Source organism: Dendropsophus ebraccatus, chromosome 2 (assembly GCF_027789765.1).
Source record: "Dendropsophus ebraccatus isolate aDenEbr1 chromosome 2, aDenEbr1.pat, whole genome shotgun sequence".
Classification (NCBI taxonomy): domain Eukaryota; kingdom Metazoa; phylum Chordata; class Amphibia; order Anura; family Hylidae; genus Dendropsophus; species Dendropsophus ebraccatus.
Window position 1 is genome coordinate 157,812,148 of NC_091455.1, and position 60,948 is coordinate 157,873,095.

Sequence of the window (60,948 nt, forward strand, 5' to 3'; positions counted from 1 at the left end):
GGTCTGTATATAGAGTCATTATGTGGTGGTCACTCTATGGCGGTAATATTGGTCTGTATATAGTGTATGTAGGGTCATTATCTAGTGGTCAGTCTATGGCAGTAATATTGGTCTGTATGTATTGTATACATAGAGTTATTATATGGTGGTCACTCTATGGTGGTAATTACTCTATTTATACACTATACACTGACCAATATTACCGCCATAAACTGACCACCGCATAATGACCCTACATGCACACTATATACTGACCAATATTACCGCCATAGACTGACCACCACATAATGACACTACATACACTATATACAGACCAATATTATTGCCAAAGAGTGACCACCGCATAATGATACTACATACAGACCAATATTACCACCATAGAGTAACCACCACATAATGACTATATATATACAACATACAGACCAATATTACCGCCATAGAGTGACCACCACATAATGACTATATACAGTATATACTACATACAGACCAATATTACCGCCATAGAGTGACCACCACATAATGACTATATACAGTATATACTACATACAGACCAATATTACCGCCATAGAGTGACCACCACATAATGACTATATATATATATATATATATATATATACACTACATACAGACCAATATTACCTCCATAGAGTGACCACCACATAATGACTATATATACACTATATACAGACCAATATTACCTCCATAGAGTGACTGCCACATAATGACTCTATATACGCTATATACAGACCAATATTATCGCCATACGGTGACCACCACCTAAGGACTGAATACCACCTTATTTTTTTCTTAATAAAATACACAGTATTACCTTAGTGACATCATACACTATACATAGGAGCTGCAGCCAATCACCGGCCTCAGTGGTCACCAGCAGCAATTACATAGGACTGATGAGACCAGAGAATGGCTGCAGCTCCTATGTACAGTACATTCACTTCTACACCTCTGCTTGACAGTGGAGTCAGCAATGCTGATACACACACACACACTATATATACACACACACATACACATATAACACACACTACATTTATGTATTATAGACCTACATGCATACACACACACACACACACACACACTACATGTACAGTATACTTACTCCCTTCTAGCAGCTTGCTGGGTGTAGTGGTCCTTGTCAGCAGGCAGGGATTCTCTCACTGCAGCCCTCTCCTCATCGTCCCGACTGCTGGTACATTACAGCAGTCTCACCAGCAGGAAGGAGACAGGTCACATGGTACAGGTCACATGATGCAGTAAGAGGGGGAGGGGGAGCTACACTCCGGAGCCCAGCGTCCTGCAGCCTCTATGTGACCCCTGATAGCAGGAATGTAACAGTGGCAGGGGGCCCCTGGGCAACTGCCCTCTTTGCCCCCCCCCTAACGCCGGCCCTGCCGATATGAGAGATTTCATTACCATGGTCCATTGCCACCTGATAACTGAGCAAGACCCTGTATTCATCTAGCATGCAAAGCTGATTCCTGTAGTAGGAGGTGAGCATGTATTTCTGGCAGTTGGAATGTCCACTTGCATCCCCCGTGCAGGGCCACTTCTGCCATGAGGCAAAGTGAGCACTTGGCCTCAGACGGCAGATTCTTAGGTCTCTTAGGGTCCTATTAGACTAAACGATTTTTAATGATTAACGTTAAACAATTGCAAACAAAATTGTTTATCATTACCCTGAAGTTGTTCACCAAATTACACAGAACGATAGTTGTTAGTTACAATCGTTACAAAGATCGTTACTATCATTTACTCCATCTGATCCCAGCAAAAGAAGGAACGATGTGCAATTACAGAAAATGATAAGTAAACAAATGCAGAATAATGGTGCATTTACACAGGCAGATTTATCTGACAGATTTTGGAAGCCAAAACCAGGAATGAATTTGAAAAGAGGAGAAATCTCAGTCTTTCCTTTATGACTGTTTATGGTCTGTTCCTGGCTTTGGCTTAAAAAAATCTGTCAGATGAATCTGCCTGTGTAAACGCACCATAAAAGTGAACGAGTAGTGGAATAACAATAAACGACTAGCGAACGATAAGTGATGATTTTAGGGTCAGATCGAAATCAACGACACAAGAACGATTTTTCGATTGTTGCCTCCAATTATTGTTTCAATTCAAACGTTATTCCACGCGATAACACCATATAACAATTTTCCATAAATTTTTTGTTCCCAGTTGTTAAGTGTGTTTTCCTTATTGTTTGTACCCTAAATGAATAGAAAAAAAGTTATTATTCCCTGTAAACTTTGCTTTTGTGGTCAGCACAATGATATTTTGAAATTGATCTATTTTTAAGGATATTCGCCACATTTCAAGATACTTATGAAGCTTCTGGAATTGTGAGAACTTTCAAGAAGTTTCTAGAACTGTCCAGAATTATCTAGAACTTTTTGGGACTGTACAGAATTGTAGGTAGCTGTATAACTACAGTTATATAGGGCCACTATAGCCCTTCCTGAGAGACAGAAAGACATGATCTAATTGATTGGGATTGCATAGTAAGTGGGCAACAGCCATCACAGACAAAGGGGAATTGACCTAGACAGACAGGTGTGAATTCATTCTCTATTCAGATTCTGATAACGACAGTATTCACACTTCATCCCCCACCAATTACAGGAGGAGCTTAGGAAGGACCACTACTTCCAAATGTATGTATTGTGTGTTACTCTGCTACACGGTGGTCAGTCTTGCTCTGCTGAATCCTCAGTACACTCTTGTACATTGATACTGCATGGAATAAAGGTTGACCATTTTTATTTGCAGTTCTTCTGCAGTTCTTATTTGCAGTACTTCTGCATGGTGTACCCTTCCATACGCTCGCTCTGGCAAAAATGCAACGCATCCTGACATTCCTTCATCTATTGCCCCAGTACCACACTGCCCTGAACTTCCTGTACCAACACCTCCAGACAGAGCAACACCACCTTAAGAAGAAAGCAGCAGGTCAGACACCCAGGAAGTTGTTGAAGATCACGATTTCTCTTCATGTGCAGATGAGGAGCGGAAGCCATACTACCCTAACCAAAGACCTCAACGACCTTGGTCTCACCAAGTCCAACGCTGAACTTCTGACATCAAGGCTCAAGCAATGGAAGTTATTAGATGAAAGCATCCAAATAACGGGTCAGAGCAAGCATCACCAAGTTTTTTCCACCTTCTCAGTCATCAAGACGGACTGTGCTTCTGCAACAATGTGGCCGGTCTATTCGAGGTTATAGGTATCACCTGTAGCCCGAATGAGTGGGGTCTCTTCATAGACAGCTCATGCAAGAGCCTCAAAGCCGTGCTCCTTCAGAATGGGAACAAGTATCCATCTCTTCCTGTAGCTCACTTGGTGCACCTGAAAGAGGAATAAACCAGTGTCAAGATGTTGCTAGGTGCCTTGAAGTATAATGAGTACGGTTGGGAAGTTATTGGAGATTTCAAAATGGTGTCATTCCTGATGGGCCTCCAAGGTGGTTTTACTAAGGGTACTATTAGACGGGCCGATAGGGGCCCGATAATAAATGTAAACGAGCGGCGAGCGGCTAGGTCGGCACTCGTTTACAGGGCCTATTACACGGCCCGATAATCGTTTAACAAGGGCTGCAGGGACATCGTTACCGATGTCCTTGCAGCCCTTGCTAAACTGGTATACACTACCTATGCCGGGTCCAGGGCTCCTCCTGCTCCTCTTCTACCCGGGTCCTTCGCGCTGCAGCTTCAAAGCGGTCTGTCTTAGCTGACAGGCCACTCAGCCAATCACTGGCCTTGGCGGTCCCGGCCTGTGATTGGCTGAGTGGCCGTCAGCCAAGACAGGCCGCTGTGAAGCTGCAGCGAGCGGGACCTGGGAGAAAAGGTGCAGGAGGAGCCCTGGACCATGGATAGGTAATGTATTTCTTTTGCAAATCGTTAGCCGCCGGCCGCGCACCGCTATTACACGTAGCAATGCGCGGTCGGTGGCCGACAATTATAGGCCTGAACCTATATCAACGATCAGCCGATGACAACGATCATCGGCTGATCGTTGTGTTTATTACACAGAACGATAATCGGCCGGATAGGGCCGATTCGGCTGATTATCGTTCCGTGTAATAGTACCCTAAGTATCCTCGCTTTATTTGCCTTTGGGACAGCCGGGATACTAAAGCGCACTACCACAGGCGGGACTGGCCTCAGCAGACAGAGTTCACTGTTGAGAAGAACAATGTAAAGTGGGAGCCACTGGTGGACCCACGCAAGGTACTGATGCCACCACTACACATCAAGTTGGGGCTCATAAAAAAAAATTGTCAGGGCTCTAGATAAGGAGTTGACAGTTTTCAATTACATCCAAGATCTTTTCCCTAAGCTGTCTGAAGCAAAGATCAAAGCTGGTGTCTTCATCGACCACAAAACAAGAAGATCATAGAGTGCAGTGAATTTCCCAAGAAGCTAAATAGGAAGAAGAGAGTGGCTTGGAACAGTTTTGTTGCAGTGGTGCGCGGCTTCCTAGGCAATCATAAAGATGAAAACTATGTAAAACTGGTCCAGACTCTGAAAAAGAACTATGCTGCAATGGGCTGCAGGATGTCACTCAAAATCCATATCCTTGATGTGCATCTTGATAAATTCAAAGAGAACATGGGAGCTTATTCAGAGGAGCAAGGCGAGCGCTTCCACCAGTACATTATGAACTTTGAACGCTGTTACCAAGGACAATATAACGAGAACATGATGGGTGACTATATTTGGGGATTAATTCATGAATCTGATTTGCAGTATAGTGGTAAATCTTAAAAAAACACTCACTTCTGAGCAGTTTTTGGTAATCTATGTAAATTTTCCAATGCCTATAGTGTTCTTAGTCTGACTGTATAAATGAGAAGATGCAAAATCGTCTGTTTCTATAATAAAAATTCATATTTTTCGTTGTCGTGGTCACAAAAGCGAAGTTTATGATAAATGTAAGCAATTTTTAATTTGTTTTAGACATAAGCAATTGAAATATAACATTAAAAAACTGGGAACAAAACTTGTGTTACATTGTAATCATCCTGTGTAATAGGGTCCTAAGGGGGCAGCAGTTGGGCCCGTCATTTTAGTGAAGTCAGTCTGACTTTACTAAAATGACAGGGCTTGCTGACCAACTGACTAAATGTTGCTGTATGTGCTCCTGGTGTGTGCATGTTTTTTCAAATGCATACCATATAATTTATTACAAAACCCCATAAATATTATTTATTGGGTGAAATTTGAAAAAAATGCAATTTTGCAACAGTTTTGGGGGATCCATTTCCTCCTGAGTTCCGATGTCGTCATGACTCTTGAAAAATACCTGACCCGGCTGATGGATTGCCCTATCAGCCAATCAGTAACTTCAGCAGTGTCCCGCCCCGTTTACAGGCTGGCTGAGCGGGCAGTCCATCAACCCTGTCATGACGTCCAGCCAAAGGAGATCCCGGTTCCTGCAAGAAAGCGCTGCAGAGGCATGGGGAGAGTTAAGTAGTGATTGTTTATTATGTTCCCCCTGCCAGCTGACAAATTTTGTTCTTACATACAACAGTCAGAAAGAGCTGCTGGAGACTGTAAATGACTTTCTATGTAGAGGACTGGAGTGTTTTCAGTTCAAAACAGTTCCGGCAAGGTCCCAGAAAAATAAAATGAAGCCACCCTCACCTAATGCCTAAAGGAGCAACTCATCCTGGCGCAGGTAAAGAGCAGTGCAGAACATGTAGTATAACAATGTACTATAGAGAGGAGATACTAGACAGCCAATCACTACGTGTACTTCAGTAATACTGGGGTTTTACTAGTAAAATGCCTACTTTTATTGGTTGATCATCTAGTTATTAACATGTGCTGCAGATCCTAATTGTTTGTAGCATTGTATGTTGGGTCTAGTTTCAAATTACGATGGTCCAAAAAGGAATATTGTGTGTTGAAAATATTGTAAGCCATTGTAAGTAGAGGGACCACTGTAGATACCAGCTAGAACACTGCTTTGAAAATAGTGATCACGATACAAGTATGGACCTGTGAATGGGGCTATTGAAATGTGCTGGTCCTATGTTTTGTCCACAATTGTGGACAGAACTACAAACATGTGAATTAGGACCTATCTGTAATGGGACTTGCTGCATCATAATTTATTATGATGCAGTGAGCTTCCGAATGGCCAGAGCAGTACACTACCCAACAGTCAGTTCAGTAATACAGCATTCTGTCCATTTGGGAGTTCACTGCATCATAATGAATTATAATACAGCGCAAGTCCTGTTACACATAAGTGTTCAATCCATCAGAATGTGTTTTTTAAAGGGGTACTTCAGAAAAAGGAAAGCGGATTCTGGTCTTTTTTTTTTTTTCTTTACATACACAAAAAAGTGGTTGACCACTTTTACCTGAGCATGTGCGCCTCAGTAAAATTAAAGAAGCAGTGACTATGGTTTCTATATGTCCTATTGACATGTCAATTCTTTCGGCAGACGTCGGAATCCGCCCGGCCATAAAATTGTGTTTGTGGCACGTGCTGCCGCGAGCAGGGGCTAGCGACAGAATCCGCAGCGGCCTTTACGCGCGTATTGCCGAGTGTGCACGCACCCTTAGAGGTAAGTCAGTATAACTCATACAAGCCAATCAGATTGCAGCTTTGATTTAGCCATGCAGGCTAGAAAACCAAAATAGTGATCTGATCGGTTGCCAGTACAACACAGGGGGCAAGAAGCCCCCCACTCCTACCCAGCTCACCCTGTGAGGAGTCTCTCGTGGGCAGTCACTGTATAACATGAGGGTCGCTGGTGGGCTGTGAGCAGCTGGCAGCCATCTCATACTGGTAATTCTAGAACGACTGTGCCCACGGTAATAAACCATAGAATAGAGAGAATGGAGGATTTCATTATCGCAACACGTGCGCTGCTTCATTTTACCTGTTTATAAAAACATAAATTAGGTCAGGAAAACGCTCCACATAGTTTGACCTCCTGCGCTTTCCGTACAGAAGACCTGGAAGTTGTTGTGTGTGACCCGGAAATGGATAGATTGATCTCGATGAGCGGGTGATCCTGCGTGGAGAGCTTTGACTGAAAGGAACCGTGGTGCAGCGTTCTGTCATGGAGTGGTGACCGGCGCAGCCTTCTCGTCTTGTTACCGCTGCCGTACATCGTGACCCGGTTGTCCCTCCGTTGTTTCTCCCTTTCATCATGGCAAATAAAAGAAAACGGCAGGAGGATTTTCAGAAAGTAAAGCTGAAGGTTGGAAAGAAAAGACCCAGAGCGGACAATGTCACCGACACCAATTGTAGGGTTAAGTCCATTCATCTGAGCGAGCAGCTGAGAGACGACTCCTCGCTCCCTACCAGCAGAAGGAAGCTGACGTTACCGGTATGGCCGGGCGAGCTGGGGGGGCTGCGGGATTGTACGTGCATAAATTCTGGGGAGCCCCAGCACCCCATAGCATCAGGAGGGGCACTGCTTAATGGTAATGTCAGATTCTCCATTGTTAGAGTATGGGACACATGAGACTTGGGGTCCTATTACACACATCTGACAGATTTTTGAAGCCAAAGCCAGGAATGGATCTGAAAAGAGGAGAAATCTCAGTCTTTCCATTAAGATCTGTTCCATGTTTATAGTCTGTTCCCGACTTTGGCTTCAATAATTTGTCCGATATCTGTGTGTGTAATAGGGCTTTTATGGACCTATTACCTCGGGCAATTATTTGCCCCATCAGTCAGCTTTTGCCCTGGGTAATATAGCCAAGGAGCCCGTCATCAGCTGGTTGTTGGCAGCTACTCTAACAATCTTTGGCCACTAATTCTAAGTATATAGAAAATAATAAAATAATTTATCTCTCCACGCTCCTTTGTGTCCTTCTGCCTGTTCCGCAGCCGTCTCTGAAGTGACAGGTCGCTAAGCCAATCACTGTCACTGTCCCACCTTGACCAGTGATTGGCTGATCATCTGTCACTGTACTTATGGGTTTAGAAGCTTCAGCGTGGGAAAAGGCAGCTGGACACCGGGGAGCGTGGAGAGAGAGAGAGACTAACTATTACTTTCTTTATACGCAGCAAGGGCTGCACGGACTATGCTAACAGTGATAATCCTGCCCTTGCTGCATGATAATAGAGCCCTGTCATAGGCTTGGTAAATATCAGGCTGTGCCATATGGCCCTTATAATTAATGTACCATCAGGCTCGGGCTGAAGCACTGGAGGCAGGCGGACCCACGCTCTCCCAGTGGGAGGAAACCGCCGCCCCTCTATGATGCAGCTCCGTTGATTATAATGGAGCAGTGTCATAGAGGGGTGGTGGGATCCTCTCACTGGGGGTGCGTCGGCCTGCCTCCAGTGCTTTAGCCCGAGCCTGATGGTACATTCACTTTAAAGTGAATCTATCAACTCCAAGTCACCTTCCAAACTTCTGACACTAGTAGATAGCTGTTAGGTCAAGAAGACACTGTAGCTTTCATATATCCAACTGGGCTTCCATAACTTAAAAAATTGTATGCTAGTGCTAAGAGTCTTTTTCCAATCTGCTGTAAGCTGCAAGGTTCCCCTCGCCCCTTCCCTGCTTAGTTGACACCTGAAAGCGGAGTCCCAAGCAGGTGCGGGTATGGGATTGGGGGACTTTTTTATTTTTTTTATTACTGCACTTTATAGCACTATTAAGCCGTGCTAGATCAGAGCAGGGTTCAAGAACTGCAGGGCATAAACAATTTTGCCATTCCCAGAATCCCAACACAAAGGTTGGTGGCATTAAAGGGGTCTGTATCGCCTCTTACTGCTGCCACTCAACAGAAGTGCCACATTTATTTAATTGAATTTACATTATGACATACATAAGTACTTTATTCAAGCAATGTACTAGCAAAAATAAAAACCTTAACTCTTTGCACTAGTCATCTGGGCAGTGTCCTGTCTGTAACTAGTTATGCCTCACTGCCTGTCATTGCGCTCTGTTGGGATGATAGACAGCCCGAGACTGCCATTGATGGCCTTTTTTCTCAGACAAAATGCAAGAAATGAGAGCGGGGCTGCAACACGTTGAAGGTAACAGCACTGACATCTTTAAAGGTATAATTTGCTAGGTGAGCCTTGTACAAACATGGCTATAAATATGGGCAGCAAATAATATGCTATATTGCCTCTGACAAGAGTGACTGGTCAGAAGCCATGAAGCACAAACAGGGAGTCTGGCACCAGCCTTTAAAGGGGTTATCCAGCGCTACAAAAACATGGCCACTTTTCCCCTACTGTTGTCTCCAGTTTGGGTGGGGTTTTGAAACTCCGTTCCATTGAAGTAAATGGAGCTTAATTGCAAACCGCACCTGAACTGGAGACAACAGTAGGGGGAAAAGTGGTAATGGTTTTTGTAGCGCTGGATAACCCCTTTAAGAAGGAGGGCAAAAACTGGGAAGATGCAATTTTTTAAATTATTGGTTTACGGCTTTAAGGCTGTTCTTTTTATAAAATGATTGTTGTGTCAACATAGCCTAAAGGGGTATTCCTATCTGACCTTTATCCTCAACCCACATGATACGGGATAAGTTGCTGATCATTTTTTTGGATTGAAAGCCCAAATAATGTTCAAAGCTGGAGGTCCACCATAGTCATATAGTAACATGATTTGCTTGGTAAATTAGCCCCTAGTTTACACTGGAATCCACTGTAGATGCAGAATGTATTGGAAGCTCTGGAGTAACGAATATGCACATAAGCGTCACATACAGCTAAAAGTGATATAGTAATGGTCTTATATGACACTGCAAATTAATAACTTTTTTTCCTTCCCATTTTTAGGATATCCTGTCTCAGATGCACCATTACAATGCTGGGGTTAAACACGATGCTCTTGTTGGTCTCCGAGAAATCCTTTCAACTCACCCTTCAGTAATTGATACACACATTTCTGTTATCATGAGCGAGGTGGCTGCATTATTTTCGGATAAAGATCCCATGGTTAGATCTGCTGCTATTTCTGTGTTACAGAATTTAGCACCCATGGTCTCCCAAGAAAAAATAGCTCCTTTCTTTCCCCTTGTAAGTGCCCACCTCTCCACTGCCATGACACACATTATGATAGGAATCCAGGAAGACTCTCTAAAGATCTTGGACATCCTTTTGGTAGCTTACCCGGATCTACTGATTGATCGTAGTAGTATGTTGGTGAACAACTTCTTGGAACTTATTTCTCACCAGAAGAGCTCTAAGGAAACCAAAAGCACTGAGAAACCCTCTATGTGGACACTGTCTGTCAATCCTAATCGAAAGATTACTTCCCAGAAGTGGAGGATAAATGTACTAAGCAGATTAAAAAAATTCTTGCAAGCGTTAGTAAAGCGAGCTTCAAAAAGATTTCCAAACGAAGAAGCACTTCAGGACAAAACAGAGAAGGCTGTTTCTTTGAACAAAAAACGTGATGTGTCTTGGGCAGCACATGCAAATGGTAAACAATGTATCAACCTGTATGAGTGCGGAGAAAGGCGTTCATCGTTTTGTTTAAGGTAATTTATGTCCAACCTTATCCGTTCCCCCTTCTGTCAGGTTTGGTGGTAAAGTTTGTTACAAGCAATAAACCTGTTAAAGTAACTGGTATATATGAGATGTGTGATTCTGGGCGTTCAAATCCAGATTAATAGAAGAGAGGTGGGTGACTGTGTGCGAACCTATCTTCTACGGGTAGACTGACATCACAGCAATCTGGGAGAAGGAAATACTGAGCAAGATTCTTTTTCCCTTTCTTTTTCCCTTTCTTTTCTTTCAAAGTTGCAGTTGAACTGAGCATGCCTGGTCCATCATAATGGGATCCGCTGCGGATCCAGTGTCATTCAACCCTATTGACATCCCGCTGCAAGTATGTAAATTAACCCGCTCGGTGGCCAGCACATAACTTACAATGACTCATCCACTGGAGGGGAGCTTGATTCAGCCTGCACAATCTAACAGTGTTCTGTGCGGGCTGGAGGATGGGTGCGCTCTGTCACTGTAAGCTATGCTCTGGCTCCCGGGGGGGTTTATTTACTGATTGCTGGAGGTCTCTTACCTTCCTCCTGGCAGTCAGATTGGCGATCACTGTATAGAGTCTGCACAGCCAGGCTATATGCAATGATTGCAGATTATACTGATCAATAAAATCAATATTGTTCCCGCACGGTGAACGGCGTAAACAAAAAGCGGTAACAAAACGCCAGGATTATTTTTATTACAGTTTTTTAAAAATTAAGGAAGAATAAAATTGATTAATACATCTTATCTACAAAATATGGTATTAATAAAAACTAGAGATCATGCTGCAAATGACACCCCATACAGCCGCTTACGTGAAAAAATACACTTTAAGCTATAAACGCTATAAGAGTCACAATAGGGCCATTGTAATCACACCTATTTGCAAAAAAAAAACTTTTACTGTTAATAAAAATAGTAAAACACCAGAAAAGCTATGTAAAATGCATATAGCTGTATTCAGACTGATCTATAGAAGATAAAATGTCAGTTTTACTGTAAAGTGCATTACCTAAACACTGACCTCCCCCACCACAATTTGCAGAATTGTATTTTTTCCCCCCAATTTCACCCCATAACTGATATTTTGGGGGTTTCGTCATACATGTTATGGTAAATCAAAAGGCACCTTTACAAAGTACACCTGTTCCTGAAAAAAAACAAGTGATGCTATAACTTTTCTTTTTGATTCTGAGATGCTATTGCGGCGGGTGCCTGGCTATCACTGACAGCCGGGCCCCCCCTGTGGATGACACTGGTGCAACTCCTGCGTCATCCCTGTGACGTGCCGGTACGTCCATCTGCTGGAACGATGTGCAGATGTTGATGTGGCTAAAGGAGAAGTCTGGTGAAAATTTGTATTAAAGTATTGTATTGCCCCTTAAAAGTTATACAAATCACCTATATAGACTTATTACAGGAAATGCTTAGAAAGTGCTTTTTTCCTGCACCTACTACTGCATCAAGGCTTCACTTCCTGGATAAAATTGTGATGTCGCGACCCGACTCCCAGAGCTGTGCATGCTGTGGCTGCTGGAGAGGATGATGGCAGGGGGACACTGAGGGAGACACAGGACTGGAGGAACACTGAGCATCCCTCTGCCATCATCCGATTCTGCAGCCACAGCCCGCACAGCTCTGGGAGACGGGTCCTGACATCAGCATGTAATCCAGGAAGTGAAGTGCAGGGAAAAAAGCTATTCATAAGCATTTTCTGTAATAAGTGTATAGTGGTGATTTGTATAACTTTTGGGGGGGGGGGGGGTAATACAATACTTAAACATTTTGGATGGACTTCTTTAATTTCACATGATGTATCTGTTAACACCTATTTTTTTTTTTCTAATAGCACAATTCATGATTAAAGGAGTTATCCCAAGATAATAACTTAAATATCTTGTCCAAGATAATAACTTAAATATCTTGTCCAAAGCTTAAAAATATCGGTCTTAAACACGATTAATTTAATTTTTTCCTCCATTTGCTGGGATCAGATATGAGTAAATGATCATAACTAATGACTGTTCTGTGTAACATGGTGAACGATTTCTGGTTAACGATAAATGATCTCATTTGCAATTGTTTATCGTTAAAAATTGGTTCATCTAAAAGGAACCTAATGGTGGCTTTACACCGAACGATTATCGTTCGAAATTGCACGATAACGATCGCATTTGAGCGATAATCGTTCCCTGTAAACACAGCGAACGATCAAGTGACGAGCGAGAAATCGTTCATTTTGATCTTTCAACAAGTTCTCAAATCATCATTGGTTGTTTGCAAAAACTCGCAGATCATTCCGTGTAAACAGTCTTTTACCGATTTAAGCTATGTGTGAGACAGGCTCAAACGATCGCCAAACGATTTTTCCGTACAATATATTGTTCCGTTTAAACGCTGATCGTTATGAAAAACATATTGTTTCTTCAGAATCGCTAATCGTGCGATCGTGTGAATTATCGCTCCTTGTAAAAGTACCATTAGACTTGCAGACAATGCAGATTTGCATTTTTTTTTTTTTTTGCTTCGAACAGGTGTTAAATCATTTTCTTTTCCTCTTTTTTTTTTTTTTTTTACTATTTTATTGAAGGATGGTGACGGACAAAGGTACCAACACAGAAGAATGTTTCTCCTCTTCATACAATTTGAAAGAGTTTATTCAAGCAGTTGTTCCAATCTTGATTGAATGTTGGGTTGAGGAAGCACCTGAAAACACCATAGGGAATATTAATGAAAAATTTCTAGAGCCCGTAGCACATCATCTTCTACAACAGGTGCTCAGCATAATTTTCCTCCTCTGGAAGCTAAGTGAACTCCAGGATGATCCACACAAAATGGTAATTTCTTTATTTACACACTTATAGTTGTCAAATGTCATAGTACAGCAGTCGTCACAGTCCTCTTATACTGTATACGTCGTTGGCTTTATCGGTTGCCTTAAAGGGGTAGTTCAGCAAACAAAAACATTTTTTTTCTACTCAACTGATGCCACAAAGTGCCAGAGATTTGTAATTTACTTCTATTAAAAAAATCTCTATGTCCTGCAGAAAGTGGTGTTTTTTTTCAGTCTAATTCAGTGCTTTCTGCTGCCATCTTTGTTTATAACAGAAACTGTCCAGAGAAGCGGCAAATCCCAATAGAAAACCTCTTCTGGACAGTTCCTGTCATGGACAGAGGTGGCAGCAGAGAGCACTGTGTCAGACTGAAAAGAATACATTACATTCTGTAGAACAGTGTTTCTCAACCTGCGGTACGCGTACCCCAGGGGGTACGCACCGCAGGTTGAGGGGGTACGCCGGGACGTGGGGAAAAAAATTATTTTGGGTGCCAGCAGTGTCGCGGCACCTATCCCTGCCGCTGCTCTCATATCCTTCCCCCAGCAGCAACCTTACCAGCTTTCTGTGGGGTACAGGACATGGTGAGGCTGCTGGGGGAAGGATGAAGTCCGAGGTCACAAACCAGCAGCCTCTCAACTGACTGTCTCTGAGGCCCTGCGGGGACATCAGCCTGCCGCCGCATCTCCTCTCCTCTCCGCCGGGTCACCTCAGGCAGCCTGTTCGGGATTCGTCCCCAGGCTGCCGTATATCCTCCTGGAGCCCCCGGCTGGACGTTGCAACCCGATCCGGCAGCCTCATGCTCTTCCCCCGCGGCTGCCGGATCGGGTTGCAGCGTCCAGCCGGGGGCTCTAGGAGGATATACGGCAACATGGGGACGAATCCCGAACAGGCTGCCTGAGGTGACCCGGCGGAGAGGAGATGCGGCGGTGGCAGGCTGATGTCCCCGCAGGCGGCCGGACCAGCAGGGCCTCAGTGAGTTGTGAGGGGGTAGTGGTGCTACCCTGCCCGCGGCTCCTGCAGTAGATTGTGGACCAGGATATAGGGCGGCCCCCATGTCCACCTGCCGCCGCTTCTCCCCTACGGCTGACGCTGCTGCCTGTGGAAGTGGTGTGCCCCATCTCCCGGTCCACAATCCAGTGCAGCAGAAGCCCCCGGCGGGGTAACCCAGCGCACCACTACATCATCACCTCTCTCCCCCCTCCACCTCCTCTCTACCCCATCATCACCTCTCTCCCCCCATCATCACCTCTCTCCCCCCTCCTCTCTACCCCCATCATCACCTCTCTCCCCCCTCCAACTCCTCTGTACCCCCATCACCTCTCTCCCCCCTCCACCTCCTCTCTACCCCATCATCACCTCTCTCCCCCATCATCACCTCTTTCCCCCCTCCACCTCCTCTCTACCCCATCATCACCTCTCCCCCCACCACCTCCTCTCTCCCCCCATCATCACCTCTCTCCCCCCATCATCACCTCTCTCCCCCCATCATCACCTCTCTCCCCCTCCACCTCCTCTCTACCCCCATCATCACCTCTCTCCCTCCTCCACCTCCTCTGTAACCCCATCATCACCTCTCTCCCCCCTCCACCTCCTCTGTACCCCCTCCACCTACTCTCTCCCCCCTCCACCTACTCTCTCCCCCCTCCACCTCCTCTCTACCCCCATCATCACCTCTCTACCCCCATCATCACCTCTCTACCCCCATCATCACTTCTCTCCCCCCTCATTACCTCTGTACCCCCATCATCAGCTCTCTCCCCCCTCCACCTCCTCTCTACCCCCATCATTACCTCTCCCCCCACCACCTCCTCTATACCCCCATCATCACCTCTCTCCCCCCATCATCACCTCTCTCCCCCTCCACCTCCTCTCTACCCCCATCATCACCTCTCTCCCTCCTCCACCTCCTCTGTAACCCCATCATCACCTCTCTCCCCCCTCCACCTCCTCTGTACCCCCTCCACCTACTCTCTCCCCCCTCCACCTACTCTCTCCCCCCTCCACCTCCTCTCTACCCCCATCATCACCTCTCTACCCCCATCATCACCTCTCTACCCCCATCATCACTTCTCTCCCCCCTCCACCTCCTCTCTACCCCCATCATTACCTCTGTACCCCCATCATCAGCTCTCTCCCCCCTCCACCTCCTCTCTACCCCCATCATTACCTCTGTACCCCCATCATCACCTCTCTTCCCCCTCCACCTCCTCTGTACCCCCATCACCTCTGTACCCCCATCATCACCTCTCTCCCCCCTTCACCACCTCTCTACCCCCATCATCACCTCTGTACCCCCATCAGCTCTCTCCCCCCTCCACCTCTTCTCTATTCCCATCATCACCTCTGTACCCCCATCATCACCTCTGTACCCCATCATCACCTCTCTTCCCCCATCATCACCTCTGTACCCCTCCACCTTCTCTCTACCACCATCATCACCTCTCTACCACCATCATCTACTCCCTACTCCCATCATCTCCTCTGTACCCCCACCACCTCCTCTCACCTCTCATCACCCATTACCTTCTCTCACCCCCATCACCACTCTCCTCCTCTGTCCTCCTCTCTCCCCTGTCTTCCTCTCCCCCCTTCACCTCCTCTCTTCCTCTCCCTTCATCACCTACTCTCTTCCCTGTCTTCCTCTCCCCCATCACCTCCTTTCTCCCCTGTCTTCCTCTCCTCATTCACCTCCTCTCTCTTTCTCTCCCCCCTTCACCTCCTCTCTCTTCCTCTCCCCCTACACCTTCTCTCTCTTCCTCTCCCTCTTTACCTCCTCTATCCTCCTCTTTCCTTCTTTTCCCCCTCAGACCTTACTCTCCCCTTAATCTCCTTGTGGCTCAGAGGCTGGAGAATAGAGGAAGATCCCCTCCATGGGCGGATAACGTGAGTATGATTTTTTGTTTGTTTGTTGGGGCAGGAGGGGGAGGGAGTAGAATGGTGGGCATTACTATGGGGGCAGGGCAGGAGGCATTATTACTATATGGGGGGTCATAGAAGGGGATATTATTTTTAAATGAGGGATCCTAAATACGGGGACAACCCACACACCTACTCACTTTACAGCGCATTACACCAAACAGCGAAATTATTACTGTATGGGAGCCTATAGGTAGGAAAAAGGGAGGGAAGTTAAAGGAAAACTGTGATGCCTAAGATGTTTGGCAGGTTCTCTGGCAAGAGGTAAATTGTAGCTGCAAGAAATCATCATGGTGGTCTGGGCAAGATAGAGAGGAAAAGGAAAAGTGATATATGGCTACATGGGGAGGTATCTGGCTATAGAAGGAGGTATCTTAACTACATGGGGAGATGTCTGGCTGCAAGGGGGTAGGTATCTGGCTACATGGGGGAGGTATCTGACTACATGGGGAGATATCTGACTACATGGGGGAGGTATCTGGCTACATGGGAGGAAGTATTTGGCTACATGGGGAGGTATCTGACTACATGGGGAGAGGTATCTGGCTACATGGGGGGAGCTATCTGGCTACATGGGGAGGAGGTATCTGGCTACATGGGGAGATATCTTGCTACATAAAAGGGGTATCTGGTTACATAGGGGAGATATCTGGCTACATAGAAGAAGGCCTCTTGACTACATGGGGGAGGTATCTGACTACATGGGGGAGATATCTGGCTACATAGAAGAAGGCCTCTTGACTACATGGGGGGAGGTATCTGGCTCCAGGGGGACATATCCATCTCTGTGGGATATATCCCACCTGCTTCTCTGGCACCCGGTTTTCTGACAGCCTGCTCAGCCAATCAGTGCACAGTCCCACCGTAGCCACTGATTGGATGAGCGGGCTGTCAGTGAGCTGGGAGCCAGAGAAGCAGGTGGAAGTACAGGCAGGTAAGCAGGATCTGTTAGGGGCCGGCAGCTAATTAGGTAAATAGGCAGCGGCTACATTCTCGCAGCAGATTGAAAATCTTCTGTGAGAATGCAGAGCCATAGGCCATAACAGTACAGAGTATCGCAGTGGATTTTGCTGTGAAACGTACATGTAAATCTACCCCGGGCAATGTTATTAATGGATGGCATCGTTGGGGGTACTCGGCTGGAGCATCTTGTCACATGGGGGTACTTGGCCTGAAAAGGTTGAGAAACACTGCTGTAGAACATACAGCAACAGTTGATTTAAAAGAAAAAAATTGCTGAACTGCCCCTTTAAAGTGTAATGAGGAAGAAAGCACTGCTTCAGTGTGACCTGGACATACGTGCATCAGTGACATTTGGTCAAGGACTGTGCCTGTTCCTTTGTGTTTGGCTGTCCTTAGTCAAGACTGTGGTGTTGTTTTTTTTTTTTTGAGTCTCATAGACTTTCTAAAAATTAGGACACTGCTGGAGCCACTCTACAATGAGAGCTGAGCAGAAATAAATGAACACAGTACACAGCTAGGCACTTTTGCACCATGGTGTTTGCAATCAGTGGGGGTCTCAGTATCTGGACCTTCATTGATCAAAGCTTCAAACATAATAAAAGATAAGAAGTTTGTTATTAAAAATAATCTATTATCTTAACATTTGTTCCATCCCTTTCATTGAGACAAATACCGAAATGCAGACTAACAAAGCCATATATGGTTCACACCAAGCAGCTTCATGTTCTGGTCGGAGTGGCCACAAATTTTGTAGCAGAAAAGGAATAATTGGCATACAGATTTTCGATAGATGGGTGACTGATAAGATGATGCAACATTGCACTTACTAAAGCCTGTACTACATTTATTATGGTGTTATGCAGAGCCTCCATAAGAGGTAACCCATAAGGGTATATCAAATCACCATTTCCATACCAACTTATAGGCAATAAGGAGGTCACCGCTGTGATTACACTGCCTTTCAATGCTATTGTCAGCAAAATGTGCATCCTTAGTGACGCTTTTTTTTTTAATGGTTTTATTGAACACATGTAGGTAATTGCTATGCTTATCTTGGCAAATAAAGCAATGCTTACTTACAATTGCTTGTTTTTGTTCTGCAGGATGGTTGGCTTAGGAAGAGTTACCTTAAAGATTTCAAGCATCATTTTATGAAGCATTTTCCCTACACTGTGCATGATACGTTACAGAAGAAAAAAATAAAAAAAGGGTAATTTAAGAAAAACTGATCATTTGTGAGCATAAAGAAATTTTCCGGGCTCAAAAAACTGCTGACCAGTATAGTGTAAAGACCTGATACCCCCTTGATCAGTTGATATGTGCCATATATTGTGTAGTGGTGCAGGGTTACTGCAGCTTGCCTGGCTCCCATTGACATCACCACCATTACACAATGAACAGTGGACTTAAAGGGCCCCTACAGTTCCTAACATAAGCATTGATGGTAGCAGAGAGGCCTGTGTGACCCCTTACTGCTGCCACTCAATAGAAGTGGCTATATAAAGAAAAAAGTATATATTTATTTTAAAGTCATTTTACAAGGTAATATAACTGGAGCACTGGAGTACTCCTTTAGGGTACGTGTACACTGCGGAATCCGGGCAGATCACCCGCTGTGGATTCTGCAGCTTTGGCCCTGCTTGTGGCTGCGCGCTTCTCTACTTGTGCCATAGAGTGGAATTTATGGCACAGGCGGAGAAGCGCGGGGGCGAGCTGCGGAATCTGCGGCAGGTGATCCTCCTGGATTCCGTAGTGTGCACTTCCCTTACTTAGTCATCGGCCACGCAGCATTTATTAGGGTATATGCACACACAGTAAATGTGGCGGATAACTCTGCAAGGATTCTTTTGCTCGACCCTCCCCCGCACTCCCGCTTGCTTCTCTGCCTGTCCCAAAGACTCCATTCTATGGCCATGCAGATTCCACTGTCTGCCCAAAGAATTGACATGTCAGTTCTTTGAGCAGACGACAAAATCAGCTCAAGCATAGAATGGAGTCTTTGATTGGTTTAACTTCAAGCAGGAGAGCGCGCGCGCAGGGAAGGGCATGGTGTTGGTTGTTGGGGCTAGCGACAGAATCATCGCTGAGCTATCCACCACATTTACTCTGTGTGCATATACCCTTACACAGAGAGATGTGCAGCTGACTGCATATTATTTGAAAAGTACGACTTGTTGAAAGTGAGCAATTGGGTGACGAGCAAGTGTTTGCTTGTTCGTTGGCTGAAAGAAAATTATCTTACAGATCTGCCAAAGATTTGAAAAGGGAAAAGATCTCAGGCTTTTCTTTGAGGTCATCTCTGTTTATAGTCTGTTCCTGGCTTTGGCTTCAAATATTTGGCAGATAATCTGTCAGATAATCTTTCTGTGTAAATTGACCCTTGCACAGGGTGATCTCTTCCTGATTGGGTTGGAAATTGAAATAGGGCCCTAAATGGATATTTCCATCTCATCTAATATTTAATCTTGCAGGGCTTGTCAAGTTACGCCACTATTCCACGTGGCAGCAGCAAGCGGCGTGAGTCCGGGAAGCTGCGGGGGGGCTGCCCGGGTGATCGCTAGGTCGTTCGGGCAGCTCTTAGCATACAGCAGCGCCTGCTGCCGACGCTCCTATTCCACGGAGCGACGGCAGCAGATCGTTGCTGTATCAGTCGTTTGTTTTTTTAACATGTTGAAAAACAAACGACTGCAACTATCAGCCGACATGAACGAAGTTCCACGGGACGATTATCGGCCTATATCGACCAATAATCGTTCCGTGGAATAGGGCCTTTAGATATTTTTGCAAATGCATACAAACCACTGCTCTGCTCTAAAAACAGTGGGTATAGAAAGTATATGTATATCCCCTCATCAGCTTGCTGCCATTTAACTCACTGCCGCTCCTCTCTGGGGGCTGGGGAAAGCTGGATCCAGTTGTGGAAAACTGGTAGAAGTTTCCCACGACTGGATCCAGCCCCTGGGTAGGAGCGGCAGTGAGTGTCTAATACTGTCATTATAACTTTTAAAATGAAAATCAACGGGATGTGAAATAAAGCAAGTTTGCCATTTACATGTTTACCTTCTATTTTGCCATTCCCCTAGGCTTAATGAAGGCAGGGAGGCCCTGCAGGCATAGGGTATTGATGTATTTCATCCCAAATACTGGCCCCAAGAGAAAGGCATCCCCTAGACTGGACATGCCTTGATGCTGATATCAAAATGGGGTAGGTGGCTTGGTGGGGCGGGCTGTCAAGGTGGTTTAGCTTCGCTTCCAAATAAAGCTATACTTACTTGACATCCAGGCAGCTTTTTAGTCTTGTGCTGGTTAAAAAGGACTAAACACAGAAAGACCTGGCCAGTACAGAGAGACACGGCTCATAATAATGAATATACATTGCAAACATGCTTTATTTCTCATCTGCTGTAGATTGAGATTTTGAAAATTGTGTAATGACTGTTACCCTTTAATTGTTTTGCACATACTCCTTTAAACTTTTTTTTTTTTAGTAACAAAGATGAATTTCTTTCTCATAATGGGCTGGATCATCTTTTGCTAAATTTAACATTATGTGACATAATGGTGACCTTGGCAAATTCCTCAACAATTCATGAGGATTCTGGATGGCTAAATATGATAAGAATATTTGTAACAGAAAAGTTGGTGAGTGGATGGAAGCTGAACAGCAAGCAGTTAAAAAGACTTTTGGAAGTAACCAACAGGCTGTTATATGTGCAAAAAAACAGAGGTGAGAAATTTTTGTTTGCTTTAAATTTCTAGTTACATTTTGAACTACTAAGCAAGGAAACGTAATATACTACTTTTCTAGGTGTTATGGAATACTCAAAACCTAAGTACGTTAGGACTTGTCAGTGTTCGACCCTCTTTCCTGTTGCACAGACCTAATGGTTTTTAACTTCTACTCAAAGGGACAGTTTTAGGTACTGTAGACTCTTGTGCAGCTGTTGCTTTATGCCTACCCTACTTCTCTATTAGGGTATGTGCACACTTTGGAAACTTGGCGGAATCCGCAACGAATTTTCCGTCAAATTTCTGAAGTGTGCACATACCCTTACATTTTGGTGCCCTCCATATGAATATTGCTCTGTTAATGTTTGTAAGGAAGGGCTGGTCTGCTTAGTCGTCCCCCCAGCTCACCAAAACTCCTAATTAGCATATACAATTATCCTTAAAAAAGTGCTGCAGATCAGGGCACAAAATTGCCTTCATCCTTAGAGCCCCATCTGCTATAGGGACAGATCAGCAGATTAGATGACTCTAAAGTTCTACTTTAAATTGTTACCTATCATCTAGGGGTATAATGAGAGAGTTGTACCAGATTCTGGTGAATTTGTTAATGTCTGTCGGTCCATTGCAGTACGGATATCTGATATCATGGGACAATTCTTTTTGTTTCCAGTTGTTTTAGTGAAATTCTGTTATTACTCTTTTATTTTCTAGTGGCTACAGAAAAGTTGATTCATGCCGTATACATGATGTATCAGCAGAGAGACCTTCAGTTGTCTGTACGTTCCATGCTTCTGTCATTTTTCAACAAGGTTTACTTTAAAGAAGAAGATATGTGTCTCAACCAGGGAAGGTAAGATGATTGGCTGGTAATATTGTGTGTTTTCCTCCCATTATTTGTCAGCTGATTATCATTGACAGTTAGGTTGCATATACATGATCTTGTCCCACTGTAAAGAAAATCTATACAGCAATTCAGAAAAATGGCTGCACTGTAAGGGCCAGACATGCCAATTCTTTGAGCGGAGAGCGGCAGGAGCAGAGGCGTGTGCACCCTCCCATTCAGACACTGCAGGACACTGAGCACGGTGGGATTCTGCACTTGCTAAACTTGAGGACCTGTTCTTAACTGATGACTGATCTATCCACCATGGGTGCATGTTCGATAGCAACAGGTTAAAGGACACCTGTCACCCCCCGTGCCGCGGTGACAGGCTCCCGACCCCCTGTTAGATCCCCCTATACTTACGTGGTCCCGCTTCCTGAGCCGGTCGGGTCACGGAGATTTCAGCGCCCGAAGCCCGGCGCGTGCGCTGACAGCAGAGTCAGATAGAGAATGAATGGGGAGTCCGATGCTCCGTCATTCTCTATGCGCATAGGACTCCTCTCTCAGCGCGCGCGCCGGCTTCGGGCGCTGAAATCTGCGGGATCACGTAAGTATAGGGGGATCTAACAGGGGGTCAGGAGCCTGTCACCCCGGCACGGGGGGTGACAGGTTCTCTTTAACCCTAAAGATGCGCCAGGTTGGGGGTCACACTGTAACTGTTAATGTTAAGAAAATTTGTATAGTGCCTAAAACATTACCTGCAAAATCCAACACCTGTTATATCTAAATGCATTCCACACCCTTATGGTCCATTGATCCGAGCGATAACTTCCCCAATCGATCGTTCATCGATTTTAAAGCAACGATTTGATTTTTGTAATGATCGGCATTTAGACTAAGTAAAAATAGTTTAAAAAATCGTTATTGCGGTTGTTTTAGAATCGCTTAACCCTTTGAGGACCAGGCCCAAAATGACCCAGTGGACCGCGCAAATTTTGATCTTAGTGTTTCCGTTTTTCCCTCCTCCCCTTCTAAGAGCTCCAGCACTTTCAGTTTTTTATCTACAGGCCATGTAAGGGCTTATTTGTTACAGGAATAGTTGTACTTTGTAATGGCGTCTTTCATTTTACCATAACATGTATGATGGAATTCCAAATATATTATTTATGAAGATATAAATTGGTGAAATCGCAAAAAAGAATGCAATATGGTAACGTTTGGGGGGTTCCTGTGTCTACGTAATGCACTATATGGTAACAGCGACATGATACTATTACTCTATAGGTCAGTACGAACACAACCATATGCAGGTTACACAGATTCTCTAATGTTATATATTTTTTTTAAATGAAATCCTTTTTTTTGGCAATTAATTATAAATAAAATGGGACTATTGTGACGCTTATCACGGTTTTATTTTTTCACCTACGCGGCTGTATGGGGTGTCATTTTTTCCGCCATGATCTCTAGTTTTTATTAATACCATATTTGTGAAGATCGGACGTTTTGATCACTTTTTATTAATTTTTTTATATATATAATGTAACATAAAATCGGTAATCCGCGCACTTTTTTCCCTCTTTTCGTGTACGCCGTTTACCGTTCGCAATGACGCTTGTTATATTTTAATAGATCGGACAATTACGCACGCTACGGTATATTATATGTTTATTTGTTTATTTATTTTTATATGTTTTATTTATATAATGGGAAAGGGGGGTGATTTAGACTTTTATTGGGGGAGGGGTTTTGGGGTAGTGTAATAGTGTTTTTAACTTTTTTTTTTTTACACATTTGAAGTCCCTTTGGGGGACTTTTACATTCACTACTTGGATTTTTACACTGATGAATGCTATGCCATAGTCATAGCATTGATCAGTGTTATCGGCGATCTGCTCATTGAGCCTGCCTGTGCAGGCTCAGTGACCAGAGCGCCGATCGGACCGCAGGGAGGCAGGTGAGAAACCTCCGGCAGTCCGTTTTACCGATCGGGACCCCCGCAGTCACACTGCGGGGGTCCCGATCGGTAAGTGACAGGGGACTCCCCCTGTCACTTACACTTAAACGCCGCGGTCGCGCCGCGATCGCGGCGTTTAAGGAGTTAATGACACGCGGCAGCGCGATCGCTGCAGCGTGTCATTACCGGTGAGGTCCCGGCTGCTGATTGCAGCCGGCCCCCACCTGCTATGAAGCGCGCTCCGCTCCGGAGCGCGCTTCATAGCGTGAGAAACACCCAGGGCGTACAGTTACGCCCTAGGTCGTCTGGGGACAGACTTCCATGGCGTAACTATACGCCCTGGGTCGTCTAAGGGTTAAAGGACAACTCCGTCAGGGGAAAAAAAAACAAACATAAACACACACAGACCCTATACTCGCCATCCCTCGTGAGTCGATTGCCATTCAAAAGTCCGGCCGCCTGCGGTCCTAGTCAACCCCCTTCCGCGTTTTCAGTTCTTCATTAGTTCCGTGTTCCCATGGCATGAACAAGAGTGAAGCGTGCGCATCGGCAGCCTTTTCATTGGCTGGATCGCATCACATGGCTTCCAGCTTGCTCAGCCAATCAGAGCTGAGCAAGCTGGAAGCCATGTGATGCATTCCAGCCAATGAAAAGGCTGCTGGAAAAGAGGCGGAACGGCTCCAGACAGGTGACTAACGCACATTACAAAGTTATATAACTTTGTAATGTGTGTAAGTTAAGAGGAAAAAAAAAATGCGTGAGTTATCCTTTAAGCCCATCTCACACACAGGGTGAATCTGTGAAAGACTGTTTACACAAAGCAATCTGCGAACAACGATTTGAGAACGTGTTGAAAGATCACAATGAACGATTTCTTGCTTGTCATTTGATCGTTTGCGGTGTTCGTGGAGTCGATTATCGCTCAGATGCAATCGTTATTGTGGAAATTCGAACAATAATCGTTCCATGTTAACGGACCAATAGATTTGTAATTTCTAGGGCTGTGGAGTAAGTCAGAGCTAGTTTTACCAGAGTCAGAAAAAATGTTTCTATGTGAAACATTAAAAGTGTACTCCAGGGAAAGTTAAAAAAGCCAGGATGGGCAGGGGGAAATATAATAAAAAAAGCTCTGTTTACCCATCCCTGTCAACCCGCCGCACGTAGCCACTGTTAAAGTTACCCTTCTGGGCTTCTGAAGCTTTTGGTCCAGTGATGTCACAACCCCATTCAGTATTGCCCGTTCAGCCAATTGGTGGCTGAGGCAGGATACCGTTGCAGTCATTGACTGGCTGAGCTGGTAGTTCCAGTGTGGCCCTTACAAAACAGGAAGCCGGGAGCAGCAGGAGCTCGATGGCTGTTTTCAAGCTGGTAACGCAGCATTGTGGTGGTTTGGGGACAGTAGAGCTTCCTTATTATGATTATGTTGTGCACCCCACCCCCTCCCTGGATATTTCTACCTTATGGGCCTTGAGCTATCTGTAATAAAAATTAAGTTGAAATTTAAAAGTTGTTTGTTGAATCCTGTTAAACATAGAAAACAATGTTAAAAAAGCATGTGTTAACAGGATGTGAAAACAAGATGTTAACCTTGCTTTATTACTATTTTGATATATACTTTTTCTTTTTCAGAAGTCGAAGTAAAGTGCTGTCTCGCTGGCTTGCAAGTCTCCCAATACAACTTGTTCATCTTGGTGCAAAAAACCATCAACTTTCTGCTCTCATTATTGATACTATTTATATAGCTGCAGCTCGATCAAACAAGGAACTGCTTCAGAACCTCCAGACAGCCGCATGCCAAATATATGGTGAATTAAATATTTTTTTAATGGTATATAAATTTAAAGTGGGTAAAAAAAAAAATTAAGAAAACAAAAACAATTTGGTATTGCCATATTCCTAACGCCCTATGCTATAAAATTGAAACTGAATGAAACTGCGGCAGAATTGGCTCGGGGGAAAAAAGAGTTAAAAAAAATTATATATAATATTTTTAAAAATTGTATCAATAAAAAAGATATACTCTCCCACGATTTCAGCGCCCCCCCCCCCCCCCCCCCCCCAAAGGAAAAAAAAAACACTAGCCCAAACTTCTTAAACAGAAAAATAAGACCGCTATGGATCTTGGAATGTACTGTAGTTTCTATTATGAAAAAGTAGTAAAACTAGGAAAAAGCTATAAAAATTTGGTATCACTGTAAACAGTGATATTTTGTTTTTTTTTTTACCACACACTGGCTGAAATGTAATATGCAAAAGCTATGGCGACAAAAAATAAATGGAAAGTTATGGCCCTTTGAAGAGATCTTTTTGCTTTTTAAGTTTGTAAATAATTTTTAATGTATCCCCCATGAGGATATAAAAGATCTTTTTATTTATATAAAGATTTTTCTGATTCTTCTACTGGTTTATTTTTGGGTTTTATAAATTATGGATGCTTTTTGACAGTGGCTTCTAATGATTTTTTTACAAAGCTGTTTTAAAATGACAGTTCCCCTTTAACCTATTGACGACCCATGCTGTATGGGTGCGGCATAGGCTCCCGTAGGCTGTTATCTGCTGTGTAGCTAAGAAGTTTCATAACTGGTGAGGATCGACTGCTATCAGCAGCCGGGTCCTCACTGTTAAAGGGGAACTCCAGGTAGAGGTTAAAAAAAAAAAAAGAAACTTCTGCAGAAGCATAATGCATTACTTACCTGTCTATCCCAGTTTTGAAACTACCAAAAGTCCATTTGGGGCGGGTTTGCTCTGTTTTGTGTTTCTGTTCTTCCTGGTTTGGCATTTCCCAGAATGCAATGCTTTCCCTCATTTGATCATCACAGCCCCCACCCATTACAATCAGTAAAATTAGTGCAGCAGCCGCTTCTGTTCGGTCAGGGGATTAGGTTATCCAGCCAAGCCTCCTGTGAGATCACGCCCTGCCCCCTGTATGCATCATCAGCAAACACACACAATGTAAAACAGAGGCATGGAAGATTTGTCTCCTAAGGAGGGGATAGCAGAGGGAGCAGGAGACAATGTGGATTAGCACAGGGGCCATTTTTTTCACTTCCTGGATTTCTATCAGCTACCAGTGTGGCAGAACTGTACAGATACAGTAATACATTGTATAGACACATTTATATAACTTTTAATGTACTTTTAATCAACTTGTGTAATTTTAACTTTTATTTAAACATGTCAAGTCAAGTGCTTTCAGTACTTTTCAGTTGCTGTATGCCCTGCAAGAAGTGTTATATTTCCAGTCTGACAGAATCTACTGCCACCTCTATCCTTAACAGTAACTGTCCAGAGCAGGAGTGGTGTTCTATGGTCATTTACTACTGCTTTGGACAGTTCCTGGCACAGACAGAGGTGGTAGCAGAGCGCATTGTGTCAGACTGGAAACATCACACCACTTCCTGTAGGACATACAGCAGCTGATATGTACTGGATTTGGGTTTTTAAATAGGATTGGGCCTCCGCAATCACACTGCAGGGATTATGATGGTTCTTCCCTCATTACCAAAGGAAGAATACTTGCCTCTGCGCAGTCCGATCAGTAATCTTTTCATGTGAAGACTGCCGATGCGATGGTGTACATTGATCAGTATATGCAATCTAATTATTGCATGTAATAGTCCCCTGGGGGACTTAAAATGTGAGTTTAAAAAAAACAAAAAAAAGACAAAGTTCCTCATTTAGGTAAAGTAACCTCCCTTTCCCCATTATACAAATCAAACACGTAAAAGTAATTAAACAAACATCATATATACCGTAGCGTGCGTAATTGTTCGATCTAATATAACATTATTCCCGCACAGTGAACATAGTAAACAGAAAGAAGAAAAAAAACTCATTAGGGAGAAGCTGCTGAGCCAGTGTGATAACTCCCCAGATATGACTCGCCATTTATGAAGGAGCAGGAGTCTGAGTCGGGAGTCGGTCCGGATAAAATTCAGGAGTCGGGAGCTGCGGCTTACCGACTCCAAAGCCCTGGTGTGAACAGACAGGTTCTCTGTGGACGCTATTCAATGACTTGTCAGTTTTTCCTGCGGCTGGAGCGTATATTATGTGTATAAGCTCTGGCCAGGATTCCATTCATTGCAATACAACGTAAAAGGTAGAAACGTTGCTTGTCTTTATATGCCATGATGGAATAAAAAGGCATTTTATATTTTGCACTACAAGGCCGCGTTGGATGCTGTTGCCATCTTTAAGCTTTCAGGCCATGTTCATACAACGTATGTTGTGTGAACATGGCCTGAAAGCTCAAAGATGGCAACAGCATCCAACGTGGTCATGAAGTGCAAAGTATAAAATGCCCTTTATTCCATCATGGCATATAAAGACAAGCAACGTTTCTACATTTTATAAATTTTTATTGTTTCTTGCCTTTATATGGCATGATGGAATAAAACACTTTTTGCAATTTTGAGGCTATGTTCCCACAGCTCATTATTTTGGTTTGTATTTTGGTATTACTGGTATTGGTCAGTATTTGGTTGGCTTATTATTTTGGTTAGTTTTTTTTAACTGAAACCAGGAGTTGGTAGAAAACACAGAAACTGTTCACATCTTTCTATTATAGTTTTTCATTGTCTATTCTTGATTTTTGTCTACAAATACTGAGAGAAAATACAGCCCAAAATGCTGTGTGTAATCATAGCCTATGACTGCCTTGCATGGTGCTGCTGCCGCCTTTGCAGTTTCTGACTACGGAGTTCTATTTGACTATAGAACTGAAAACTTTGCTTCATCCATCTTTTTATAGGGGAATATGGCTTTCAGATATAAGGAGTGTTTTGGATTTTTTTTTCTAATTTCTAAATGTGAAAGCATGATAGGAGTGGTGATCTTGCTACATCTGGAGATGCTTATTTCTACATAGATAAGATATCTGTAGCAAGATCACCACTATTATGTTTTGACCTTCAGTGCCTGATGTGAGTTGCTACTCCTGTTACGATGACAGATACTGTATCTATTTAGAAATAAAGGCCTCTCCGGCTGTGGCTACACAACCACCCCAATCATGCGCAGTTTGACAAACCATGATAGGAGTGAGAGACAATTATGACAGTGAGTTTGCTATAAAAAAAAAAGTCTTCCTGGCTGACAACTACATGCCTGACAACATAAAATATTGATTAGTTTTGAATACGAGTGCACAAGAGAGACATGGTAAAATTAAGAAAATAGGCTGTCACTGTGGTGGAATTCCACCTGCTTCAGTGTCGTACAGTCTGTCTGTCTATGGGAGGACTCGCGCACCTCCGCTGAAATAATTGACTTGTCAATTCTTTGAGCGGAGGTGCGCAAGTCCTTTCCGTAGACAGACTGTATGACACTGAGGCAGGTGGAATTCCACCGATTTTACTATGTGAGAACTGGCCCTAAGGTTATGTTAACATCACGTTTTCAGCCCCACGTTGGGCTACACATTGGGAATCTATGAAAAAAGGATCCTGACGCGCAGCCCAGCATGTGGCGTTGGCGTTTCATTACATGTGTAGTCATGTGCTATTCATTAGGAAATAAATGATACTCAAAAAACTATATAGCAAACTCTACAACTTGCCAACTGATGAATAGCATAGCTGTGCAATAAAACTTGATAAAGCAGTCAGCATATAGTCCATTACACTGACTGTTCAAATGTACCAGTCCTGTGTAATTGAGTCAATTGTCATGACCCATGATGTTACTATGTAGATTCAGAGAGAGGAAAGATAACCTTAGCCAAATGCCAATTGCCCCATACTAGGGGAATAATTCCTTACCTTAAACTTAAACTCCCTGGATCAAAGAGTTTAAATGGGTTTGGATCTTTCTTTTACAAGTTATGTAATACATGAAGAGAAATTATTTAGTGATTCGGGGATCTGATTATTTAGAGTAATTTAGAGTTTGTTTGTTTTTTCTTGTGGAGGTTTTTTTTTTTCTTCCTCTGGTTCAATATTGCAGGATTTAAGACTGGATAGATTTGTGTCTGTGGTTTAGTACTTTGATTCCATCTGTGTTATTCTTTTCATTCTTTCTAGATTCTGAAGATGGGTTTTTTGTACATCTGCCAGAAGATTTGCAGTTGGAATTGGTGCAGCTGTTGTACTTTATCCCAGTGTTGTCATCTGATCTGTTGGCTCATTTAAGTCAATTCTGTATCACTGAAAGATTTTCACCTACCCTGATTTCCAAGCTTATTGGTATATTCCATGCTCGGTGAGTATTTTGCATCTATATTAGTGTTTTAAAGGGGTGTCCAGGATTTTAAAAGAAGATACATAATGGACAGATCACAAGCAACAGTTCTTAGCAGGTTCTTGAGTCTAACCACAGCTGACTAGCATGGAGATAGTATGCAGAAACACTCCTGTTCAGAACAAATCCAGCGCTCCTCTGTTTTAAAATTAAAATCTATCTCCTTTATCTAAGTTTCCAGCTTGTTAAAAAAAACTACAAAGTGTAATATGTGAAACCATGTGTAAGGACATAGGGGGAGATTTATCAAGCAGTAGGAATTTACTTTGTTGCCAACCAATAACAGCTCAGCTTTAATATATTAATGAGCCCTGGTGAAATAAAAGCTGAGCTGTGATTGGTTGCTATGGTCAACAAAGGCCATTCTTTCCCATAGTCCTGCATAGTCCAACACCGGTCATATTTGTACACCATGTGATTTTTATACTCGTCTGTATATTTTGTAGGCTGAAGACTAATAAAAATGGATTTTTAATTATCTGGCCCATTACTATACTATATTGTATCCACTTTTTCGGTGCTTGGCTGTATCACATGATTGGCAAAGAAACTTCCAGAATGTTACAGTAACCTGTGTGTGCATGGGAAGCCTGTTTTCTCTGTTCATTCATATGGGAGGCAAATTGGTCCCTTGATAGGAATGAGTAGGGAGATAGACTTGCTGTGCAGACATTATTTATCATATGTATCATATACGTAATTTGTGACGACTGCTGCCACTCATTGCCCTCTGTGGTGATGCTTACATGTATGACTTTCAATAAGACCGTAGCAAATCTGTACGCTCATTCCACTCTCCTAGAAGTCATGTGGAAATGAACACTCAGAGTAGTCAGCTCCATAGCAGAGAAGTCTATGGAGGGGGAGAGTAAAGAGAAGAAAAATAATGGGGGGGATGCAGAGAGAGAGAGAATGTGAAACCTCCTAAAAAACAAATTGCAAAGTAAAAAAAACAGAAAAATGTCTATAAAAAATAATGATATGCTATGGCTAGATATGGTGCTGCTCTTCATGTACCCTTTAACACTGCAGGAGAAATCAACGGCCAGTGATTGCCTGCAGTAATCATGTGGATATAAAGTTGTTGTTTTTTTTTGTTGTTTTTTTAAATATATTTATCCCCTATAGATTGATGGGAACTCAAGAAAGTAATCTAGCAGCAAGAAATATTATCAAGGCTTCCAGAAACGGCACCACTTGTGTCTCCAGTTTTTGTGGGGTCTTGCAACTTCATCCCATTTAAGTGAATAGGCCTAATTGCAAAACCTTACCCAAACTGGAGAGAAGAGTGGTGCTGTTTCTGGGGGAAAAAAACAGCCATGTTTTTCTAAGCCATCCCCTTTAAGGCTCAATTAGTTAAGATTAGTTACCAGGTTTATAAGGTTAGTAATTGTTTGTTATTATAGGTCTTCATTTGGAAACTGGATGTACTCAGCCCTTGAAACTACAATGTTTGATGTGGACTACTTTAGTTTTTTATTTTCAACCCTTACAGGTAAAGTATAGTTGTAATTTGTTCATAATGTTAACTTTTACATTAACAAAATAGAAAATAATGTGTAATCTAAGTACTAAAAATTTTGACTGAATTACTGCATGACAAAATAATTTTACTGTAATTTCAGAGAAATACAAATGCTGCTTATTTCTGCCTCTACATGAGAGAAGTCTATTTTTGTGAACTGTTGCAGCTTATCAGACACTACACATTGGAGCACATTGACCCAGATTTATTAAAACTGTCTAATAGTTACAGTGCAGACTATAAAGTCTACAAATGCACCAGATTTCATACAGTGGATTATGCTGTGGATCATACTGTTTGATCTGGTGCATCTTTAAAATAAGATGTCTACCGCAAGCATAAACTCTATGTAAAGACATACAAATGTACTGTTTTTAGAAATGCGCCTTACATCCCTGTGCTGGATTAGGGTCCATGAATTAAAAGGAGACGTCCCATGAATTTGAAAGAAAAGGCAGACAGGCCAGTGGGGCATTTAAATGCAGCTGTCAGTTTGTATATTTTGATTATTTTCTTGCAAACCCCTTATAATGGAGCCGCGTCATATTACTTACATATTTTTATTTTTATATTGGGCAAGGAGTTATTTTACACTTTTATGGGGGGGGGTTACACTTTTTTATTTCACTGTTTAAATATGCAATCATTAGATTGCTAAATCAGTATATGCATAGGTCCGTTTTATTGGGGATCTGCCTGAGAGTAGACTCTATGCACCCATGAACAATCAGTCAGGAAGGAGGTAGGTATCTTAACCCCGCCTGTTGTGGTACAGCATGGCTGCGGGCGTCTGATCATTCAGTGATAGGTGCTTAACCTGTCATTGATTTCCTTAAACATCACAAATGCTATAAATCACAGCATTTAAGGGGTTAATGTCATTATGCTGAGCTCCAGATACACTGATGTGTGTAGGACCGCAGCGGTCCCGCACACATCTAAAGCCCCTCACTGTAAGGAATGTATATACATTCCTACTGCACGGGGAATGTGCAGCAGGAAAATATATATATATTATAATATATTTGTGTGTGTGTGTGTGTATATATATATATATATATATATGTATTGCTGACATGAAGGGGTTAATGTATGGTTAAGGCAATGGTGTAAGGCTGAAGGCTTGATTCTAGCTGGTGATCCAACTAAGATGTATAAAAGGGATGGTTTGCATCGATCAACGGATAGGTACACAGGTACTTCATAAGGAATTCGGATTGTTTTGACAGACATTTAACCCCTTCCCGCATCAGTCAGTACATTTACGTCCTGATGCAGGAGGGGGGTTTAGAGAGGGTTCGCGTGGCGACCCCACTCTAAACCACTCCAATTCCGGGTGCTATGTGTAGCCCGGGACCGCCACACCCGCTAATTATATATTTAAATGCAGCTGTCAAAACTGACAGCTGCATTTAAATGTATTGTTTCCCCTTCCCCCCCCCCCCCCCCCCCCCCCCTCAGCAGACCAGAGTAATACAGTGTTTTTATTAGAAAAGAGTATTACTAAAAAGTGTTATTAATAAAAAAAAATCCCCCTCCCCTAATAAAAGTTTGAATAAAATAAACAAACATACATGTTTGGTATCGCCGTGTGCGTAATTGCCCGGACTATTAAAGGGGTAGTGCAGTGAAAAACTTTTCCTGTCATTCCCTCCCCATATGAAAAGTTATATAACTTCATAATATACTTTGGTAGCCAATTCTAGCATCTTACCCCACTTTTCCTGGTCCCGCTGGCCACTGGAAGTCAAGTGACAGTGCCACAGTTGCCATCCACCTCCTGTGTCCTGTAACCCACCACCACCATCGATGCACCCCCAGCGTTGCTCACAGCTGACAGTGCCGCACAGCTGCCGGACTCAATGAACTCATAAGGACAGTGCTGCACAGTGGCCATCCAACTCCTGTCCTTATGAGTTTATTGAGTCCAGCAGGGGGTGAAGGGGTCACTCGTACATGACTGTATACACCGGGTGGGCGATCGTATATACGGTAGGTGCGGTTGTCAGCGGTGCCGCCAGGGGGTACGTCAGGCCAGTGTATGACCTGCTTTACCCTGTCAACTGCAAGTCCCAGCAGACCCGATGGTCATACACACTGGACTGACATGTGTATCACCATCGGGTGCGCTGGGACTTGCAGTTCTAATAGTACTGACATAGCTGTACAGAAAGAGGCAGAGTAAAGCAGGACCCAATAGCAAAGCTTGGGGAGGCGTGCCAAGCAGGGAGGGAGTTCCCGGGAGCCTAAGGAACGCCCAAGATCATGCGGTGTCTGCCTACGTCTCGACACAAAATGGCGTCTGGGGCTGAAAGATGATCTTGACTTCCAGTAGCCAGCGGGACCAGGAAAAGTGGGGGTAAGATGCTAGAATTGGCTACCAAAGTATATTATGAAGTTATATAACTTTTCATGTAGGGAGGGAATGAGGGGAAATGGTTTTTCACTGCACTACCCCTTTAAGTTATCACATTCCTGATCTCGCACATCACATCAAATCCAGAATTTTTTTTTGAAGTGATCAAAAAGTCGCATGTACACAATCAAGGTACCACTGGAAAGTACAGATCATGGCACAAAGGATAAAAGCATTATAAGGCTGAAAATAGAGCAATTTTAAACGCATTTCGTTTTTTTAAAAGGTTTTAATTTTTTAAAAGCAGTCAGATAAAATAAGTGACATCGTGGTACATACTTGTAATCAAAGTATTTTAGGAGTGATACCTTTATTGGCCAACAAAAAATTGTTAGAGCTGTGAGCTTTCGGGATTCACACGATCCCTTTGTCAAACAACTTCACAAATGAATGACTTTCTGTAAGACATTCATTTGTGAAGTTGTCTTGTGAATCCCGAAAGCTCAGAGCTCTAACAGTTTTTATTGGCCAATAAAGATATCACTCCTAAAATACTTTGATTACAAGTATTTACCACGATATGGATTTTTCTGGCTAACACAGTACCATACTATACATTTTTTTTCTTTCCGGTTTCACAGCATACTTTATGGAAAATTTTAAGTCTGCCATTGTAAAGTACAATTAGTGGTGCAAAAAATGAGGGCTCATTTGGGTCTGTAGGTGAAAAAGTGCAAGCGCTATGGCCTTTTAAACACAAGGAGGAAAAAACAAAACCGCAAAAATGAAAATTAGCCCAGTCCTGAAGGGGTTAAACTAGATAAAGGGGACAAATATATTTGAGGATTTCTGTCCCCGACCAGTTAAGGTGAATAAGTGTATTGGGATTTCTAAAAATGCATTCATTTGTGCACTATATGTACTGGGTGGTGCAGTTGATGTGTTTAGTAGGGTTGATGCAGTTGTTGGTGATAAAAGGAAAAAAAAAACGAAGCAATGCTTTTTGAGTAACGTGTACGAATGCTCACAGCTTAAAAAAACAGATCTGTGAGCTGACGGCCATTATGTCTAGGGATGTTTTGGACCTAGTTGCTGTAACAGAGACTTGGTTCAAAGACTCTAATGATTGGGAAATAGCCATACCAGGATATATTTTGTACAGAAAAGATAAAGCAGAGAGAAGGTATGGAGGGGTAGCCATTTATGTTGGGGATTACCTAAAATCATCAGTCATCCCAAATACATATAAACAGCTGGAGACACTCAGGGTTTGCATGCAGTCCAAAGAGGGATCTGGTATTAGGATAGGTGTTATCTAAAGGCCTCCGAGGCAAACTGAGGACTATAATAACATGTTTATGGAGGAAATTACCAAAATATCAGTAAAGGGGAACATTGTAGTCATGGTTGACTTTTTAACATGTCATATGTAAGTGCACAAGGGATATTCCACTCAACATCTAACAGTAAGAATGTAATAGAAGCCCTTACAGGGGCATCTCTAAAGGTCACCAACCAGAGTAGAGAACATTTTAGATTTAATATTTACTAATGGGGATTGGGTATCTGAAGTTAGAGTGGAAGAAAATTTAGGTTCCAGTGCCTATGGTTTGACAAGAGTATTGGATTTTAGGAAGACAGATTTTAGGGAAATGGAGCTTGATTTTAATAGCCAGTCTTAAAAAATCCTGTAATAAAGGCAACTATATTATATGTATGAGAAATTAGCAAAAGTAAAAGAAAGAAGAAACATTATAGTTTACTACAGATGTTAAGGTTATAGTAATTTCTGAGTATCACTGGCAGTTCTATGTTGGCAAAGACTTCAGAAGAGAAGGATTTAGGGTTAGTGTTTTCTGACAGCCTTAAAATGAGTCACCAGTGGTTGTTTCAGGGTTTAGCTATTCCTTTATTTTTTCATGTGGCACCCATATAATACATCTGAGACAGCAGAATGGCTACTGCTTTATCCAGATACATATTCCTATTGTGTCTTTGGTTTTGGCATGACTACAGTTCTCTACAGAGCTCTCATTTAAATTTTTTTTTTTTTTTTTTTTTTTTTTTTTTTTTTTTAGGATTCTCTGCAGAACAGTTGTCATGGATGCAGCGTAATAAACTATCTTCTAGAGTGAGCAGTACCAGAGTCTCCCCAATCTCTCTTTACTTGACTGAACATCCATATTTTTTACATCATTGGAAAGTCATGCAGGTAGTGTTTTTTTCAATAAAGTATACTTCTAATACAGCTTCTGTGTTTTATGTATAAACTAAAAAATGCCATAGACTTTTATTTTTGTAGTGCATATGATAGGAAGATATTTTAAGCATGTACTGTATCTACTAAGTAACTGTAAGTTACTGTATTTTCCGGCGTATAAGGCGACTGGGCGTATAAGACGACCCCTGACTTTTAAAAAGATTGTCAGGGGTTTGCCTTATACGCCAGAAAATGTTAACCCCTGCCTGACCGCAGCCCTGCTGCGGTCAGGCAGGGGTTAACTGCAGCAAAATAAATAAAAAAACAAACAAACATTTAACTCTCTTGGGGCTTATTCCCAGCGTCGGCGCGAAGTACACTACCTGTGCCGGAGACTGAGATCGCCGAACCCCTCCCGGGCAGCAGAGCGTCTCATCAGAGAGGCTCAGAAAAGCTTGGCTGCCGAGAGCTTCGGAAGAATGAGAGAGGCGCCGGAAGTTTTTGAAGCCTCTCTCATTCTCCTGAAGCTCTCACAGAGCCAAACCTCTCCGATGAGACGTTCGGCGATCTCAGTCTCCAGCGCAGGTAGTGTACGTCACACTACCTGCGCCGGGAATGGTACGGGAGGCGCGTTGATCCTGCGAACAGGCCCCAGCTGAGTTAAATGTTGTTTTTTTTTTTTTCTTTTTTTTTATAGTGGTTGCCCCATACGGTGGGGATGGGGCCATTTTTAAACACCCCCCCACCATACCCGGCGTCTAAGACGACCCCGACTTCTAAGAAGATCTTTCAGGGTTTAAACATCGCCGGAAAATACGGTACCAATTTTTTATTTAACCCCTTCATAACTGAAGGGCATTGGTGGTGTTGTTGTTGTTTGTTTTTTGTTTTTTTATTGGTATTTTTACTGATGTAAAAGAAAAGTTCTGACCGCTTTTTATAAAGTTATTTCTGATATATAGTTAAAGAAAACAGCATTCCTGGTTATTTGTATTTTTATTATGGGAAAGGAGGTAATTGAAACTTTTATTAGGGGTTTATTTCATACGTTTGTTTTTTTTTGTTTTTTTTTTTCTAGTTTGCATTTACTGATGAATGTTATGCCATAGCATTCATCAGTAGTATCGGCGATCTGTACTTAGAGTCTGCTTGAGACAGAGATATCCCGGGATGGAGATATCGACTTTGTCAGCCGTGCGCGCGTGCTCCAGAGATGAGTCCGACACCCATAGAGAATGACTGCTCCAGTCATTCTCTATGGGCATCGGAATCATCTCATGTAATTTACCTACAGCGCGCGTTCACCATCTGGCGCCGATAGCTCCGTCTGGGGACCGGGTCAGCGGCTGCACTGGGGGTCGGGCAGGCTCAGCGTCGGAATCCCGGGTGACAGGTTCCCTTTAATGACCAAGCTAAATTTTCTCCTTTTTTGCAAGTATAGCGCCGTGATACATTAATGTATGCTAGCGATTGTGTGTATGCTAGCGATTTTTGTGTGACATATTGCACTTTATATTCTGTGAAAAATTTGGTCACTCTCGTGTTTTTTGTTAAAAACATCAAAATATCATGAAAAATAACAATTCTTTCCTGTTCTTTAAATATTAAACATACGCTATTCAGCATAAGGTAAAAATAACATAAATATTATATTCTCTGGGTCACTACGGTTAAGTTTATACTAAATTTTGATTATTATTATTATTATTACTTTTGCACAATAGAAACTATCTTCCTGGAAAAAAAGAATAAAAACTGTTGGCACATTGCAAGATCCATAGCGTTTTTTTTTTTTTTGTTTTTTTTTTATTATTATTATCTTTCGTAAGACAGAGCTGGCTTTGGTCTCATTTTTTGCGGGAAGATGTGTAGTTTTTTTTCTATTTTTCTTGTGTCATGCGATATGATTAATAAAATTAGTTTTATACATTGGGTCGTTACGGACGTGGCGATACCAAACCTTTATAGGTTTTATGTTTTTTTACCTGGTTTTATGTAATGTTTTATTATGTATAGGGAATATAATGCATTTTTATTATTTGGGGGGGGGGGATTTTTTGTGTAATTTGGGGCAAACATTTTTTTACTTTTACACTTGTGAACATTACTCTACATTAGTGTACACTAAGCAGTGATCTTTTGATCACTGTTACAATACACTGTATGGCTGTGTAGAGGCTTCACCCTGGCAATCCTGGGGGCCTTCAGAAGGCCCCTGGGATTGCCATGGTGACGATCGGAGGCCCGGACCTCGCTGCGGGACTTCCGATCAGGTGAGTATATTACTGCACCTGACCGGAACCCGTTACATGCCACTGTCATGACTTGACAGCGGCATATAACGGGTTAAAACTACCCAAAACGGTAAATTACCGCTTCGGGTAGTTGCAGCAGGAGATCAGCTGTCATGCTGACAGCTGAGCTCCTGCATCAGTACCATTTACTGTCCCTGCCGTACAGTACCATTCTGTCCCTGCCGTAAAAAGCCGACGAGGACAGAATAAAGCCCAGTAGTGACCACCATAAAAAGCCGATACAGCTTCACTAAGGGGTTAATTCTCTCCAATTTAGAGTAAAATTTGTCAAACAAGCACAAATAGATTAATACAATTTTGGTCATGTTAGTTCTTTGGGGGGATGGAAGAATGTGCGTGAGACATCCTATTAAATCAATGAGACAGGCTAAGCTTCAAGCGGAGTCTGCAGCGCCAACTTAGCTTGATATTCTGTGCTGATTTTGTATTGTGAACATAACCTTACACCTCCTTACTCCCTCTCACTCCCTCCTTACTCCATACCTGAGCCTGCTTTGGGACTTAGCATCCAGGTGTCAATTAAGCAGGGCTGTGGAGAGAGGAGCCTCTTTGTTCCAGAGAATAGAAGCAGTTAATCTACCACTGGTCTAGATCTACACATACATACATACATACATACATACATACATACATACATACATTATTTGCCTACCTTTCACTCTCTCTAATGTAATTACACTAACAGCATAGTCTGTGAGCTATGCTTTTCAAATATCTTCAGGAGTTAGGCAGACAATACAGCTTTTGGGCCTATGCTGCTTGCAAAGTTTCTGTTAAATGCCTCAATTGCTTTAGAAGGGTATACACCTTTTAATTATGGCATTCATGCTGAAGAGACCTGGATCCCAAGCTGAAACAAAAGCTATTCCATTGAAAGACTGGTTGTTTTGTCAGAACTGCATTATCTAACATAACAACCTTTACAGATACACCATGATCTTACATCTCTGGCAGGGAAGAGAATAAACCTATTATTAAAGGGTTATTCCACTTAAATACTTTTTATATTTTGCTGCCCATGGTGAGGCTAATGATTCATTCCATACTTATTATCTATTCAGTCTCCTTCCCTTCGTTCTGAGCTGCTACTTTTTGTTGAAAACATACAAACTCTGTGTGAACCTTTTGGTCTCCCCTTCCCCTTCCCCCCCCCCCCCCCCCCCCCCCCCCAATCCCTTCTCTTACCAGATGGCTGATGTAAACATGTCTCTATCTGCAACTTTGTAGCAACTCTGTAATGCCTGGAGGATTAATCACAGTGATTTTTATCAGCAGCTTGACCTCAGATAAACCATCCCAGCATTAGGGTTTGTGCACAGTATGGAATCCCAGCGGATCACCTGCCACGCATTCCGCTGCTTGCGGCCGCGCGCATCTCCTCTGGTCCCACAGGCCTAATTCTATGGTTTGCAAGATTCCGCCGTCTGCCTGAAGAATGTACCCACTCATTCCTCAGGCGGAAGGTGGAATCTGTCAAACCATAGAATGGAGTCCATGGGACCAGCGAAGATGCGTGCAGGGACAAGCTGCATAATCTGCGGCGGGTGATCCGCCAGGATTCCGTAGTTTGCACATACCCTTAAAGAGAAGCTACAAAGTTGCAGATAAAGTCTGCCAGGGACTTGTTTACATCAACTGTCTCAGAAGGGAGAGATGGAGGTGGAGAAAGAGAAATGCACACAGATTTTTGTGTCTTCAGCAGAAAGTAGCAGCTCAGATCTGGGGGAAGGAGACTGAATAGATAATAAGTATGGAATTCATTATTCTCACCATGGGCAGCAACATATAAAGTTTTGTTTCAGCAAAATACCCATTTTAAACTAAGCTTTAAAATTACAATATCTGGCTTTTAAATAAAGATTCATGTGGTGGTTGTACGGCCAATGTCTTAGTGAGATTTCTCTGTAGTAGTTTCACATTATTATTTGGATTGTATAAATCCATATGAGCACATGCTACTTCATATGATAAACATTTAAGCCCCAGGCGTCTTCATAGATGCAAGATACATGCAGTGTAATGTTGCTAATTGACAAATGCTGGCTGATCCCTTTTTTAACCCTTGTTTCTCTTTTCTGTTGCCTTGGGTTATTTAATTCACATAAAAAATTCTTATCAACATAATGAAAAATTCAGACTTTTTACTGTCAGTTAGAAATGAGCTGTTATAATCCACAGCATGACCGAAACACATAACTACACCTGCATTTGTGCTACTTAATGTTCGTTGCATATTATGTAAGCCATTTATTGTATTTTTTAGATTAATAACAGTGATTTATCTTTTAAAGGGGTACTCCATCAAAACATTTTTTATTTATTTATTTTTCAAATCGTTTGGTGCCAAAAAGTTATATAGATTTTGTTAAAGGACAACTCCCACAAAAATTTTTTTTTGCTCATTTAACACACATTACAAAGTTATATAACTTTGTAATGTGGTTAAATACCCGGCCTGGCCCCCTTCCCCCACTTTCGGACCCCCGACCCCCCACCCCGGAAGTTAAAGAATGTATACATTACCTATTACGATCGTCACGGTCCTCTTCTCCGGGGCGGCATCTGGTGACGACGACGTCAGAGCCGAGGGGCGGTCCGGGTCTTCTTCCTCCTCGGCGTCTTCATGCAAAGTGAATGGGGATGAAAAGGCTGCTGGTGCACATGCGCACCAGCAGCCTTTTCATTGGCTGGAGCGCATCACATGGCTTCCAGCTTGCTCAGCCCTGATTGGCTGAGCTTGCTGGAAGCCATGTGATGCACTCTAGCCAATGAAAAGGCTGCCGGTGCGCAAGCGCACTGGCAGCCTTTTCCATCCCCTGGACCCGGAAGTCAGAGACATCGCTGGATGGCGGACGGCGGCGACGGAGAGGCGGACGGCGGGCGAATCGAGTGGCGATCGTCACCGGAGAGATGGTGAGTATGGTGTCTGTGTGTGTCTGTGTTTTGTGTTTTTTTTGGGGGTCCCGCGGGAGTTGTCCTTTAATTACTAATGTTAAAAAAACTAAAAAATTCTTCAATTCCTTTTAAAGGTGCTGTATGTCCTGCAGGAAGTGGTGTATTCTTTCCAGTCTGAAAAAGTGCTCCCTCCTGCCACCTTTATCTATGACAGGAACTGTCCAAAGTAGAAGAGGTTTTCTATAGGGATTTATTACTGCTCTGGACTGTTCCTGACGGAGGTGGCAGCAGAAAGAACTCTTGTCAGACTGGAAAAAAAACTCCACTTCCTGTAAGCCATGTGGCAGCTGGTTAAAGGAGAAGTCCGGCAAAAAATTTTATTTAAGTATTGTATTGCCCCCCAAAAGTTATACAAATCGCCAATATACATTTATTATGGGAAATGCACATAAAGTGCTTTTTTTTCCCCTGCACTTCTGCATCAAGGTTTCACTTCCTGGATAAAATGGTGATGTCACGACCTGACTCCCAGAGCTGTGCGGACTGTGGCTGCTGGAGAGGATGATGGCAGAGGGGTGCTCGGTGCCCTGTGTCCCTCAGCGTCCCCCTGCCATCATTCTTTCCAGCAGCCACAGCCCGCACAGGTCTGGGAGTCGGGTCGTGACATCACCATTTTATCCAGGAAGTGAAGCCTTGATGCAGTAGTAAGTGCAGGGAAAAAAGCACTTTATGTGCATTTCCCGTAATAAATTAATATTGGTGATTTGTATAACTTTTGGGGGGCAATACAATACTTAAATAAAAAATTTTGCCGGAATTCTGCTTTAAGTGCCAGAAGACTTCAGATTTTATTATTTTTTTTAAGTAGAAGTAATTTGCAAGTCTGTCGGTTTCTGGTACCAGTTGATTTGGGGGGAAAAAAATAAATCTTTCACTGGACTCCGGGGTACACCTATAAACTATGCCTCTTTCACGCAGAAGTATTTTGTGTGATAATTTGCATCAGTACTTGTGAGACAAAACAGGAAACTTCACTAAAAAGGATCACTAATAGCATTTGCTTTAGCATGATTCACCCCTGGCACGATATAGAATATAAAGGAACTAATGCTACACTTACACTGAACGTTAATTCGCCCGATCGTACGATTAACGACTTCAAAGTAACTATTTTTCTTTTATAACGATCAGCGTTTAGACGGAACGATATATTGTACTGAAAATTTGTTTTGCGATCGCTTAAGCATATCTCGCACATAGGTAAAATAGGTTAACGACTGTTTACACGGAACGATCTGCGAATTTTTTACGAACAACGATTTAAGAACATGTTCAAAGATCAAAATGAACGATTTCTCGCTCGTCGTTCGATCGTTGCGTTTACACGTACGATGATCGTTCAAATTCGAACGTTATCGTGCAAATTCGCAAGATAATCGTTCCATGTAAACGCAGCATAAAAAATGTGTATTGTCTTCAGCTCTTTCCTATGACAACGCGTCATCCTCTGATAGCTTAAAGATGAAATGGATAATTAATAAAATGGATGGTTATTAGATTATGAGCACACATTTGAGAAACCCATTTTTCGTTAGAGTTCCCCTTTACTATGGACACGTATATTAGCCTTTCAACTAAGGTTTTCCTTTTTTGTCCCATTTGATAACATTCATTGCAGTTAACATAGGACACCTGAATAAAGCAGTTTTATGACTGATTGTAGCCTTTGACAAATAAACAAGTCATGCTTATCATATACTTTTGTCTAGCTGCTTTAACTAGCAGTGTGTTGTGTATTACATTGCTCTATTAAATAGCCTTTGTAGTGGCATATAGATGGATAAATGCCTGCATAAAATAATTACCATTCATTGGATTAGTGGTTATCTGATATTAATCATCCAAGATAAATCCCTGAGGAGGAGAATTCTGATTATTAAGTTAGCTCCTTTTCATGTATATGTCATATAAAATTAGTCTTGTTTAAGCTAAGATAAAAATAATCTGTTTTTATATGTTTGATCTTATCATATGTGTTCAATTATTTAGCTCAAATCTTCTGTGGATCTGTAGCATAAAATCCACTGCGATAAGGGTAGCTACACACACTATATAGGGTTCAGCCTCCAGACAATCCACTCTCAATACATGTTTCAGCTGGGAAATAAGTTCTATCATATGGGGTGTTTACACAGATTTTTAAAGTCAAAACCAGCAATGGATTTGAGAAGAGTCGAAATCTTAGTCTTTTCTTTAGGACCTGTTCCATGTTTATAGTCTGTTCCTGGCTTTGGCTTAAAAAATCTGTCAGATAAATCCACCGCTTCTTCAATCAGCCCCCTAATTTGTATATCCATCTTCAGAAATCTTGTTATGGTAGTTGCAGGAAGGTAATTTTTTCCTTTTTAACGCTAGGGTTCTGTATTGTAAAATGTAGGATTTGTATCTTTTAACTCCTTAGTGGGTGCTAATACGGCTTTTTAGGGCGCTTGGGTCTTATTTTGACCTCAATGGCTTTCTACTGCCGGGTCAGAATAAGTGTTTGCGCACTCCTGCTCCAGCATCGCAGGAGAGCTGATCTTCTGCTGCAACTACCCGGAGTGGTAATTTACGATTCATGACCGTGGCATGTAAGGGTTCCAGTGGGGTTGGCAACTATATTCGCCTAATCGTAAGTCCCGCTGCAAGGTCCAGGCTTGCAATAGCCTCCATGGCAATCATGTGGCTGTGTATGCCAACATATACAATATACTGATAAAAGTGGTAGTGCAGTGTATTTTAACAGTGATCAGAAGATCACTTGTTAATGTACACGTGTGTGTAAAAAAAAATAAAAGTTTGCAATCAAACATAAAAAAAAACCCTAACCCTAATAAAAATGCATTGTATCCTCCATATATAATAAACGGTTACATAAAACACTTAAAGGAGAAGTCCGATGAAGGTTTTTATTCAATTATTGCCCCCCAAAAGTTATACAAATCACCAATATACACTTATGGGAAATGCTTATAAAGTGCTTTTTTCCCTTCTCCTACTGTGTCAAGGCTTCACTTGCTGGATAAAATGGTGATGTCACGCCCCGACTCCCAGAGCTGTGCGGGCTGTGGCTGCTAAAGAGGATGATGGCAGCTCTGGGAGTCGGGTCGTGACATCACCATTTTATCCAGGAAGTGAAGCCTTGATGCAGTAGTAAGTGCAGGGAAAAAAGCTTTTTGGGGGACCATTATCAAACATGGTATACAGTGAAACTGGCTCAGTTGCCCCTAGCAACCAATCAGATTCCACTTTTCATTCCTCTCTTTGGAAAATAAAAAAAAGTGTTCTCTGATTGGTTGCTAGGGGCAACTGAGCCAGTTTCACTGTATACCATGTTTGAAAAATCTCCCCCTATCTGTGTATTTCCTGTAATAAATGTATGTTGGTGATTTGTATAACTTGTGGGGGGCAATACAATACTTTAATAAAAAATTTTTGCCGGACTTCCCCTTTAAACACAAACTGTGTGTGTGTGTGTGTGTGTGTGTAGAGATATCATATATATATATATATATATATATATATATATATATATATATATATATATATATATTAATGTGTATGAGATTTTTTTTTTTTTATTAATTATATGGAATATGTGTATATGGTATCAATAAAAACTATACATTAAATACTGCTCTAGCATGCAAAAGATAAGAACGCTATAGATCTTGGAGAATACAATTGTTTGTTTTTCTACCGCACATTGTACCTGTACCATGTCAAGTTGTTTCTAATGAGATATTAAGGGGGTACTCCGTAGAAAAAAACGATAGTTTTTAAATGAACTGGTGTCTAAAACAAGCCAGCAGTGTGCAGTTTAGCTCAAGAGAGGTAAGGTATGCCTACAGAAAACAAATTTGTCATTTTTATGTTTGTGTTTTTTTTTTTTCATTTTTGTCAAGTCCATAAGGTCTATTGCTTTATTCAACACATGCTGGGAGTTTTCCTGGCTTATAAGCAGTACATGTTCATAGACAGAGTCTGAGTGCGTTTATACAGAAAGATTTATCTGCCAGATTTTAAAAGCCAAAGCCAGGAATGGATTTGAAAGAGAATTCTCTGGTTTCCTTTATGACCTGATCCCTGTTTATAGTCTGTTCCTGGCTTTGGCTTCAAAGATCTGTCAGATAAATCTGTGTAAACGCACCATTAGGGTCCTATTACATGGGCTGATCAATAATGTAAGCTAAGCAGATTGATGCTCGTTTACTCGGCCTATTAAACTGCTCAATGATTAACCAGGGCTACATGAACATCATTAGTGATGTACGTGCAACCCTTGCCCTAAACTATTATACATTGCCTCTGGTTTTCTCCTGCATTTTGCTCTCACTCCTGGTGCTCTGCTGTAGCTTCTGAGTGGCCTCTCTGGGCTGACAGGCTGCTCACTAGCTGGGACCAGCAGCCACGGTGCCAGGAGTGAAAGCAGAGGGCAGGAGTGTGGCAAGGTAATGTCTAACAGTTTATTCATTGTTAGCCATGCATCACTATTACACAAAGTGATACATGGTCAGTGGCCGATCATTTTAGGTCTGGACCTAAATACATGATCAGCCGATGTTCTCATTGGCTGAACATTGTCTTTATGACATGGAGCGATGTTCGGACAATTATTACTGTGTGATAGGGCCATAACACCAAACAAAATGTGTAAGGATACAAATGACTCCTTTATTTTATTGCATCTGCTGACCTCTAAGATGTACATGTAATTTCAGTTTGTTCTACACTGCTGAGTGTTTAGGTAAATTATTGTGCTTTATATATTTAAGTAACACTTTGTATTTTAAACAGATAGTATGCAACAGTTTGTCTTCAGTGAGACCGAGACACCAGTGTTTCGATATCCTTCAGAATGCGGTTACAAAACATTTGGTAAGCTCTTCTGAAATGTTTTCCTTTTTGTGTCCTGTTAAAGGGGTTGTCCATAGAGCAGAAGACAGCTGAAACTTACTTTCACCTTTTTTACATCTTGGAAGTAAGCCTTCAAAAGAAGCAGCTCTCCGGAAAACCCCTTTAATATCTTCCTTTATGTGTTATTAAAGGGTTACTCCCTTTTAATTTGTTTCATATCAACTGTTAGAAAGTTATACAAATTTGTAAATTACTACTTTTATCAAATCTCAATCCTTCAAATAGTCAGTTGCTATATTTTTTACAGGAAGGGGTGTTTTCTTTCCAGTCTGATATGAGTCTCTGCTGCCGCCACCTCTGTCCATGACAGGAACTGTCCGGAACATAGGTGGCAGCAGACAACATATCAGACTGTAAAGAAAACGCCACTTTCTGCAGGTAATACAGTGGCTGATAACTACTTGAAGGATTGAGATTTTTTTTTTAAATTCTTTATAAACATTTTCAAAATTTTTCTTTTTGTGTACTGGTATCATTGCATATAACAGATAACAATGGGTAATGCAAACCGCATAACCACAAAAACATATGCAAGCATAGTAATACAACAGCAATATAAGTGACAGAATGTCCAAAACAAGACACAACAGTAGGCTTCAAGCCAGCATAATCACCCTGGGTACATCGTAGGGTTCAAGAGAAAGCCGCCCAAGAGCTCTATACCGCAAGCAATCGTTTATAGTCATCTGTACCCTCAAAGACCGTCCAAGCAGCCCATGGGGCCAGAGAACGTCTAGCAGTATCTCGCAGGGACGCTGTCTGCTCCTCCATCCTCTGGATCTCCGCCACCTTCCGAATCCAGTGGCCAACGGAAGGGGGAGTTGTGGACTTCCAGTGCGCCGTTACACAGGCTCTAGCTGCGTTTACCAGGAATCTGAGCAGAGACTTTTTATACGATTTGATCAGGATCTCAGACAGGTGCAGGAGATAGAAGGCCGGGTCATAAGGCACCTGCATCCCTAATTTATTAGTAATGACATCATGGACACCCTCCCAGAAGGATCGCAACACCGGGCAGGACCAAAACACATGCAAGATAGTACCTTCTTCCTGAGTTTTTTTTTAATTAAAATAATTTACAAATTTGTATAACTTTACACCAGTTGATTTGAAAACCATTTTTCTTTGTTAGAGTACCCCTTTAACTTTTTATTTTATAACGGGCTATAAACACTTTATTGGTTGGTAATAGCTTGACATTTATTGGATTTGTTGGGCTAACGTAGTCTTTTGGTCAGTTTTTGTAGCCAAAACCGGGAATGGAACCAAAATACTACATGTGGACACAGCTTTCTAAATTGTCTTACTGGTTTGTAGTTTTAAGCCGGGAAACTTGCTATGTACCTGCGGCTTGGCTTGCATAGCCTAAAAAGTGTTTTCCTGCCACTAACATTTCATAGCATATTAATACCTTATTTGTCCCACCTTTTGAGCCCTCGCTAAGACTGTTGTGCTCTTTTGAGTTCCTAGCTTCTTTTGCTCCTATTAGCTCTTTTATTCTATTCTTCTATTACACAGGACGATTATCGTCCGAATACGGCCGATAATCGTTCCGTGGAATAGGGCCTTTAGTCTATGGTAAACTCAGAGCAAACACAAGTTGTTCTTAAGCTATGTTTTTGACATGGATGACATTTTAGCAGGGATGGAGTGAGGGGAGAATGCACAATAAGAAGGAAGCATTGGACTTTAAAAGAGAAGTCCATCAAAATTTTTTATTAAAGTATTGTATTGCCCCAAAAGTTATACAAATCATCAATATACACTTTTTACGGGAAATGATTATAAAGTGTTTTTTTCCCCTGCACTTACTACTGCATCAAGGCTTCACTTCCTGCCCTGTGTCCCCCTGCCATCATCCTCTCCAGCAGCCACAGCACGCACAGCTCTAGGAATCTGCTCGTGACATCACCATTTTATCCAGGAAGTGCAGGGAAAAAAAGCACTTTATAAGCATTTCCCATAATAAGTGTATATTGGTAATTTGTATAACAAAGCAGAAGCCTCTAACCTACTGATATGTCCCTATAGGGCAGAGGGCACTATTTTCGGTATATTAGCAGTTTGGTTATAGGGAATGTGTCATCAGAAAATGACTTATTGTTTAAAGTGAATATACCAGTAGTGCATTCGCTTTTAGATTTTAACATGGACAGAACGGCGTCGGCGTGGGGAAGCCGGTGCCGCTGTCCTTTCTTTGAACCGCAGTCCGGTTCCTATGTATGGTGCTGTTCAATTCCCAGGCACCAGCTGGGGGTGAAGCACTGGAGGCGGGCTGGCTGGCCCCCTTTTAGAGGAACCCCATCTGATACAGTTCCATCGATTCTAATGGAGCAGCTTCATAGAGGGGCCTCCCATTGGGGATGGCCTGATCCACCTCCAGTGCTTGACCCCCGGCCAGTGCCCCGTAATAAAACGGCGCTGGAACCGGGACGCAGCTAAAAAAAACTAACAAAAAAAGACCATGGCATCGGCTTACCCACGCTGCTTCTATCCATTTGAAAATCTCAAAGCAAATGTACTGCTGATACATTTGCTTTAAATAAGATTTTTAGGTTAAACATTTTAAGGGTGCGTTCACACCTACCGGATCCGCAGCTGAGTTTGCAGCGAAATCAGCTGCGGATCCTGTACTGTGAATCTCAATGGGTCCCATACACGCAGCGGATCCGCTGCCTGCTTACAGCCCCGGCCCCCTTAAACACCCACACGTCTGATCGCCGCCCCTCTCTCTATATTACAAAATCCTGATATTTTATATTTTTTTTTAGTTTTTATTCTCACCTTTTGTGGATAAAACAAAGCTGTGACTCTCTGTGGTGATAATAGAAGGCTCTGTATAGCATTGCAGCAACATTTGACACCAGTAGAAGGTGGAGACAATAGCAGCTCCCTGTGGAATGACATTTTCGAAGGTCACAGAGCACACTGTAATGTCTATTGTCTTTGCCCATGAGTCTAGCAAGGCCAGACTGCAGCAACGATCGCTGTGTTCTTGCAGCCATTAACATGCAGTGGTATCAGATGCACATCTCCTGTTTAGATAAGATGTGCTGCTGATAACGCTGATTGTTACAGCCCCACAAAAGATCAAATTAGCCAATGTGTGGGTGTTTGCTCACTCGAGGCTGATCCCTGGTGCTTTTGCACAGACTGATTATTGGCCTTTACCTGATGTAATGGGAAACAGCTAGGGATGAGCGAACCTCGAGCATGCTCGAAGCGACCCAAACCCAGCATTTGATTAGCAGTGGCTGCTGAAGTTGGATAAAGCCCTAAGGCTATGTGGAAAACATGGATATAGTCATTGACTGTATCCATGTTTTCCAGACAACCTTAGAGCTTTATCCAAGTTCGGCAGCCCCAGCTATTCAAATATCGAACGTTCGGGTTCGGATCGACTCGAACCCGGTTCACTCCTCTCTAGAAACAGCACAACATATGTATGTTAAAACTCTTATCCTCATGGTGATTGCCAATGACAGCAGGAAGTGCTCAGTGCAGAAATATCTTTTGATGTTACTGTAAGGGTTCTCCTGCTCTGGACAGCCCCTGCTGTAACAAATGCAGATGTCTCTAAAAGCTCCAGCATTGAGAGCTGCCTCCTGAGAACGGCCAGGATCTGAATAACCCCTGATCCCAGCTGCTTTAACCCTTTACTATGGTTTGTGTCCACATCATGATTATAAAGGGGACTCTCATTGAACACTGGGGAAATAAAACTGCTTTCAGTGCTGGGGATCTACAGAGTACCTTGTGGCTAGCTGTTCTTTTGTACTTTTAGTAGAGTGATGTATAGATTTAACTTAATTGCATGTTTTTTTTCCCTCCCTCACAGGGTGGCTTGGTGGTAATTCCTGACAGTACCATTGGGTCTATTTTGCATGCTGTTAACAGTCTTCTTGACCAAAGTTGCAACCCAACTGAGAGTTTTCATGTGTTCTTGGCTTCCAGCTGTTACAGTATTTTCAATTTCTTGTTGACAATTGAGAAGGATGGTGAACATGTACTGAAAAGGTATTTAAAAACAATAATTTGGGCAAGTTATTCACTAGCCACTGGATAGGCAATAAACAGTTTTTGGGATCATTAGGGGGTCTCTGCAGATATGAGAAGACCCCTTAAAAGATCGAGTTCACCTTTTACACTGGTGGTCAGGTTTCAATAACTGATACTCAGAATTATCTTGACCATTTCTGCAAAAGTGCAGTCATAGTGGTTATCACCTTTTACCACATCTTAGCAATTCATGGTATGATATTAATGTGTTATCTATGCTGGCTGGGAAATTACTTCCATCTGAAAGCTGATCATTGACTTTTGCAAACCACAAAATAGAAAATAAATGTGTGAGACTAGAACATCTTTGCCATATACTTCTGGATTAGATGTGGGGAGAGCAGCAAAAGCTATAAAAAGGCCTATCCAAATTGGAGTAAAACTGACTTGAAGGGACACCACTGTGGTGTGAGAGCTATTTTGCATATCCTTCCCAGATTTTCTAGGCTGGATCGTTAAGGCACTTTTTAGTTTTCACTGCAAAGTTAGGGCAGAGATACTCCAAGCCACGGCTGTTGGGCACAGGGCTGCAAGTTTTCAAGTTTTTTAAGGACAATAACTGCATCACCTGCCGAACGGACCCCAGGACAGATCTTGGATTAAAAGTAGCTGTCCGAAGGTACAAGTGGTTTGGGGGGGACAGATTGTGGGTACAGAGTCGATTTAAGTCTCCACACGTCTTTATGATGGATTCTACTTAAAGCGACTGATACACCCCCCCCCCCCCCCAAAAAAAAATAAAACCACTTGTACCATCGGAAAGCTGCTTTTAATCCAAGATCTGTCCTGGGGTCCGTTCGGCGGTTGATGCAGTTATTGTCCTAAAAAACAACTTTTAAACTTGCAGCCCTGTGCCCAACGGGAGTATCTGTGCCCTAACTTTGCACCACCCTTCCGTCCCTCCTCCCCACCCTCTTCATTATTTGGAATGCCACTGGAACATTTTCTCCTGTCTGAACATTGCACAGGTGCCTTAACAATCCAGCTCATGTTCAGTATTTACACAGCTGATGAATAGGAGACAATCTGCCTGGAGCATTCCCAATGATGGGGAGGAGGGACAGAGAGGTTTTGCCAGCCTAATGCATACACAATCTAAGCCACGGCCATTGGGCACGGGGCTGCCAGTTTAAAAGTTGTTTTTAGGACAATAGCTGCATCACCTGCCGAACGGACCCCAGGACAGATCTTGGAATAAAAGCAGCTATCCGAAGGTTAAAGCAGTTTGGAGGGGTCAGATTGTGGGTACAGAGTCGCTTTAAGGACTAGTATCCTTTTAACCCATGTTAATAGGTCTCTCCCTACCCATCCAACACCCTCCTCTGCATTGATGAAGGGGCAATAACCGTGAAACAGCTGTCTGCAGATGTGCAGTCTTTCCTTTTGGAGCTTCTTAGCGTAGCATATTTCCTTAGTAAATGTTCTAATCAGGGCCGTGGAGTCGGTAAGCCGCAGCTCCAACTCCTGAATTTTATCAGGACCGACCAACTCTGACTCAGACTCCTGCTCCTTCATAAATGGCCAGTCATATACCAGGGGAGTTATTTATCACACTGGCTCAGCAGCTTCTCCCTAATGTCCTACATCAGTGATTTTCAACCAGTGTGCCGTGGCACACTAGTGTGCCGCGACACATGGTCGGGTGTGCCGCGGGGAAAGTTCCCCAAACTATGGTGCCCCTGTGAAACAAGAGAAAACAATGGGGGAGAGAAACCTGGGCATGGGGGAGAAACAGGGGAGAGAAGCATGGGGGAGAGAAACATGGGGATGGGGGAGAGAAACGGGAGAGAAACATGGGAATGGGGGAGAGAAACAGCGGAGAGAAGCAGGGGGGAGAGAAGTATGGTGGAGAGAAGCATGGGGGAGAAGTATGGTGGAGAGAAGCACAGGAGAGAAGCAGGGGGGAGAAGTATGGTGGAGAGAAGCAGGGGGAGAGAAGTATGGTGGAGAGAAGCACAGGAGAGAAGCAGGGGGGAGAAGTATGGTGGAGAGAAGCAGGGGGGAGAGAAGTATGGTGGACAGAAGCACAGGAGAGAAGCAGGGGGAAGTATGGTGGACAGAAGCACAGGAGAGAAGTAGGGGGGAGAAGTAGGGGGGAGAAGTATGGTGGAGAGAAGCACAGGAGAGAAGCACAGGGGGGAGAAGAAAATAGGCTCAGGTTTCACACTGAGTGAGTATAAATACATTTAGAATCTATATTATTAACTATATGTATAATATGTACTGTTTTAGTGTCATTTTGTGCCATTTTGGTTGGTGGTGTGCCCCGGGATTTTTTAAGTATAAAAAGTGTGCCGCGGCTCAAAAAAGGTTGAAAATCACTGTCCTACATGATCCAGGGGCAATTTCTGAGGGAATGAGGAAAGCTGTAAAGCAGATTCTCCTGTGTGTGTGGATACAGCTAGTCTCCAGCCTCTATGTCCTGAACTACTCACAACTAGACTAGATAGAGCAGGTGGTCTTTCCCTGCTGACAATCTTCTATGTTTCTAACTAAATATTCACCATACACACAGAAACACTGCTAACAATGCCGGATACCTGTAATATAGAGGTCAGCCATAGTGATATAGAGGGGGTCACTATGGGTGTGGGGGCATGCCATAGCATGTACACACACACACACACATACACAGTCTGCTGCCTCCATAGTGTGCACACATATACACAGCCTGCTGCAGCCATAGCATACACAGCCCGCTGCAGCCATAGCATACACACACACAGCTGCAGCCATAGAACACTAAGGAAAAACACCACATTGAGGACAGATGTTACTCCTACACTACTTATGTCTCCTCTTTATTATACAGGATATCTTCATATTACACTGTTGCTCATATACAGTCATCCAGGAAGAAAACGGCACAGATCTCCCCCACACAAAGGACTCTTCCAGCTCAGAAACAACCCCCCCCCCCCTTATCTAAAAGGGGCAGTGTTCTATTAGAATGTTGCTCAAAATATATATTGATGAGCAAAACTTTTTTATAAAATTCATAATAAAACTCAATTCTAAATTGTTCTAAGATTTTTTTTTTTTTTTAATTAAAGCTGGAGTCAGAGTTGGTACATTTTTTTTCGACTGCACAACTCCAACTCCACAACCCTGGTTCTAAGACTTCTAGAATGAAACGCTAACTTGAAGTGACATTACTTTGCCTAAGTGGTGTGAGAGCTATGTTGCATATTCTTTCTTCCTCAATTTATCTGGGCTTGCACATGCACAGGTCACATTGTAGTAGGGAAGAGAATAATTTACTTTGATGAACAAATCACATAGAGTCCATACCTTGATGTTTCTATTTCAGGAGGATGTTTTTTTGTTAGAGGAGTAATGCAGATGTTATTAGGAAACAAACAAACTACTAATGTGTTTTTTTGTGATGCGCAGTCTTCTGCTAGTCTCCGTTAACGCGCCTCCAGCAATGAAGTTCTTTTTAATCTTTTTATTTAGTAAATATCAGTTAAATATACTCTTTCCCTTTGCAGGGATTCTCTATGGGGAGAATGCATTTCCTTACTGTCTTTGCTGCCAAATGTTCTAAAGCTGATGCTGCAGAATCTTCAGGTTAGCAGAGCATGCCAGGAAGAGCTACCTGTGATTGCCCAGCTGCTTCGTCTCCTTCTCCAAAACACTCAACTAAGAAGTCACATGATGACAAATGCATTTCTAGTTCAACAGACCCTTCAAGATGTTATGGTATGATAAGTGTAATAAGTGAGATGTTCATGGTGTAAATTGCTAATGACAAATGTGTCCTTAACTGGACATTTCTAGTAACACTACATTCAAATCTTAGGCTACATTCACACGTCTGCAATCCACGACCGCATTCATTAGACAGTTGTGAGGTGTGCTGTGCTAAGACTTGCCCGCCCCTTTTTTTTTTTTTTTTTTTGAGGCACAGATCTCAACTCTGTAATACACATAGTTGAGTGAACAGGGCCATTTAGCCTTTCAAAGTATTGGGTCTGTATTCTGTTGGTAAGTGAATACAGAACTACGGAATATGCGTCTAAAAGAGGTCTAAGACTCTTTTGGGAACACTGGAATAGAAATTTATACTAAGTATGTCTTAAGGCTTGATGTATAATGAAGTTTTTCCTAGGCACACTGACAAATTATAGGTTGACTTTCAAAATTTATTCGCTAAAAGATTCTTTCAAATTTAGAGGCACTGTCATGATCTTTTTTTAAAGAAATCAATAAGGGTTGTGATCACAAGCAGTTTTGCAATATACTGGCTTTATATTTTCTTTCTTTATTTTTAAGGGTACAAACACACACAGCAGATACGCAGCAGATTTGATACTGTGTTCAGTTATTTAGATCTAATCTGCTGCGTATCGCAGCAGTAAATACGCAGCGTATAAGCTGTGTGTGTTTGTACCCTAAATCAGTGTTTTATATATGGCCACTGGGTGTCTCCCTTCACTGCGCATGTGTACAGCTACTGCACGTCCACACTGAATAGCATAGAATCCTGGTGGTGCTTGCATTGTATGGTCAGCTCTCCTGTCACACAGCAACAAAACATCTGTGAACCACCACAGTGACACTATACTAACTTGTTGCATACCAAAGAGCATTGTCTCCTGAGAAGCATGCATAGTTGATAATATAATTAATCTATGTTAATTGCCCTCAGTTTATATACAACCTGCATGATGAACAGGTGTCTTTTCTTACGTGAGCATCCCCAAACAAAGAAACAGCACAGGCACATCTAAGCTGCACATCAAAAATAAATTTAACATAGAATCGTACTATACAAAATACTAGGGAGCAGGTGGAAGGGACATGCACTTAAAATACAAAGTCAAGTACCCCCAAACATATAGCTAGCCCTTTTAAAAACACCACATTGATACCTTACAAATAATACATAGTATTATATACATAGTGGAGGATAATAACATATATAGTGGAGGATAAGGCAGTATCCAAAAATTTGTAGTACATATATCACTGTGTGTGTAAAAAGGCAAGGGGCCAGGAGGGGAAAGAGCACTCCATGGCATCCTTAGGAAGTGTGATGGTGGTCATACCGTTTTTCTTTACATAGTTAATAAGGTTAAAAAATAAAAGACTCCAAGCTAAACCTACAGAAACCCTACTGTGTTGATCCAGAAGAAGGCAAAAGCTTTCATGAGGCAGATTCCAGTTGGGCCATCACAGGGAGAAAAATTTAAGAATTAATCCCTGCATCAACACCCTATCACATGAAATCTAATGCCCATAACATCTAACATCTATTGTGGGTAAAGGATTTGAGGGGTTTATAAGAGATTCTATACCGGAGTAAAAATAATCTAACATAGGACCAGCATGGGTTTATGAGGGATCAGTCTTGTCAGGCGGATCTAATTAGCTTTTATGAGGAGGTCATTTATAGACTGTGTGAGACTGTAGATGTTGTGTATCTGGACTTCAAAGGCATTTCCTGTGTTGTGTGAAGGGATGGTCTATAAAACGAGGATGCTGGAACTAGGGGAAAATATATGTAAATAGACAAGTAACTGGCTCAGTGATAGGAAAGAGCATGCTCGAGTCGTTCCGAACCCGAACTTTCGGCATTTGATTAGCGGTGGCTGCTGAACTTGGATAAAGCCCTAAGGCTATGTGGAAAACATGGATATAGTCATTGGCTGTATCCATGTTTTCCAGACAACCTTAGAGCTTTATTCAAGTTCAGCAGCCCCAGCTAATCTAATACCGACCGTTCGGGTTCAGATCCACTCGAACCCGAACCCGGTTCGCTCATCTCTACCTACAGACCCACATGAGCCCTTTTTTTTTTTTTTTTGCGCCACTATTTGTTCTTTACAATGACAGACTTACAGGGGTTATCTAGCACTACAAAAACATGGCCACTTTTGCCCCGCTTTTGTCTCCAGATTGGGTGGGGTTTGAAACTCCGTTCCATTGAAGTAAATGGAGCTTAATTGCAAACCACACGATATATCTTACCGTCTAAACGCTGATCATTATAAAAAAAAATTGTTACTTCGAAATCGTTAATCGTGCGATCGGGCCAATTATCGCTCCGTGTAAACTTAGCATAAGGGCCCTATTACACCAAAAGATGTCTGACAGATTATCTGACAGATTTTTTTCAGCCAAAGTCAGGAACGGACTATAAACAGAGAACAGGTCGTAAAGATAAGACTGAGATTTTTCCTCTTTTCAAATCCATTCCTGGCTTTGGCTAAAAAAAAATCTAAAATCTGTCAGACATCTTTTGGTGTAATAGGGCTTTTAGTCGTTCATAACTGGTGGGTGTAGCATAGTTAAAAAAAATAAATAAAACGAGCCAGCAGTGAAGGCACTCTGTGAGTAAGAATCTTATCATAAACATTACTCTAGTCTTACAAAAAGTTTGTAAAGGTGGCCAATCCCTTTAACTTAAGTTTTCTTTCTATTTAGAATATGAAGAGCTGTGAAATTCAAGAACAGTGGCTTACAGATCTACAATACTGCTTCAATGTTTATCTCATGAAACAGATCCAAGAATAGGACTTTTTAAGGAAGTTGGACTCTATCCACATTAATGAACGTCTTAAATAAAATTTGAATTTTGACAGGTGCTGGACAAGAACAAATGCAGATTGTTAGCCTTTTTTCTGTTCAGATAATTTTAATGGCTTTGTTTTTTTTCTTATGTATAGGTAGTTCTTTTATGCTTTCCATCACACATGCACATACTAAGTACAACCAGCTTTCTCATTCATTACATTGTGTTGGGTGGCACATATATCTATAATATTTGGAACAAACTTTAGCCAAGAAATATTCAAGATCTAGACATAAGAATTGTAAAGGTCTATGTAAAAGATTTCCTTTGTGGCAATTTTTTTATAGTTCCAATGTTTTTAGATTTATAAAATTAAAAAAATGAAGCAACTTTGCAACTTTATTGAAAATCTCCCATCATGTGGTGGGTGTGCAGCTCTTCTAAGAGCTATATGCTTGCATGGTTTCTGTCTATAAATATCCTGTGTAGTCTGCTGCTGCTGTAATTTTTTTTTGTTTGTTTTTGTAGATGCATTGACATAATAAAAAAGTGGTTGCAAAGGTGTACGCTTTGAAGGGGTTTTCCCAAGATTACTAAATAGGATGGCTGATAAGTATTTGATTGGTTGGGGTATGACCAGTGGGACTCCACCAACCATGAGAATATGATCCCTTGTACCCTGTGTGAATGGAGCAGTGGATATGCTGTAACTGTCCTGATCGTTAAACGCCTTTAAGTAAAATGCAAGCATAGCATTTTTCTTTTTGCTGTTTTCATTGTGTAGGTTCAGCATTCAGCCATGTTCACACAGTCTTTTTTAGTAATATAATGGCCGTTGTTTTGAGCACCAAATAACGGCTGTTTAACATACTTTGACAGCATGGCGGCCATTGGTTTATTATTTAAGTTTAGGTTGAATGATGGCCACTTTCAACTCCCTTTTGGGTGTGGCTATTAAAGGTCCATTGAATTTTGTTGAAAAGATGGTGAAAGGACAGCCCAAAAAAAATAAAAAAAAATAACTGTGGATTCTGCTTAAAATTCCACCCATAAAATATGAATAGAGCAATTGTGTTTAATGGGATTTCCACTCACAGCAGAATTTTCTGCCACGCATCATCTTGTTGCCCAACGTATTGACATGTCCATTCTTTGGGCGGATTCTGCCTAAATCCCATAAAAGTCCATGGGGCTTGAATTCTGCTTAAGGGGAGTAAATTCAAGCAGAAAACGTTCCCCTTCAATTCCTCGCCTATTCCTCAGTGTGCACATCCCCTAAATGTCCGTAGCGTTAATTTGATGGCAACTGCAAACAACGCCGGTTATTCTATGCATTGTGTGAACTAACGGATGATGTTTCCATATACTTCAATGGAAATCACTGAAGACTGAAAACAATGGACATTATTTTGATTATCAAATAACGGACATTATTTTAGTTTAAAAAAAAAAAAGTGTGTGAACATGGCCTTAAAGTATTTTCTTGACTTAAAGGGAAATTCTTGTCAAAATTTGTTAATTACCTATAGGTAATCAATATCAGATCACTTGGGTATCAACACCCAGCACACCTGCTAATTAGCTGTTTGCTAGAGCTGCAGCTCCAGCACACACTAAGGGCCCTTGCACACTGAGTAAAAGGTGGAGTCTGCACAGTGGATTTCGCTTGTCATTTTGCCTGTCCTTCTTTTGCTTCAATGGTACTTCTCTTGCACGTCTGCTCTCCGCTCAAAGAATTAACATGTTCATTCTTTGAGCGGAGAGCAAAGATACACAAGAAATCCCATTGAAGCAACAGGACAGGCAGAATGACAAGCAGAATCCGCCGTGCAAACTCCACTCGTAAATTTCGCCTCTTACTCGGTGTCCAAGGACCCAGGGAAAAAGCTGGAAGCATAGTGGCCCTGCTGGGTTCCTGAAGCTGAGTGTGTTGTAGCTGTACTGGGTTACTCCAGCTCAGCTGCCATTCAGAGAGAGAATCTGCACTGTTTCTGTGTATACAAGGGCCATGGCTCTGGCAAACAGCCAAAAAATGGTAAGACATTCTGCATCATTGCTATGTTCACACGCTGTAATACAATGGCCGTTGTTCAACAACAGCGAAGGGACTGGTCGGTATGCAATTACTATTTGGATTGCGGGCACCTTTTGGGTGTGTCCGCAATCTAATGACCACAGTGTATATGACTTTACACTGGGAGTCATACTTTACACTGTGTGCACGGACTATTTTCTACAGCCGCTGTTAACCAAACTGCGGCCCTAGAAAATAGACACGTAAATTATTATCTGCAGCTGCCTCAAACCGATATTGATGATCTGTTCTGAGAAATTCAATCTTTGGCCATAAAAGAATTTAAAATAACCAACATATACAACATTCTAATACAAAAAAAAAATTTTATTCTGTAATTGACTGCTCTAGGACTGTAATAGATTGATACTAAACTACAAATAGATTCTAAATTACAAAGTCCATATAATTTTATAAGGGTGCCTATATGATGCACATATGTACAGCGTCAATACTCTAACTTTCCTGAGGTCAACAACTATGTGCACTGTTTATTTCTGTAATGTGTAACTGTGTAAAAGCAACCTCTTACCTCAGCTGTAAAGTATGCAACTCATTTACTTTGCTGAAATTTTTTTTTTATATATTCTAGTTACTAGTGATTTCAAAATGTTTTTCTCTTCTTTTTGCCAAACTTGTCAGTTTTTATCTCCAATTTTTTGCCTTTGGCAAAATGAAGTTTACTGTAGATAAAAATTCAAACATGTTTCAGTGAAAATGGCATCTAATGTACAGAAAGCTTGTCTCAAGTGGTTAAATAAAATGTGCTTTTTAATGTTTGTTGTTTAATTGGCTCAGTTTAAGTACACTTTACTGTAAAAGAAAAATATACATTAACATTGTTTAATAAAGCACAACTGCATGTGCGGGGGAACTGTATGGATATGGGACACACTGTAATGAAGCAGCTGGGCAGCACATATTCATACAGTTCCCCCACTCCCAGCATCATATGAGGGGGGTTGGGCGACTGCTCCATTATATCTGGGACCAGCCCCTGAGGTAATTTCCACATATTCACAGTTCCCTTGGTAAAGAGTGCCTAATTATTTAAATTTTTCTCTTAACTAAGATGCTCCATACACCTTATTAGTTTAGTTGCCTGTCTCTGTACCTTTTTCATCCCCAGGACATCCTTTCTATAAACTGGTGCCCAAAACTGAACAGCATACTCTAGATGCGGTGGCACAAAAGCTTTATACAGTAGTATTATGTCCCTGTTCCGAGAATCAATGTCCTGTTTTATTACATGACAATTGATATTGCATGTTTTGTAGTTTGCAGTACACTTAAAGGCCCTTTAAGAAAATGCCCGTCTGTTGGCTGATTTTGATCTTTTGTGTCTATTGTTATCTGCTGCACATTTCTCTGTGTGAACATGAGACATGCGGCTTTTAATGGCAACACAATTTGTCAAATTGTGCAAAAGGACATATAGTCCTTCTCTAGCAGTAACTCCCCTAGGACATATGTAGTTTATGCACCTGGGTACTAGTAACCTGCATGCATCATGTGTCCACATTGAACCTCATTTGCTAAGTGGATGTACAAACGCTTAGGGGGGCATTTATTAAGTCTGGTGTTTTTTACGCCGGACTTATAAATGCCCCCGCAGCTCTGGCGCTGCATGTAGAGGCGGACTGCCTCTACATAAATCCCGTACGCACCGCCGAAAACCTACGCCAGCTGAGGACTGGAGTAGGTTTTCAGCGTACATTTGGGCGGAACGGATGGTAAATCGCGCGGACTCTGAGTCCGCGCCCTCTGTTCCGCCCACTACACGCCCCGTTTCCGCCCCCCCTGGCGTACTCGGCGGAAAGTGCCGATTTGCAAATATTTTATTCGCAGATCGGCCATTTGCGTATAAAAAAAAAAATACGCAAATGGGCACTTTCCGCCAAAAATCATCCGTTCGCCGGATGATACATGTGGCCCTTAGTGCATCCAAGTCCATATGCAACATCATCAATAGACTGGACTGTATTGCAAAGCTTGGAGCCATCCACTTGGCTTCTCTTCTAAGAAGCAACCTGTAGGTAGTGTCTCCTGGTATATGTAGGCCCTTTCTGTAGACCGGACCCCACTACTTGTTGACCA

General features: G+C 42.3%; 1 protein-coding gene across 1 annotated transcript; it reads left to right on the forward strand.

Annotated features, from left to right (window-relative positions):
• Positions 1 to 6,801: 6,801 nt before the first annotated feature.
• On the forward strand, positions 6,802 to 59,626 carry TEX10 (testis expressed 10). The gene is made up of 14 exons (XM_069958564.1): positions 6,802 to 7,370; positions 9,788 to 10,491; positions 13,083 to 13,329; positions 18,312 to 18,418; positions 20,697 to 20,935; positions 21,649 to 21,787; positions 25,347 to 25,522; positions 29,738 to 29,915; positions 31,361 to 31,449; positions 35,914 to 36,047; positions 46,082 to 46,162; positions 50,040 to 50,218; positions 53,752 to 53,962; positions 56,690 to 59,626. Exons 1-14 carry the CDS (start codon positions 7,191 to 7,193, stop codon positions 56,777 to 56,779), a joined length of 2,754 nt encoding a protein of 917 aa, XP_069814665.1. The 5' UTR covers positions 6,802 to 7,190; the 3' UTR covers positions 56,780 to 59,626.
• Positions 59,627 to 60,948: the final 1,322 nt, after the last annotated feature.

Coding starts and splice junctions, on each gene's coding strand:
- TEX10 (XM_069958564.1), top strand. CDS start 7,191: ATGGCAAATAAAAGAAAACGGCAGGAGGATTTTCAGAAAGTAAAGCTG. Junction 7,371..9,787: donor GAAGGAAGCTGACGTTACCG/GTATGGCCGGGC, acceptor TCCCATTTTTAG/GATATCCTGTCTCAGATGCA. Junction 46,163..50,039: donor ATGCGGTTACAAAACATTTG/GTAAGCTCTTCT, acceptor CCTCCCTCACAG/GGTGGCTTGGTGGTAATTCC.